General features: G+C 39.8%; 9 protein-coding genes and 1 pseudogene across 12 annotated transcripts in view; 2 read left to right on the forward strand and 8 right to left on the reverse strand.

Annotated features, from left to right (window-relative positions):
* Positions 1 to 10,521: 10,521 nt before the first annotated feature.
* LOC122031973 lies at positions 10,522 to 11,088 on the reverse strand. The gene has a single exon (XM_042591206.1). It carries the CDS (start codon positions 10,997 to 10,999, stop codon positions 10,634 to 10,636), a length of 366 nt encoding a protein of 121 aa, XP_042447140.1. The 5' UTR covers positions 11,000 to 11,088; the 3' UTR covers positions 10,522 to 10,633.
* A 141-nt stretch (positions 11,089 to 11,229) lies between these two features.
* LOC122031970 (tubulin alpha-2 chain-like) lies at positions 11,230 to 14,064 on the reverse strand. Of its 2 annotated transcripts, none has more exons than XM_042591202.1 (4): positions 13,742 to 14,064; positions 12,643 to 12,877; positions 12,180 to 12,550; positions 11,230 to 12,096 (listed from the first exon to the last, which is right to left on the reverse strand). In XM_042591202.1, the coding sequence occupies exons 1-4, from the start codon at positions 13,832 to 13,834 to the stop codon at positions 11,443 to 11,445; spliced, it is 1,353 nt and encodes a 450-aa protein (XP_042447136.1). In that variant the 5' UTR covers positions 13,835 to 14,064; the 3' UTR covers positions 11,230 to 11,442. The 2 variants fall into 2 exon arrangements, with proteins under 2 accessions (XP_042447136.1, XP_042447137.1); XM_042591203.1 differs by having other exon boundaries at positions 12,643 to 12,977; positions 13,742 to 13,870.
* Positions 14,065 to 14,505: 441 nt separating this feature from the next.
* Positions 14,506 to 15,922, reverse strand: LOC122031971 (putative S-adenosyl-L-methionine-dependent methyltransferase Mjls_1072). The gene is made up of 2 exons (XM_042591204.1): positions 15,318 to 15,922; positions 14,506 to 15,250 (listed from the first exon to the last, which is right to left on the reverse strand). The coding sequence occupies exons 1-2, from the start codon at positions 15,691 to 15,693 to the stop codon at positions 14,628 to 14,630; spliced, it is 999 nt and encodes a 332-aa protein (XP_042447138.1). The 5' UTR covers positions 15,694 to 15,922; the 3' UTR covers positions 14,506 to 14,627.
* A 490-nt stretch (positions 15,923 to 16,412) lies between these two features.
* Positions 16,413 to 23,325, reverse strand: LOC122031972. Its single transcript, XM_042591205.1, has 3 exons — positions 22,915 to 23,325; positions 22,662 to 22,685; positions 16,413 to 17,064 (listed from the first exon to the last, which is right to left on the reverse strand). The coding sequence occupies exons 1-3, from the start codon at positions 23,132 to 23,134 to the stop codon at positions 16,751 to 16,753; spliced, it is 558 nt and encodes a 185-aa protein (XP_042447139.1). The 5' UTR covers positions 23,135 to 23,325; the 3' UTR covers positions 16,413 to 16,750.
* Positions 23,326 to 23,913: 588 nt separating this feature from the next.
* On the reverse strand, positions 23,914 to 26,955 carry LOC122032513 (actin-depolymerizing factor 11). Its single transcript, XM_042591811.1, has 3 exons — positions 26,813 to 26,955; positions 24,725 to 24,990; positions 23,914 to 24,328 (listed from the first exon to the last, which is right to left on the reverse strand). Exons 1-3 carry the CDS (start codon positions 26,831 to 26,833, stop codon positions 24,178 to 24,180), a joined length of 438 nt encoding a protein of 145 aa, XP_042447745.1. The 5' UTR covers positions 26,834 to 26,955; the 3' UTR covers positions 23,914 to 24,177.
* Positions 26,956 to 28,133: 1,178 nt separating this feature from the next.
* LOC122031664 lies at positions 28,134 to 29,008 on the forward strand (annotated as a pseudogene).
* Positions 29,009 to 30,481: 1,473 nt separating this feature from the next.
* Positions 30,482 to 32,151, forward strand: LOC122032127 (UPF0496 protein At3g19330-like). Its single transcript, XM_042591385.1, has 2 exons — positions 30,482 to 30,607; positions 30,672 to 32,151. The coding sequence occupies exons 1-2, from the start codon at positions 30,508 to 30,510 to the stop codon at positions 31,877 to 31,879; spliced, it is 1,308 nt and encodes a 435-aa protein (XP_042447319.1). The 5' UTR covers positions 30,482 to 30,507; the 3' UTR covers positions 31,880 to 32,151.
* Positions 32,152 to 33,909: 1,758 nt separating this feature from the next.
* Positions 33,910 to 40,082, reverse strand: LOC122032126 (probable cellulose synthase A catalytic subunit 5 [UDP-forming]). Of its 2 annotated transcripts, XM_042591384.1 has the most exons (15): positions 39,996 to 40,082; positions 39,557 to 39,845; positions 39,259 to 39,454; positions 38,705 to 38,910; positions 38,513 to 38,615; positions 38,228 to 38,402; positions 37,784 to 38,050; positions 37,365 to 37,710; positions 37,156 to 37,293; positions 36,946 to 37,071; positions 36,647 to 36,859; positions 36,236 to 36,521; positions 35,434 to 35,630; positions 35,011 to 35,361; positions 33,910 to 34,912 (listed from the first exon to the last, which is right to left on the reverse strand). In XM_042591384.1, exons 2-15 carry the CDS (start codon positions 39,635 to 39,637, stop codon positions 34,328 to 34,330), a joined length of 3,270 nt encoding a protein of 1,089 aa, XP_042447318.1. In that variant the 5' UTR covers positions 39,638 to 39,845; positions 39,996 to 40,082; the 3' UTR covers positions 33,910 to 34,327. The 2 variants fall into 2 exon arrangements, with proteins under 2 accessions (XP_042447318.1, XP_042447317.1); XM_042591383.1 differs by lacking the exon at positions 39,996 to 40,082 and having other exon boundaries at positions 39,557 to 39,968.
* Positions 40,083 to 45,129: 5,047 nt separating this feature from the next.
* On the reverse strand, positions 45,130 to 51,242 carry LOC122032129 (probable cellulose synthase A catalytic subunit 5 [UDP-forming]). Of its 2 annotated transcripts, none has more exons than XM_042591386.1 (15): positions 50,953 to 51,242; positions 50,424 to 50,772; positions 50,146 to 50,341; positions 49,717 to 49,922; positions 49,525 to 49,627; positions 49,239 to 49,413; positions 48,821 to 49,087; positions 48,389 to 48,734; positions 48,178 to 48,315; positions 47,946 to 48,071; positions 47,647 to 47,859; positions 47,244 to 47,517; positions 46,625 to 46,821; positions 46,191 to 46,541; positions 45,130 to 46,103 (listed from the first exon to the last, which is right to left on the reverse strand). In XM_042591386.1, exons 2-15 carry the CDS (start codon positions 50,502 to 50,504, stop codon positions 45,519 to 45,521), a joined length of 3,258 nt encoding a protein of 1,085 aa, XP_042447320.1. In that variant the 5' UTR covers positions 50,505 to 50,772; positions 50,953 to 51,242; the 3' UTR covers positions 45,130 to 45,518. The 2 variants fall into 2 exon arrangements, with proteins under 2 accessions (XP_042447320.1, XP_042447321.1); XM_042591387.1 differs by having other exon boundaries at positions 50,949 to 51,242.
* A 17,980-nt stretch (positions 51,243 to 69,222) lies between these two features.
* LOC122030910 overlaps positions 69,223 to 69,255 on the reverse strand; it is a 1,312-nt gene continuing 1,279 nt past the window's right edge. Inside the window, exon 2 of the mRNA XM_042589955.1 lies at positions 69,223 to 69,255. This exon is cut by the window's right edge and continues 524 nt beyond it. The gene's annotated coding sequence lies outside the window, so the exon portion shown is untranslated.

Raw genomic sequence — 69,255 nt, forward strand, 5'->3', positions numbered from 1 at the left:
CTAAAGAGATGTCTCCAAAGACATCAAAAGAGATAGAGGACATGAAAGCAGTTCCTTATGCTTCGGCTGTAGGAAGCCTAATGTATGCAATGTTATATACGAGACCCGATATCTGTTTTGTAGTAGATATCGAGTAACCCTGGACAAGGACATTGGATTGCTGTAAAGCATATATTAAAGTACCTGAGAAGGACTAGAGATTATATGCTAGTTTACCAAGCAGATGATTTGCTCCCTGTGGGTTACACGGATTCAGATTTTCAATCAGATAGGGACAATAGTAAGTCTACATCAGGCTATGTGTTTACTTTAGGAGGTGGAGCCATTTCATGGAGGAGTGTTAAGCAGAAATGCGTTTCGGACTCAACCATGGAAGCTGAGTATGTAGCAGCCTCTGAGGCAGCTAAAGAAGCAATATGGCTCAGGAACTTTCTAATGGACTTAGATGTGATTCCTGGTTTGCCCAAGATCATCACAATTTATTGTGATAATAGCGGTGCAGTTGCAAACTCGAAGGAACCATGAGCTCATAAGGCGAGTAAACATATAGAGCGCAAGTACCACCTGATACGAGATATCGTGAAGCGAGGAGAAGTTGTCATCGCCAAGATTGCATCAGCGGATAACCTGGCAGATCCTTTCACTAAGGCCCTTCCGGCGAAAGGCATGTGGAGGGAATGGGAATCAGATGTATGGTAGAAGATATGGCAGCTTAGTCATTAGTATAAGTGGGAGATTGTTGGAGTGTATACTGAAAGCCTAAGCTTTGTAAACATTCATTATGAATAAAGAATCACATTTGGTCTAATTATCTACATTTGTTTGTAGTTGTTCATTTAATTTATATTGTAGATAACATAGTATGTGGTGTCACATGTAGAAGATGATGTTATCGATTATAAACAGTAGCTCACGACCAGAATGGAAAGGAACAAACCATTAGAAGGTCGTAGTATAATTAGGTATTAGTTTATCTTGACTATATAATTACACTAGTACACTCAGAGTGTATTGAGTAGGACCATTTGAGGTCGTTCCTTTTATACTGACTTTATAAAGGAACAAAGACCTCAGTTATTATGGAAGTGTGTGCTCTTAATCCTAATATAATAACAAGCACATATGTTTGATATTTATTTCTTTAATTTATCAATGGGTGAGATTTAGTTCGATGAATCAATAAACTCGATAAATTGGGAAATGGTATCACTCATAGTGTGTGTTGTTGATTATAGAAGGAAACTGTGTCCTAGTGATACTAGGTTGATAATGTCCTCAAGAGGAGCTCATAAAGATTGTCATGTTAAACCCTGCAGGTGGACTTAGTCCGACATGATGATAAGGTTGAGTGGTACTACTCTTGGACTTAGATATTAATTAAATGAGTTGTCAGTAACTCACTTAATTAGTGGACATTCGATATCTTAAACACAGGGAGACTAACACACTCATAATAAGAAGGAGCCCAAAAATGTAATTTGGGATTGGTGCGGTAGTTCAATGATAGTTCTCTAGTGGAATGAATTATCATTGATAAAATTAAGTTGTGTGTTCGGGGCGAACATGGGATGCTTAATTTTATCGGGAGACCAAAACCAATTCCTCCTCTCGGTCCCTATCGTAGCCTCTTATTTATAGAGTTCTATACCCACCTATACCCACCTTCTATACCCTCCAATAAGGGGCCGGCCAAGCTAGCTTGGGAACCAAGCTAGGACCGGCCTAGGTATATTATTGGGTGGCCGGCCCTAGCTTGAACCCAAGCTAGTAGGGCCGGCCAAAATAAATTAAAAAAGAAATTTAATTTTAATTTTTATTATAATGTGGAAGATATAATTTAAAGAGAATTAGAATTAAAATATCTCTCTTGTAAAAGATTTACAAAAGATTAAAGAAAGAGATTAGATCTCTTTCCTTATTTGTAGATTGGAGAGATGTTTTATTTTCTCTTTAAAATTATTCACATGTTAATAAAATTAAAATTATAGATATTTCCTTTTATTAACCATGAAGAGATTTTAAAGAGAAATTTTTTTAAAATTTCCGGAAACAAATTAGGAAGTTTTAATTGTTGATTAAAACTTGTCCTCTTTGTTTTCTAATGTGGACGACCACTTGAAATTGATTTGGGAAATTTTATTTTATTTCTCTCAATTAAATCAAGTCAAGGAAATTAAGGAAAATTTATTGTAATTAAATTTCCTAATTTACCTAGGCCAAGGAATATAAAAGAAGGGGTGAGGGTGCCTTCACAAGGAACAACCTCTATTGTTTTCTCTCCCTTTTTCCTTGGTGTTGTGGCCGGCCATTACCCTCTCCCTCTCTTCCTCTTGTGGTGGCCGAATACTTCATCTCTCTTGGAGTTCTTGTGGTGGCCGGATACTACTTGGAGAAGAAGAAGAAGAAGGAGAGAAAGCTAGCATCTCTTGGAGCTTGGTTAGTATTTTGATTTTCTTCTTTGGTGAAGTTCTTCCTTTGTGGCCGAACCTTGCTTGGAGGAGAAGAAGGTGGTTGGTGGTTTCTCATCTTGGTAGATCGTTGCCCACACAACGTTCGAGGTTAGAAGAGGAATACGGTAGAAGATCAAGAGGTTTTTTCTACAAGGTATAACTAGTAATTTCTATTTCCGCATCATGCTAGTTATTTATGGAAATAATACCAAATACAAGAGGCTTACGTTCTAGTATTTCGAATATGTTTTTTCGAAGTTGTGTTCTTTTATTTCTTTCTTTTCCTTGTGATTTGATTGTTCTCTTTGGTTAACCTAAAGTTATTTTAGGAAATTAAATATTAGCTTTCTATTAAAGGTTTTGTCTAGTCGGCGGTGGTTGCTCCCATATCCAAGAAGGCCATGTGCCTCGCCACGTCAGTACTGGGAACCTTTTATGGAAATTAATATTTAATGGAATTAATAACTTAAGGAGACTTGGGTCGAACGTGTTAAGTTCCGCAGGAGATCCAAGTCAAAACCTAAAAGAATAAATAAATTAAGTTTTGGATCAAACGTGTTAAGTTCCGCAGGCGATCCAAAATTTAATTTAAAAGAACACATGGTAGCTAGGAAAAGGTTCAGACCTTTGTACAAAATTTTGTACAGTGGAACCTATAGGTTTTCCGAGTAGCAACCAACACAACCAAGGAGCGTCACGTGCCCAGCGTCCGTTGGTTCAGCATTCGGACAGGATCAATAAGTTTCTCCAAAAGATTAAGAAAAGATTTGATATTTTTCCTTATTTGTAGATTGAGAGAAAGATTTTAATTTTAAAAGATAACTTTCCTTTTTGAAAATCATCCACATGTTTTAATAGAGAGATTTTAATTTATAAAATTTCTTTTATAACCAACCATGAAGGAAAAAATTATTAGAGAAATTTTTATTTTAAAATTTACGGAAACAAATTAGGAAGTTTTAATTTTGTGTTAAAACTTTCCTTGCTTGGAGCAATGAGGTGGCCGACCATGATATTTAAGAAAAGGAAATTGATTTTAATTAATTAAAAATTTCCTTTTCATGACAAAGAAAATAAGGAAGTGTTTATTTTAATTTTCCTTATTTGTCAAGACCAGGGATTATAAAAGAGGGGGTAGGGATGTCTTCATGGGTAACAACTCTATTCTATTCTCCGCCTCTTTTCTTTGATGCGACAGACCCTTCTTATTTCCCCTTCTTCTTTTTCTTTCTTCTCCTTGGCCGAACCTCTTCATCCTTGGGAGCTTGGAAGGTGGCCGGATCTTGCTTGGAGAAGAAGGAGAGAAATGAGGCTTTGTTTCTAGCATCCCTTGGAGCTTGGTGGTGGTGGTCGAACCTCACACTCTTGGAGTTATTTGTGGTGGCCGAAACTAGCTTGAAGAAGAAGGAGTTTGGGTGGTTCTCGTCTCGGTAGATCGTCGCCCACATGACGTCCGGGATAAGAAGATCAAGAGGTCGTTGCATACAAGGAAAGGTATAACTAGTAATTGTTTTCCGCATCATACTAGTTTTTCTTTGTATGAATTCCAAACACAAGAGACATATAATTCTAGGTTTCGAATTTGTGATTCGAGTTTGTGTTTTTTTTATTTTTCAAATTTGTGATTCGATTGTTTCTTTTGGTTAAACCTAGGGTTATATAAGGAAATAAAATATTAGATTTCATTGAAAGACTTTGTCTAGGAAGTGATGGTTGCTCCCATATCCAAGAAAGCCTAGTGCCTCGTCATGTTTAACCTGGAAGCTGATTTCTGAAATTAATATTTAATTGAATTTATAACATAGGTGGATTTGGATTAATAATGTTAAGCATCATTTGCGATCCAAGTCTAAACCATTAAGAACAGATAAGTTAAATTTGTAATCAATAATGTTAAGTTTCGTTTGCGATTCCGAATTTAATTTCTAAATAACACAATAGGTTATTAGGATAGGTTCAACACTTGTACAAAATTTTTGTATAGTGGAATCGGTACGATCTTCCCAGGACTAACAAAGACATGAGTTTACATTAAAGAACTTACTCCGATGGCCATTTGGGTGTGATTGTTTGCTAGGGCGCCTGGAGGTAGCATCGCCGCACGGGCCCGTGTATCCTCCCAGACTTCGGTGATCGACCCTCAGACGAGGATCTGGTGCTCGAGGGTCTGAGACTGGGCGCTCAGCTCACTGTAGTCCTCCGTTAGCAGATGGAGGATCGCTGTGACAGATCGTCAGCCGCTCGTGGTCGAGTGGGCTGAGGCCTCCCGATCGGAAGCCCGTAAGATGTCGGACCGTTTAACCGTTAGAGGTTTCAGTGGTGGTGGCATGAAGGCCACGGGGCGATGCGGCGATGGCCCCTTGAGGCAACTCGGCCAAGGAGGGCGTCCGATCGGACGATGAAGCCTCCACAGTTTCTGGGAGCGGAGTCGAAGTCGAAGTTTTGACCCTCTCGGGCGGTTGCATGCCCGAGATAGCGGAAAAAGGGACGAGAAAGAGGAAATGCGGATTGAGCGGAGAAAGGCGGCCACCAGAGGGTCATCAGAACAGCGAAAAGCAGAATGCCCAAAAGAAAAGGTGACAGGAAGAGAGCTTACTGGGAAAAAGGGGACGAAGGATCGCCGGAGTGCAAGACGCAAGGAATCGCCGGAGAGCAAAGCACGCAGGAGCATAGAGGTTGTCAGAAACACGAAAGCGTGGAAAAAGTGGTGACGTAGCGGGCTCAATGGCTCATATACCCCGGACTCGGCCGATTGGAGCCGTCCGATCTAGGTCACAGAAACCTAGGACAAAATCTCGCTGTTGAATTCAAATCGCCAAGCATTGCCATCAATGCCTATCACGTCAGGCGTGTGGTGGTGGTGGGCGTGACATATGGCGTGTTACCATGGGTTGGCAGTTAATGCAGGCGTGAGAACCTGTTTTGCCTTAATGAGAGTGGATTTGAACGATTCCCATGAAATCAGAGTGACGTCAGCCTAACCCACGCTCACCCGTGACAACCCAAGGAAAAAGTTACAAGTGCAAACCTTTGTCCGCCCGATCGAATCGAGGGAGCTTGCTGTTGGAGTGTATACTGAAAGGCTAAGCTTTTGTAAACATTTGTATTGAATAAAAAATCACATTTGGTCAAATTATCTACATTTGTTTGTAGTTGTTCTATTAATTTATATTGTAGATAACATAGTATGTGGTGTCACATGCAGAAGATGATGTTATCAGTACCTTATAAATTATAAACAGTAGCTCACAACCCAAATGGAAAGGAACAAACCATTATAAGGTCGTAGTGTAATTAGGTATTAGTTTATCTTGACTATATAATTACACTAGTACACTCAGAGTGTATTGAGTAGGACCATTTGAGGTCGTTTCTTTTATACTGACTTTATAAAGGAACAAAGACCTCAGTTATTATGGAAGTGTGTGCTCTTAATCCTAATATAATAACAAGCACATATATTTGATATTTATTTCTTTAATTTATCAATGGGTGAGATTTAGTTCGATGAATCAATAAGCCCGATAAGTTGGGAAATGATATCACTTATAGTGTGTGTTGTTGATTATAGAAGGAAACTGTGTCCTAGAGATACTAGGTTGATAATGTCCCCAAGAGGATGTCATAAAGATTGTCATGTTAAACTCTGCAGGTGGACTTAGTCCGATATGACGATAAGGTTGAGTGGTACTACTCTTGGACTATGAAATTAATTAAATGAGTTGTCAGTAACTCACTTAATTAGTGGGCATTCGATATCTTAAACACAGGGAGACTAACACACTCATAATAAGAAGGAGCCCAAAAATGTAATTTGGGATTGGTGCGGTAGTTCAATAATAGTTCTCTAGTGGAATGAATTATTATTGATAAAATTAAGTTGTGTTCGGGGCGAACACAGGATGCTTAATTTTATCGAGAGACCAAAACCAATTCCTCCTCTCGGCCCCTATCGTAGCCTCTTATTTATAGAGTACTATACCCACCTATACCCACCTTCATACCCATGATAAAGGGGTCGGCCAAGCTAGCTTGTAGTTCAAGCTAGGGCCGGCCAAGCCTTAATTCATGGGTGGTCGGCCCTAGCTTGAACCCAAGCTTAGGTGGCCGACCCCCATTAAATTAAAAAGAATTTTAATTTTTAATTTTTATTATGTGGAAGATATAATTTATTAAAGAGAATTAAAATTAAAATATCTCTCTTAAAAGGATCTACAAAAGATTAAAGAAAGATATTAGATCTCTTTCCTTATTTGTAGATTGGAAAGATATTTTATTTTTTCTCTTTGAAAATTATTCACATGTTGAAAAATTAAAATTATAGAAATTTCTTTTTATCAACCATGAAGGGATTTTAAAGGGAAATTTTATTTTTTAAAATTTTCAAAGACAAATAAGGAAGTTTTAATTGTTGATTAAAAATTATTTTATTTGCTCTACATGAGGTGGCCGGTCACATACAATTAATTAGGAAATTTTATTTAATTTTTCTTAATTAATTGTTGTCAAGGAAAGTTAAGGAAATTTTATTATAAATAAATTTCCTTATTTGCCAAAGCCAAGGAATATAAAAGAAGGGGTGGGGGTGCCTTCAAAGGTGACAACCTCTATTATTTTTCTCCCTCTCTTATTCCTTGGTGTGGCCGGCCATCCTCTTCCTCTCTTCCTCTTTGTGGTGGCAGAAACATCTCTCTTCCTTGGAGCTCTTGTGGTGGCCGGATACTAATTGGAGAAGAAGAAGAAGAAGGAGAGAAAGCTTGCATCCCTTGGAGCTTGGTTGGTGGTTTGTTCTTCATCCTTGGTGAAGCTCTTTTGTTTTGGCCGAACCTAGCTAGGAGGAGAAGAAGGTGCATTGGTGGTTTCTCATCTCGGAAGATCGTTGCCCACACAACGTCCGAGGTTAGAAGAGGAATACGGTAGAAGATCAAGAGGTCTTTCTAGAAGGTATAACTAGTAATTTTTCCTTTCCGCATCATACTAGTTATTTTTGGAAATAATACCAAATACAAGAGGCTTACGATTCTAGTATTTCAAATTTATTTTCGATGTAGTGTTCTTATGTTTATTTCTTTTCCTTATGATTTGATTGTTCCTTTCGGTTAACCTAAAGTTATTTTAGAAAATTAAATATTAGCTTTCCATAAAAGGTTTTGTCTAGTCGGTGGTGGTTGCTCCCATATCCAAGAAGGCCATGAGTCTCGCCACGTCAGTACTGGGAACCAATTATGGAAATTAATATTTAATGGAATTAATAACTTAAGGTGATTTGGGTCGAACGTGTTAAGTTCTGCAGGAGATCCAAGTCAAAACCTAAAAGAACAAATAGATTAAGTTTTGGATCAAACGTGTTAAGTTCCGCAGGCGATCCAAAATTTAATTTAAAAGAACACATGGTAGCTAGGAAAAGGTTCAGACCTTTGTACAAAATTTTTGTACAATGGAACCTCTAGGTTTTTCGAGTAGCATCCAACACTTGCTTATGACAGAGCGACAAGCTTCAAAAGGCCGATCGGCGAGGATCGAGCCTATCCTAATCGGAGCTCATACAGTGATGAAGGTCGATCAGGAGGGAATCTGCTCACACAATGGTCCAGTCAGTCGGACTACAACCTCCTTCGACTAGATTTGAAAGGGAGACTTGCGATACGGTGATGATGAGGGGCCCCACCCTTCTGCCATGATGGAAGTCACAGTCAAGGCGGTCAAAGGACGGATGGTCTTGGTTGGTCGGGCGGATCAAATTCCAACCGTGGGTTAAGCACCGACCCACCGTCTCTAACACTGAGTAATCAAACCGATGCTCAAGGGACACGTAGAAGCCGAACTGAGCGACTCTCCCGCTCAGCACGACAGTGGGCTTCCGGTCGAGCGACCATCCCGCTCGGCCCAGCGATAGACATGGACCGAGGACTTTCAACTGAGCTGCTCTCTCGCTCGGCACGACAGTGGGATTCCGATCGAGCGGTCATCCCGCTCACCCCAGCAATGGACGACACATACCGAGGACTTTCAACCGAGCGGTCATCCCGCTCGGCCGAGCAACCGACGACACATGGATATAGACCTTTCAACCAAACGACTATCTCGCTCGGTGTGGCAGCAGATGCAAGGTTATTAGAGTCCTAGCCGAGCGGCTACTCCGCTCTGCCAAGCAACAGATACCGCGGGTTATCCCTCGACATTCTTTTGGGAGTTAGTGTCGCTGACAGGTGACATGGTTAGATAGAGGATCGTACGGCGGAAGCTTTCACTGTCACTTCAGAGATATGCTCGGCCTGTTAAGGTACAGTGTCAGAGATACTTTACTGACATGTCACTTCAGAGAAAGCTTGGGATTGCATGTCCGCTTTAAGAAGCGTGCACACACGCTACAGAAGCCCTATATAAAGAGGGGTCCAGACATTGGCGAAGGTATGCTTTTCTCGTGATTTCTACTGTTGCGCTACAGTTCTCTTTGCTTCTTCTTCTTCTTCTTCTTCTTCTTCTTCTTCTTGCTTGCCGGAGATTGATTTAAGCGTCGGAGGACCGTTGTCAGGATTCCTTCTCTGACTTGACACTGACATTGCTTATGTTGCAGGAGGGAACAAAATTCATCAAAGATCAATAAGAGTGTCATACCCTCAGCATCTGTATCTTCAACTTTTGGATAGTATTATAATATAAATATCGTTTTATTAAACTTGTCGCGTATTCTTTTTCCTAGGAGAAAACTTCAAAGAACAATAGTGACGGGTGGGACGGGATCTCTCTGTTCCTCGAGAAAACTCCAAAGAACATTGGTGATGGATCATGGATGGGAGGAGATATCTATGCGATCCTTTTTAATCTGCGAATATAATTACACCATGCTTACTGCAGCAATCACACTTTACAAGAATGTGCTACGAGGAGGAGTGCGGCAGGTGTGGGAAGACCACCTGGGGCGGCTGCGGCGACCACGTCACCGCGGTGTACCGCCGGATCCCCGAGGCGCAGCGCTGCCTGTGCCGCGACTGGCCGGGCGTGAGCCTCGTCGCCCTCCAAGCAACTCCGCCTCCTACTCCTCTGCCTTCTGATTCGAAGTATCATCCCCTCTCTGCCTGCGCCTGCACCATCCAGTAGCATGCCTTTCTGTGGGATGTAACGATGCTTGGGATTGTGCTTGCTCATGCATCGATCACTGATCGGTGATCGAATATTGCAAAACTTGAATAAAGAATGGATGGATTTAAGTTAATTTTTTGGAGAGTAATGATTGATTTCGCTATCCAACATGTATCGTCCTCTGTTCTACGATAACTAGTTGATTTCTGGCAGATTGGAGAATAATTATACGTAAATAAACTCGCACAATCACCGGAATTATTTAGATTGACAGACGACCAACTGAAGCACACAGAGCTTCTAATATGTCGTATTCCTTGCGTTTCCTCTCTTCTTTCCACCTTCGGAGTCGCCGCAGTCGCGGATCAAAGGCACGTCCTTGGCCTCGTCCTCCTCCTCGGTGGCGAGGTTGATACAGGAGCAGCGCTCCAGAGACGCGAAGAACGCAGCGGAGATGCCGTTACCGACCCACGCGGCCGCCCGGTCAAGCCTACTACAGGCTGCAGGCGGCGCACGGGCTGGCAGCGAGCGGTTGGCGCGCCGGCCTCGGACGGTGGCGCAGCTTCTGGGGCAGAAAAAAGCGTCACAAGAGGGCGGCATGGGAACGGGATTAACCGCGGAATGGGTAGCAGAATTAGCAGGAATCCTGGCGTGCGTGGTGGGTGCTGCCGCTGCTAAAGAGAAGCAGCAAGTGGGCTTAAAAGAAGGAATTGGCATCATGGTTGGATACTTGCCGCACTCATTAAAGTGGCATGCACTCTTGCAGAACGGCGATGGCTGCGGTGGTGGTGCAGGTGAGGCGGTTCTGGATTTTCTGGACCTTGAACTCTGATCCTATTCTGGCCCTCTAAAATTGCACATTTTGAATATTGTTTCATTTACATTCACAATATCAAAAATGATAAATTGATACTAACACTTAACTGCAGTCTATTGATTCATTAACCAAAGTAGTAGGCTATTGATTCCTCTAAAATATACGTATATATTCAGAAAAGAAATTGTTGCTTGCAAATAAACCAAATGAACGTCTGGAAATCTGGAACACAAGTTTGCGGGGACAGAATTAACAATATATTAATAATGCTGCACGCATGCGCCTACTCCGATTCCTCCACCCACGCCTCCACTCGCAGGAGGACGAACCCGACGCCGACGCCGACCAGGACAAGGCCGTTCATGATGGCCGCGATCTGGAAAATTTCCCCCGCGGCGTTGCAGGTCGTCGACAATGCTCCGCCGCTGCTCCGCTTCCCTTTCGGCGGCGCTCGCAGGGAGCTCGCGACCTTAGCGAAGGACCGTGCGGCGGTCGTCGGCTGGCCGAGGGATGACACCTCGTTGTCGGCCTTGAGCCCTGAGAAGGAGTTCAGGCCTCCGACATACCGCACTGTGGGCGCCCTCCTCGCTCCGGAGCATGCAATGGCTGCCGCCGCGGCTGAGAGTGCTGCTGCGGAGATGGATGCCATTGAAGTTTTGGAAAATCAAACAGTTGCCGTGGGGAATTGAGAGAGGTTCGTATGATAAAGGAAAGGAGAGGAATTTGGAGATAAGGTGAGTAGACAGATGACTCGCTGCCAATGATACTATATCTGCTCAAGTGAGGTCCAAGATTGATTCGAACTGATTGGTCCAGTCAAGGCCACTCCATTATATGTAGGGCCATGCAACGAGTGCGATGTCACTCCAACCAGTTTCATACACTAAATCAGACGAGCCGATGTATCTTATTAATAACAGAAAGGTACCCGCTTAACGGTAGAAACCACAATGACCGGCAGCCTCACGCATTACAGACACAGAAACAGTGAACTCGACGATATGGCATATACGCAACGCCCAGCAGGCAAGAAACAAAGGCACGAAGCCAGAAACATCGATGTGCTCCACAAAGGCAGCTGGCAAAGAACACTTAATACTCATCCTCTTCGCCTTCTTCATCCACAGGGCCCTCTGCTCCAACCTCCTCATAGTCCTTCTCAAGTGCAGCAAGATCCTCACGAGCCTCAGAGAATTCTCCTTCCTCCATTCCCTCACCAACATACCAGTGCACGAAGGCCCTCTTGGCGTACATGAGGTCGAACTTGTGATCGATGCGTGAGAAGACTTCAGCGACGCTGGTGGAGTTGGATATCATGCACACAGCCCTCTGCACTTTGGCCAGATCACCGCCAGGCACCGCAGTAGGCGGTTGGTAGTTGATCCCGCACTTGAACCCGGTCGGGCACCAGTCGACGAACTGAATGGTGCGTTTGGTCTTGATGGTGACAACAGCGGCATTAACATCCTTAGGCACGACGTCTCCACGGTACATGAGACAACAAGCCATGTACTTCCCATGACGCGGGTCGCATTTTGCCATCATGGAAGAAGGCTCGAAGGCAGTATTGGTGATTTCAGCAACGGAGAGTTGTTCATGGTAAGCCTTCTCCGCAGAGATGACAGGGGCATAGGATGAGAGCATGAAGTGGATCCTTGGATATGGAACCAGATTGGTCTGGAACTCGGTGACATCGACGTTCAGAGCACCATCGAACCTCAGTGATGCGGTCAAAGAAGAAATGACCTGTCCTTGAACAGGTTAGTCATAAATTAACTGCCAATGAACATTTTGAAGGTTCACAGCCGCATGAAGCAGCAGCGACAGACCTGAGAAACGAGGCGATTGAGATTGGTGTAGGTGGGGCGTTCAATGTCGAGGGAACGCCTACAGATGTCATAGATTGCCTCATTGTCAAGGAGAACGGACACATCAGTGTGCTCCAGAAGAGAATGGGTCGACAAAACACTGTTGTAGGGCTCAACCACAGAGGTAGAGACCTGAGGAGATGGGTAGACAGTGAAACCCAACTTAGATTTCTTGCCGTAGTCCACGGACAAACGCTCAAGGAGAAGTGAACCCAGGCCAGAGCCAGTGCCTCCACCAACAGCATTGAAAACCAGGAACCCTTGGAGACCAGTGCAATTGTCGGCTAGCTTTCTGATGCGATCAAGGCAGAGATCAACAATTTCTTTGCCAACTGCAATGGAAGGAACATAAAAATTATTAAACATGTTGCAATTGATTAAAATTGCATAAAACCAAAACGAACTTAGGTGTTAATGTAATTACTGGTATAGTGGCCCCGGGCAAAGTTATTTGCAGCATCTTCCTTGCCATTAATTAGCTGTTCAGGGTGGAAGAGCTGGCGGTATGCGCCAGTTCTTACTTCATCGATGACATTAGGTTCTAAATCAACAAAGACCGCACGGGGGACATGCTTCCCGGCTCCAGTCTCGCTGAAAAAGGTGTTGAATGCATCGTCGCCGCCACCAATGGTTTTATCACTAAGCATTTGGCCATCAGGCTGGAGAAAAGCGTATTGTTAATGCTGGTGAACATCATTCAATACCACATGCGTATACGTATAGAAATTGTCCGACTGGCAAGCGCAATGCTCTTTTACCCTTACAACGTGAGAGAAATTGATCAGCTAATTGACAACTCGCCAAAACAAGAAGCATTAAACTATCGCAATGTATAATAAATTAATGATCTGTTACAAAATGTGCAGATCAGAATTACCAATGTGAAATATGTGCAATGTACAAAAATAACGGATTTGACATTAAACTAGAAGATTAATCAAACAGAACACAAGTTAAAATAGCCAGAAATTTATACAATCCCAACTTTCACTCATAAAATATAGAGGGAAGGAAAATTATGCAAAAAAAAATAAATAAATAAAAAAAAGAAAGGCTCTAAACTGTAGAAATGGATCTGACAACTAAAAATTAGAGGAACAAAATCCACATATATCAGAGATGGACTCCAACTATATTAGCGATGTATATCTTTGGCATTTGGACATCGTCATACGGGGATAACTAGATCCATCGAGCAACAAACAGATCTCTATTATCATTCATTATTAGAATGCACAAAATTGGAGGTGCAAAAGGAATGCAGCATCACATTAAAAATTTGAGATACGATCACAAACAAATCGCAAGCAAACCATGGACCTAGTTTCCAAAAATAAGAACAGGCAAGCAAAATAATCAGACTTCATCAATGAAAAACAGATCAACGCAAAAACAGCATGAATCGGCAGATCAACAAAGAATATCTAGATCCAACAACAGCCTCCATAAAAATTCTTAGATCTAACAAAGGGGAAGAAGAACACTAGAAGATCAATGGGGAATAAAAATAAGGAAAAACAAACCTGGATGCCGTGCTCGAGGCAATAAAGTTCCCAACAGGCATTTCCAACCTGAATACCGGCCTGCCCGATATGGATCGAGATGCACTCTCTCATCTTCGCAGATCAGGAATGGAATCGAGGGGGAAAAGAAAAAAAAAAAAAAAAGATGGAAATGCAGAAGAAATTGAGGCGTGTGCAAAGACGCCGTCAAATGCCTTGAGCTCCATTTCGTGCCCCGGCCATGGATTTTAAATAGAGGCGGGTGGTGAGGAGCGATGTTAGGGTTTCGGTTAACCAGGATTAGCTAACCGCGGTTAGTGAATTGGAAGGTAAGACCATAGGCCCAACGCCGACGCACCGGCCCCGGTAAAAGTGCCACTTGTATTTTCTCCTCCAATTTGAATTCAAAATAAACAACTATCTTTCGTTGAAATTTAATCATTGACCACCAAGTGAAAAAGATGATTCGATTTGTCCTTAAATCAATACAAAGAAGATAAATCATGAATGACTACTAACCATTAGTATAAATGACCATAACAAAACCATTGACCACCAAAAAAAAAATTGATAATCCCCGATCAGTTCAGAAGTCCAGCATCCTTTGATTACGTCCCTTATTTGAAGAAAAAATTCTTACAAATACGTCGTAGTTAGGATTTAAACCGCGAGTATCTGTAAGATAATCTGAATGTCCTACCATGACATCATAACCCCAAGGACATAGGAGAACACGTTATTCATCGTCTCCAGGTTTGATTGCCTATGATAAGCTAATTCTGCAATTTAAGCACAGGATCCATCTTTAGGCAGGATCCAAAATAAATTTCGTATTAGGATCGTCTAATTTTCATGCAAAATCATAGAAGAGAATTACAAAACCACAAATCTCCTGTTGATTCATTAGTTAGGGATCCTGTTTCAAGCACCCAGAGGCCTCCACCAGGTACAACCTCCGGCAAGGTGTTCCATCTTCCGGGTGGATCTCCATGGACCTCGGCAAGCTCCTTAGCTTATTGAACAGGTTCTGGGAGTCAGTCAACAGCCCAAAGTGGGCGTCAGGGTCCCCTATCTGCGACAGCTTAACGTGGCCATAGCCGAGGCTAGGTAACAAATGATCAGGCCAATCGCTATAGAATTGGTAGGTGGAGTTGGAGAGTGAGATGGAAGACTTGTTCATGAAGTCCGCTAGGAGAACACTGTGTGCGGAGGAGCAACTGGCGGCTATGGTCTTCAGGACTTGCATGGCGTGGAGGTGAGGGAGGTAGTAAAGAATGCCCTCGAGCACCCACACTGTTTGCCTCTCGGGCAGGTACCCGCTCCTCTGCAGCTTCTCCATCCAGTCTCCTTCTCTGATGTCGGCTGTTACTCTGGTCAACGACTTGGCTCGCATCGCGATCTGGTGCTCTTTGGCAGACGCCATTACTTCCTTGAGCAGAGACGCCTTGATCTGCAACAGCTCCGGAAAGTCGACCTCGAACACCGTGCTTTCCTTGAGGCAGCTGAGCCTGTAAGCTCTCGCATCCATGCCTGTGAATTGGAAGACTTCGGATAACTTAATGTAGCCGTTTGCAGTGACGGTTAACTGCGCACTGACCTGCACCGAGAAGAACAACCTGAGGGGCCCTGCTGGCGAAGGAGTCGATGGCGGCTTCCAGCCGGGAATCGAACCACAGAGTTCGGATCGCAAGAATCACGCCGGAGATTTCCCGGGCATTGTTGAGCTTGTCCTGCCTCATCTTCTCGTAGAGGCTCCTGAGGTAGCTCTCCCCTGCAAACACCGCGGCCATGGGGTCATGCACGACGTGGCTCCACAGGGCGCGGCCGGCCGCTGTCTGGCAGGCGCTGCGCCGGAGGAAGTCCCACTCGTGCTCGATCGTCTCGTGCAGCGAGCGAACGGCGTCGGACGTGAGAACGTCGGAGAGCTGCAGCTCCTCCAGCCATGCAAGGGAGCTGATCTCTTCTTGGGACATGGCGTGCCAGGAGCAAAAGACGGGGCTGATGCACAGGTGTGAAGGAATAAAGTTGAATGGAGTGGAGAAGATAAGGAAAGAGAGCCACACACGCTCACAGGAAAGGAGAACTGCAAATCAAACTACAATTCCAACCTCGGTTTGAGAGGAGGATCGGTGAGTGGGTGAGTACTGTGCTGCTCGGATATGCTTCATTTTGACCACCCATTATTGGAGGTATGAGAGCTTCCAAGTCGCAGAGGTCCTATCTCCAGTCGAACTGTTGCTTAGAGTACTTGCTTGTTCTTGGCTGGGTCCTATCTCCAGTTGAACTGTTGCTTTTGCCGTGAAGACGATGGGAAGCTACGGGGAAAGACAAGAGAGCTCCCTTATCAACGGGGTGGGGACTGTGAGAAGGCAACGGTTCGCTTTCACTTTCCAGTGGCCAGAGCTCCATGTGAGAAAACAGAGCGGAATAGCAGACAAATTGTGACTTTTGTTTAGGGTTGTAAGAGGATCATTCAATCTGAATTGGGAGCTTTAAAGTGACTCCATGACTCTCATTTGGCATGGCTCGGTGCTTGGGCATGGGCAGGCTTCGGTTGCTATGGATTCTATTAAGAAAGCAAATGGCTCAGAGTAGGAGAATTTATTAATTGCATAGCCGCCAAATATGGTTAATCGTGATATTCGGCCGACTAAATGCAAATATTGGCAACGAATACGTTATTGGTATTATATTATTATGCATCATAAACAGCAAACACATTCAATATAGTAAGCATAAAATCTTTCATGCCTCTAATTAGGGGGTTTCGGTTTTTTTTTATATAGCAGGACACAAAAAGCGACGACATACAGGGGAAAACAATGTGGATTGCAGTGGGATATTATCCTGCACATATATATGGCTTAAACTCATTATAATAAATATGTAATCAATTTGTCATTGGGGCACTTCCTTTTAAGGAGAAGATCTAGTTTGGACAAATTGGGAGATCACTTAGGAGGCTGAGAGCAAATACGTCAGATTCTAGGACTGGGTTAAGTCATTGGACCAGGAGTTGGATCATAATATTCATCGGTAAGAACGAGCATTCTTCCATCCCCGCCGCCTAGCTCTCTGCTCCCACAGCGCTGTTAGTTTCTTTTGTTGAAATAGTGCTGCCTCAGCTCTCTCTCGGGCTTCTTCACAAGTATCCATCCCCGAACTGCATTTGTCGGCTTCCTTTTGATATTGTGATGCCAACTTCTTTGCCTCGAGCAATGTAACATCAGCACGATGTTGAGCTTCAGTTGCATGTTCCTCTTTCAACTTCAATTCCTCAGCAAGAAGATCTATGAAATTCTTATCCATTTCTTCACTGACCTCTGGGTCGGGTTTTGCACAATCTGCACCGAGGGAATGGCAAAGGCTATAAAGGATTGAGTGAATAGGGCCAATCGATCGAAAGTATAACTAAACAAAGATGATGCAGCAAACAGGATGAAAACGAACATATAACAAGTAATGAGCATGATAGCATTCTTTAATCATGCATTACATAGCTTGCTGTTGCTAGCAACACGTGCATATGATAGCATTTGCGACTTTATTGTTAGTCACAACCACAGAGGGTAGTCAAACTACCGCCTAAAAACCTTGCTAAATATGTTCATACAGCGCAAGAAATAACGACAGCAATCATTTTTTATTTATATTTTATCAGATGCATATGCTTAGTTCTCGGATCCTCTTAAAAGAATAGCATCATTGAATGAACTGCATCCTCTGTAGTTAAAATCAGAAATCATCTTATTCAGCTAGTGCAGAATTTATTTTACTAAAGCATCAAAGCAAGAAGAGATAACGAGAACATATGATGTAGATTGAGGAAATCCTAGCTATTCAGCACCACGTTTTCAGTGATCAATAGTCTAACCTAATCAAAGCTAGGAGTTTGGCACCCATTGATCACCAGTGTAATGGAAAGAACCATACAGAGCCCAACGTTGGAGAGCGATGATTATAATGGAACCAGAAAGACTATTTTACATAAAATAGGATGAAGGTAGGGCTGTAAACGAGCTGAGTCAAGTCGAGTTCTGGGGTGTTCAAGATTGTTTGATAAGGTAACCGAGACAAACCGAGCCGAACTTAAAATGAACTAAGCTTTCGAAATGATTGTTCGAGCTTAGCTTGGTTTATTTTTTATAAGCTTGAGCTTGTTTGAAGGTTGGCTTAAGCTTGGTTCGTTTAGATGTTATCGAGCTCTCAATTCAAGCTTGTTTGATTGTTTGAAACTTTTAGTTGTTTGATTGGTTATTGAGCTTGATAATTCAAACTTATTTGTTTATTTTATTTTATTTTATTATTTATTTAGCATATTGAAAAGAGTTTTATTAATAAATATGGTTTATGAACATTATTCACGAACGTTAAAAAACTGAACACATATGTGTTCAAACTTATTTGTTTAGTTTAACGAACTGTTTAAGCTTGTTTGTTTAATTAAACTTATATATATTGAATGAACATAAACAAATTTTTATCAAGCTGAACACTAAGCTTGTTCATGAACGCTTAGTTCATTTACAACCCTAGATGAAGATTTGTCTGCCATTTCATTTTCATCTCTATGAAATAATTAACTGTGAGACGAGGTGGTAATATGTGATATGGATGAAACAAGAATGCTGAATTGCAGTAACATCAAATAACCTTGGACAACTTTTGTTATGATCCCCCTCCTCATCAAGTCATATTTGCCCCCAATAATTTGGGACTGAATATATGAATCTATGCAAGACAATATAACAGGTAATATTCAAATCTATAACAAGCTTAATTATTTTTCTCATTGCAATTTAATTATTCTTTTCATTGCAATTTAATTATTTTTCTCAGCACAATTTAATTACTCTTTTCGTTGCAAATTAATTGCTTTTCTTATTGCTATTTATCGATCTTTACCATTGCAAGTTAATTATTTTCTAATTGTACTTAATTATTTTCTCGTTGTACTTTAATTATTTTTCTCATTGCATTTATTAAATTTTCCCATAGCATCTCACTCAATTTTATCATTGCAAATTAATTTATTTTGTCATCACATCTCACTTTATTATATTATTGCAAGTTATTTTATTTTATCTTCGCAAGTTATTTTATCATTGTTGATATGGTGATAAAAAGAGGCCTACTAAGTGCGGGTCAAAGGACGGAGATAGAGGCCAACATGGAGGTCAAAGTCATGGAGGTCAACGCTAGAGAATCGGCAAGCATACCCTGAAGAGGCCCGAGTCAGTCTCTACTGCAATGGCCGATCGATAATGAGGCTCCCGACCAACAATGATCTGGCCAGAGCGGGTCTCTACTGCAATGGCCGATCGGGAATGAGGCGCCCGACCGGCCATGATCTGGTCCGAGCAGAAGGCCCGTGCAGCCAAGATTATTGGATGCTCATCATGGAGCAGAGGAACGTTAGGACGACGGGGCGTTAGCCCGGTCGGGCAAACACAAGCTGTCATATCGCGTTACCCCATGGAAAAGCGGCCCAGTCAGACCGAGCGGAGGAGTACTCGACCGAGCGGCTATCCCGCTCGGCCGAGCAAAGGGATCACTGACATATCTCTCAATATCCTTTTGGGAGATAGTACCGCTGACACCAAGCATGGTCAACAGGCATATCGTATGGCAGAAGCTTCCACGTCTCGTTAGAGGTTTGCACGCCTCGTTAAAGTGAGGTGCGTTAAAGTGAGGTGTAGACGCTTTACTGACACGCCCTTTCATAGGACAAGTATGGAAACGTGCATACACCTTGGGGCATGTGCCCGCATGTTTCTACAGCTCCATACGCCTAGGGACGTGTACTTGCACGTCATCGCAGCTCTATATAAAGGGAAGTCCAACCACCGGAGGAGATACATGCGCGCACCTATTCTCCTATTTAAAGCTCTCGTCTACTGTTCATGTTCCTCTTTGCTACTGCCGGAGACTGATTTGAGAATCAGAGGGCCAAGGCCGGGACACCTTCCCTAGTCCGGCACTAACGTTTTTGTCCTTGCAGATCGGGCATAGTCTTCGCATAGTCCACCAAGGGGTCACATCCCCAGCCAACCGCCTTCACCAAGTTTGGACAGGATCAATTGTCAATTACTTATTCTTCTCGTTTGATTATCTTTTCACTGCATATTTTATATATTATTTTTACACATGTGCACTTGGATCTACCATGTGATTCAAATGTTGTGATTGAAAGAAAAATTTAAATTGCATGTTCAATTCCTCTAGAAGGTAGTTCTAATTTATCAGAAAATACAGTCATATTTAATTCTTGTTCTAGTAATTTTAAAGCCTTGGGCAACTTTTTTTGATTATTAGTCATAAAATTTCTGTATATACTACCATATGAACTTAGATACATGATATGGCAAGGTCTCTTGACTTGGACACCAGCTCATGTTTTGTGTGTTGCCATTGTAACTATATGATCTAACCTATGGCAAAACAACAACCCACAACAACATAAACCAAATGCAAATACAGATATACATGGAAAGTCCAAGATAAGGAGAAAATCACTAGAAGTAGGCTACAATTAAACATATAATGGCAAAATAACCACAATAATCAAACCTGTTAAGCCTCATTAAAACTAATGTTATATACTATTTTGAGCCGACCCCACCTAGTGGGATAAAGCTTGGTTATTATTGTTGTTGTTATATACCATTTTGAATTTCATCTTTCTCTATGCGGGACACTGAGAAATCTACAGGGTAACATGTATGCACTACTATGCTATACATGACATAGGAGAAATTCTAAAGTTAGCACACTAAATGACGGATGCTTAAATGGATGTTGCCCTTGACGAAAGTTTTTTGTTAGATCTTGACTCTAATTTTCATCTATTCACATGAGTCAATGCAAAGAAACCAAAAACTATTACTTACCAAGTGCTACCTATTCAAGTGTCTTTAAATAATAGCTGAATGAGACTGATTCGTTAGGGGGCACACAGCACACAACCTCCACAGACATGTCTTAGGCAGAGTGCATAAGACAACATGTTTCATCCTCCTAGAAACCCATTTTTTGTTGTTAGTCCTGGGCACAATAGGTGTCAGACAATGCCCGTATAGCATAATTTATGAAATTCCATTGAGAAAAAAAATATTGTTTATGTAAATCCATCTGACATGTTGATTAGTCCTCAGACATCTTCAGTCAGCACCATCAAAACCATGTAGCCTTGAACACTTCTCCTTTGCTAGAGGAAGTACGCTCTCATTTTTTAGGAAGTCATCAAAATGAGCATATACCTTGTTCCATTTTCTCCATCTGTCAAGAAATTTAAGATGGCCTACAAACATAACAATAAATCTAATCAAGTGTGACCTTCATCCATCATTGACCTGTGCTTAAACTAACATAGTAATGTTGCTATATCTATCGACCAAATAACCTTCTTAGAGTTCCAATTTGGCTATAAGATTTCTAAATGGGAGACCACTCTACTCAGTCTACACAACTTGGTGAACCCTCCCTCACTTATATGTTCAAGTTGCCTGTGGTATAGTTGATTATTTCTGACTCAGACAAGCACTGGATTGAAATTGTGGCATCACCAACAACAGCATCATTGATGACACGCAGACTGACTAGTTTTCTACACTTTGAAGTGACTACTGGTGGTGACTAACCTTCAACTAGCTTTGGAGCCTTCTAGTTCCACATTATGGTGATATTGCATCATTTCTACTCCCCAATCTCTCAGTTCCTCCATCTCCTCATTTAAAAAAGTAAGATCAGCTGCAGCAGTTTTTTTTCTGTCTTGTAATACACTGAGGTACGTGTGACGTGATCAACTATATTTTCCTTTTCCATACAACTTAGATTGGACATCAGTTGAAAGATAAATTCCCATTCTACCATTGAATGTCAGTTGAGAGAGTAATTCCCATGCTACCATTGAGTCAGTTCATGACATAGGATACTGGAAACTTCTGTGGTTAGAGGTTAGGGTGGAACTATACTGAAATGTCGTTGGTTTGTGTATGGCCCAAATATCTAAACAAGACTCTTGTTGCAGATCTCCTGCTTGTTATCTCTCTCTTTCTTACATGTTGTTTGCAGCATTTATATGTCAATTCTTTCCTTTCTATACCTTTATTTATTTTTTTTTTTAATATCCTATGTTTTCTTCCACAACACCTAGAACATAAACAAGCATTCTCCTGTTAGATATTACTCAGAGTTGGGTTTTGTTGGGTATTTGACCTCTTAACCAGATATTACAGTTGTTGGTTTGGACAGGTCCAGAAAGGTCAGAAGTTACTAGAACTAACCTTAAGATGGACTTGAATACAGCTTTTTCAGGCATTTATGAATACTAGACTTGATATCACCATCGCCATGAATTTAGGACATACTATTAATACATGGACACAATCAACTCCATAACTTTAAGCCAATCAGTGATTATCTTCACTTTTGAGACTATTTTCAGAAACATTTGACAAATTTTAATGAAAAAGGAGTGAAAAATGTTAACAAAGATCAATGTTTTAGGTAATTCACATAACATGTATATGGACTATGGACTAGTATGGATGTATAACAAGCAAAATCCAAAGTGATTGAAAAATTGTAACTCTTTCAATGCAATCACTTCCAAGGAACAAGAATGGTTGCAGCTCAAAGACACTAGATTATAGTTAGAAACACATCCAATAATTCAGGATCAGATATTCGCCATGATGCATCTAGCTTGCCGTTTATTTGCCACCAAAAAAAGAAATAGTAAATAAAGCACTCGACACTTTAACAGTCGTCATTTTAATCAAAAGCTAACCAAATTTATGAAGCTCGCCGATTTAGAAATTATTAACACCAGTCTCCCAAAGTAATTAATCAGATAATCCTCGGACTCAAAAATCTCATTTATTCATCGAATGTAAATTTAACACAATTAAAGATTAGGGATGAAAAACATGCGACTAACCTGTGGAGGACAAATTGATCAACTCTGCAAACAGAAAACAGAAAATATAATTCAGAACCTTAGAACACAAGAAATCCATAATTATGATCAACTCACTAATATATCTAGAAACCAAAAGAGAGAGAGAGAGAGAGAGAGAGAGGGAGAGAGAGAGAGATCCTTAGATCCAAGAGGAAAGATGCGCCAGATCGTCGTCAGATCTTATCAAGGACTGTATAAAAGATAACGAGAATGTGGAGGGGTGAGGGAGAACCTTCAGGAAGGGAGAGGAGGGGCTGAGCAGAACAATCGCAAGCGGCGCAAGGAGGGCAGGCAGAGGAGTTGCCGAGGGCTTCGGCGACGTGCCAGTAGAGCGGAGGGCCGACGATGTATCCGGCGAGGCCGAGGGCCATCACAACAAGGACGATTCTCACCAGGTTCGGGTTGATTCCCTCGCCGCCGATGACATCGCCGAGGAGAACGCCCCCGGCCATTTGCGAACTCTATGTGAAGACAGAACCAGAGGAGAAAAAACAAAAGAAGAAGCGAGAAAAAAGAGGGGGAGAAGAGCAGGGCACCGACGGCGCCAGAATTTGGCAAACGGGCTGTCGGCGTCGGCAGGCAGCAGTTACTGCGGCAGCGCCAAACGCGGCTTGTGCGGTAAGGGAGTGGCGACGAAGTATCAACGGAGTTTTCTTTAGTAGACGAGTGGGAGGTCGCCGAACCGTTTCCATCAAACACATTCCCAGCCACGTGACTGTGGGACCCACATTTGAATCAAAACGGAATAGAAAAATTATGGATTTTATACGTTAAAATAACAGTAAAATTACGCTAAAATCTCAGAAAATATTTATTTCAACTCCTTTTTAATTTAAATGATTTTAAATTTAAAAGAAATTATATTGTATTATGAATTTTTTATATTATATTTTATCACGTATTTAAAAAAATGCATATACAGTTGAATAAATTAGGAAGTTAAAATAAATATTCTTTTAATACAGGGACTGCACTAAAGTTAAAAACTTTGTACGGAAATTTTAGCTGCGACTTTTAGCTAATGGAATGGAGTGCATAGATAACAAAATAATCATTTCAAGAAAATAAAATTAATAAATAATAAAAAGGAAAATTTGGTTCATTGGGTAACAAAATAGATTAAAAATAATAATTTCAGATTTATTTATAAAAAAAAATTACAATAGGAAACAGGTGCTAATAGATAATTTCAAAATTGACGCCAAACTTATTGCAGTAAATACTAGACATCTACTCAATAATTTTCATATCTTTGATTATATAAATAATAATACCGATAAATAATATTGATCATAAAGTCGAAGTTGTACAAATTCGCTCTTGCTTCAACCATTTATCAATACACGATTCTGTTGATGCTTGATTAATACATAAATCCCAGCAGCATAACCCAGTGATTACTGGAAACTTGAGAACTCGAAAGACATCCTCCCGATAAAATGAATACTTTAAACAACGCCTTCAATGCAGTTCATAAATAGATAACATCCTGAAATTAATGGGCTCGTTCTCTCAGAATCTCGAGGTCGAGCTCTGTTGGATCAGTAGCCTGAAGCTCGTAGTGAACACCATCAAGCTCTCGCCGGAACCGATCCTTTGAGGTAGCATACAACATCTTAGCTCGGATTCGGGATATAGCAGGGGACCTGATGTTCGCAGAAGCGACAGGAGAATAGTTATACCCTTTTTTTGAATTCAAAGATATTGTAAAGTATAGAGAAAATATAATGCAGCACAAATATGTACAACTTGTAGCTATGTGGAGAAGATGAAGCAACTTCTAGAACAGGCTCCAGTTATTGATAGACAAAAGGGCTCATGTAAAATGACACATTTGAGACACATCAGACTAACCATTTAGGCTTTAGCTTCAATTTTAGTTCCACTGAGAAATAACAACAGGAGTAAGATCCTAATCACATGCATCCATTTCGAGCATTCTAGATTCATTTCATAGCTTAAAATATATGTACACGTGTTTCAAACACGAGAAAAGATCGACCATATAAGAAAAAAAGACTAGCTAGAATGAAGAGACTTACCAAGCAATGAAGAATATTTTGCTTTTCTGGCAATTCTCTTCAGTGACAAAGTCGAAGTCATAGATAGCATAACGGCAATCATTCTCTGGAAGAGATGCCGTGAAATCATCATAACTTTCAGTGACTTTTCCAGTCTTCTCCACAACAACCTGCTTTTGCTTGTCATCTATTTTGAAAATCACATAACGATGACTCTTCTTCCTCTGAAGTTCTCGGAATATTTCTTTGCAATCCTCAGCAACACCCATTCCAGAAGATGCATTTGACTAAAGTCGAATGATAGTTAGACATGGAACAAAGGGTACAAATCTTTTAAAAATAATGAGAGAGCAACCAGAGTATGGTTTGATACTTAAACTATATGATTATGTTCTCCAAAGATATTAGAAGATGCATGATAGAAAATACAACCATTCTCAACTACAGAGACAAGATAAAAGAGAGGCGTTGTTTGATTCAGGCATATGCCAAACACCGTACAAGTACTACATAAATGGCTGGCAAAGGGTGTAGAATCATCTAGATTTACAGACAACTTCATAAAAAATTCGTTCAGGTGTGCAAAAAGAGCACAAAAAGACCTTGAACATCCAAAGAGTGCATTAAAAACTTCAAGATTAGCTGCGCGAGTAACTAAAAACTTTTATGAAGTTTGCTCAAACTCTCCTTGTTGCATGAGAATCACAATGCCTTACGTGATTAACTACTTGCTAGTAATCAACAACCTAAACCAGGTACCAGCTATTCTAGAAGATCATAGAAAGACACCCACGCCACAATCTTTATGGACCTTGATCCACATTAATGAACATGTCAATTAAAGTTCCATCCAAAGCATCTATTAGCGTATCATAACTATGTCCAATCAGTATAACAAATAAAAATGAAACAGCAAAACGCTAAAACATGCAGCCTAGCACAAATAAGGAAGGGGGCAAAAGCCCTTAAACCGTTTGCAACAGTTTCAATTACTCGATTAGTACAAATAATAATTAAAAGAAATGAAAAATAACTCATAATGCCTTTGGGCGACCACAATATCCACAATTGTAATTATAAAAGAAATGAGTAAATTCCAAGATCCTAGGATTCTAAGCAAAGAGAGAAACTAAAAGGTATGACTAATAAGAGCTAAATGGTAGCTCCTGAATGAATTGAGGAGTTTCCTCTTATCCCATAGATATGAAAAGACAATAATGTTCAAGATCACTTTATTTTACTAATAACACAAAGTGTTATTTGTTGCATTTGGTTCAAGCCAAAGAGCCAAGAACTTTAAGCACTTAGCAGCAACTATAACTTATATATAGCAATGAAGTCCAAACTAGATATTGTAAAAACAAACTAGTTATGTTCAAGTGATTACATTCCATAGTCTCAAGGTTTTTGACCAAGAAAATTTTACATGAAGAATGGTGATAACTTTGCAGAGGAGAATCAGCCAAATAAATATCAAGACTATCCGGGCACTTCATAAGTTTGCTATTTAAAGAATTTGAAGAAATGGATGCAGGTAGACATAGAATGTGAAACACGATCTGACTATACAGAAGACTTAATTGGAAAAGACCTTGATGATACTCTAGCGAACTTGTAAGAACCCGATCGCTTGCAAAGGAATGCAAGGTAAAACTTTTATACTAAAATCAATCTAAGCTATCAGCAAAACATTCAAGGAAAGACACTAAATATCATTGCTTATGTATCAGGAATCACAGACTATTCGCATGGTTAAACAAAATTCACATAAAACAGCACAAACAAACCGATCGTTGGGAGAACAATAATCCATATAGAAGATAGAACTCAGTAATTTCACATCTAATAAGATGTAAACATGATCATCCAACAACATAATCGACCAACAACAAAGCCAGAAGGATTCACTCAAACAAAATCCCGACGGTAACAATTTCGCGAACATACTAGGATCCGGTCTAGATAAAATCCTAGAGCGTAAAACAAAACAAAAAAATACAACCCACCAAGAATAATCAATCAATGATATCATTTCGTCACTAAACCTAAATTCCCACCCCCAACAACAAAAAAAAAAAGGAACAACGATCAGAGGGTAATACAACTTACATACGATCGAACAAAAGCCATTTGCAAAGACGAGAAGGCAAACAGAGTAGCGGAAGCACGCAGACGGAGAAATGGAAATAAAGGGAAGGAGGAATAATAAAGAGAAAAGATTCGCTGAATTCTCTTTATCCGCTGGAAGTCGAACCGCAGCGCACAGGTTGTTATTGTTTTTCGCCGTTCGATGGAATATAGACGGTGATGCGAGGGAGGACGCGGCGGCTTTACCCTTTTCGACTGGATTGATTGGGACGCGACAAAGCGGACTAGCTTTCGGCACCGTCCGGTGACGTAAGGATGGGTCTCAGCCCACCGTCCGATCCTTTTACTGATTTTATTCCCTTTTTAATTTATTTTGATTTTTTTAGAGTTGTACGGTTTTGACAGAGCACATTGGTCCATTTGTTGGAAACTTTTATGCCAGAATAAATGAATTGCAGTTATACTAATATTATTCGGTTATTTATTTTATATGATTTAATTAATATAAAATTATATATTATGTATTTTTCCTTCAACGGAAAGTCGATTTAGCGTGGGAGAAAAGCTGGCTTCTCGACTCCGCCAAAGTGACGGCTCGCCGGTCTCTAGTGATCATTTATTGTGATAAAAGGTGAATATATTCGTCCTCAGCTTTCCGTCAATCCATTTTAAGATTTATACGGAGGAAGTAAATCACGGATGACTATTAACCTTTGAAATAGTGACTAACACATAAGGAAGATATTTACCTCGACTTTACCGAAATTCAAATCCCAGACATCCTTTAGTGAGCATTCATGACATTAGAATTCATAAATAATTAATAACAATATTTATGCATTCATGACAAATTTTGGTATGGCAACAAAATTTCAAATTTTTAAAGTTTCACTGTGTAGGTTCTGTAGTGAGCACAATTTAGTAGTCATATTTATTTCATCTTTCGTTCAAAAAAGTAAGGGTGTTTGGTTTACATCATTTTCATTTTCATTTTTTAAAAAATGTATATTTTTTAGAAAACAAAAAATGACTTTTAATCATTCTCTATTTTTCTAAAAAATGATAGTCAATTTTTTAGAAAACGCGTGCGAAAAATACAAACCAAACATCATTTTTCAGAAAATACACATTTTCCAGAAAATAAAAATGAAAAACACGCGTACTAAACGTCCCCTAAATTTCTGAATTTATAGATATTGAGATCTATAGGTTCACATATCTTCTTTTCTTCCTTTTAGATGGATACTATTTACTAATTGCTTTAGTAGCTAACTCTAGGATATGATCAAACTGAGAGATTGTTTTCTTTTAGCTTTCAACTAGTTGTCACCATTTGAATTTCATGAGCTTGTACAAACACTCAAAACACTCAGGTGAACATTTTGCAATGATATCTGGTACAAGTATGGCTGCTCCACACGTAGCAGGGATTGCTGCTCTTATCAAGCAGAGATTTCCAAGCTTTAGTCCTGCAGCTATTGCATCCGCACTCTTCACGACTGCCACACTCTATGAGAGGGAAGGTGCCCCCATAATGGCGCAACGAGATTATAGAAATTCAGATTCCAGACAATCGGCTGCAACACCCTTTGACATGGGCAGTGGCTTTGTTAATGCAACAGCTCCCAGGGCTCATCTTTGATACCGGTAAGTGCGCGCTAATGATTCATCAAGAAGTTGTCCTTCTCCCAACTATTTGGAGACGACCACATGAATATTATTCCTTCAATTAGCTCATGCAAATTTGACTTTCTGATTTTGGTGACTACCTACTTGTATGCAGGTTATGATGACTTCATTTCCTTTCTCTGTGGCATCAACGGATCTAGTCCTGTAGTGCTAAACTACACCGGTCGCGCCTGTGGAGTTCCTAGCATTACTGGCTCAGACCTGAACTTGCCGTCAGTCACAATTTCGTTTCTCAATGAATCCAGAGTTATATTACGGACAGTTACTAACATAGTGAACGACGAGTACTATACTGTCAGTTGGAGTTCTCCTTATGGAGTTCCCCTTTCAGTCGCTCCGACACAATTCTTTATCGCGAGTGGACAGCAACAGAGCCTAACTTTTGTGCTAAATGCCATTATGAATAGCACCTCTGCTAGTTTCGGAAGAATCGATCTCTATGGTAACCAAGGCCATAAGGCTATCATTCCTTTGTCTGTCATCACAAAGGTAACACAAGCCACCACCTCGAGTAGAAGGAAATGCTAACAATTTTGCTTGCTCTGGCAAATGGAGTCAGTCGACTTGTTTGTTTTCTATAGTGTTTGTACTTGGAAGTACCTTTCTGTAATTAGAATGGAGTGACTAATAATTCAGGGTGTGTATATTGGGCCCTAACTATTTGACTCAGTTTAACGAATGGTTTACTCTTTCTTTTCTGATGGTTGAAGCATCCCAACAAGTTGCTGATTGCAATGTGATTATTTGTGGTTCTCGATTTACTCTGGTCATCGATGATAAACTTTTATAATGCCGGATTCGTCACTTTCAAAATTAGTTGTATTGTAAAAATGTAAAAAATCAAAATAGCGTCTCAAATTAACAAAAACATCATATTAGCATTCCTTTTTTTATGTAAAAAAGGTTAAATAAGCGTCACTCTCATGATTTTATCTCAAAAATACTCCTAAATTGTGCACTGTTATGAAGTTAGCATGTAGCTTCTACAACGTATAACAATTACTAGTTAACTTCTGCAACGTGTAGAAGACGCTCGATTATGATTAGATTATGTTCATTGAAATGTAATAAATGTCATGTAGTGCTCATCATTTAATTTGCTCATTGAGATGTTTTAATCAAGTTATCACTCAAAAAAGTAAAATCAAAATGATATAAAGTCACTATTGTAGAAGCTAACAACTAGCTTTTGTATGTTATAGAAGCTACATGCTAGCTTCTGCACGATCGATTATGATCAAATAATGTTCATTTGAAATGTAATAAGTATCCTGGAATCCCAATTATTTATTTTGCTCGTTAAAATGTTGTTCTAACCAAATTATCATTGAAATAAATAAAATTAAAATAATAGAAAGTTAGTGTTGTAGACGATTTGAATGATTAGATAATGTATTATAAAAACTAGTTGTTAGATTCTGCATCTATAAATTAGATATTAACTTCTATAATTATTGAAGCTAGTTACTAATTTACATATGGCTGAATGATCCTATAATATAAGAAAAAAATGATTAATCAAATTACGTAACGTTAAGCATGGGTAAAGGTAATCGATCTGATTCCACAGAAGTTTTCCATCGACCACTAGAATAAATCAGGAAGCGATCGCAGCGGGTAACCCAGGAATCCAGTATTCTTTAATTGCATGCCCCATTTGGAGGATGTATGACTTCCACAATATGTCTCATACGAGATCTCGGGAAGGATCCATTATACGTAGTTTTATCCTACTTTTTACCAGAGGTTGTTTTCAAGATTCAAACACATGATCAAGAGGTTGTTTTCAAGATTCAAACACATGATCAAGAGGTTGTTTTCAAGATTCAAACACATGATCTTTTGGTGATAACAATTTTATCGTTACGCCAAAGTTCCTCTTCAATTTTTAAAATTAATTATATCTTAAAAATTATATACTTGAATTATAAAATAATAATAATAATTTTTAATATATATTTTCAAAATAGATAACTTTCTTCGTCTTTACTAATTCACGGCCGCTTCTTTTTCTCTCGCCTTCCTCCATGCGTTGCTTAGGCGGCGGCGGCAGCGGCGGCAGATCCAGAAGAGCAGGGCACCCGCCGCCACCAGCTACCTCATCTGCTCCAGTCCCAGCACCTTCAGGTAGAAACACTGATCATCTACATTGTCGATAATCCATCCCTTCCTTCTCATAAGCTTGTTACAGGCTCCGGTGAGGAGGATGAAGAATGTGATGGGTTCGATAGGATCAATGGAGGGAACAGGACGCGGCGTAGAGATCGCAGCCGGCTCTCAGAGTGCTGTCTCCCGACGACATCAGCAGCAGCGTCTTCTGCCGCCTCACCCACCATCAACCTCAGCGGAGAGTACATGCTCGCCGTCAACACGAGTTCCTATAAGGAGATATGGTACAAGATCCATCGCCACCGTTCCGAGGGGGGAGAAGGGGATTCGGAGGAGGTGGAGGCTAGTGACTCGGCGGAGACGCTCTCGTCGGCTGGCTTGATCTCGCGCGTCCTCGATCCAGACCGAGCTTCCGTCGAGGAAGCACTTCGTGGCGTGACACCCGATCACCTCACCCGACTCGTTGATGACTACTTCCAGAGCAGCGAGCATTCGTCTCGCTACTGCATCTCCCTCCGCCGAGCTGTCGGCCGCGCTTACTCCCTCTATGCCCCAATCGAAGAGCTGATCGAGCTGATTTCCTCCGCCGATAGCCGTCGCGCCCGCCTGACGAACGCCCAGTGCGACCGGGCCTTCGACATTCTCCTTCAATTCGACCGTCTTGGAAACCCTTTTCCGCCCCCTTCCGGCGATACACGCAGCTTCCAGCTCATGCGGGGCCGCTTCGCAGATCTGAAGAAGCAGCTTGAACTCCGCCTCCTGAAGGCCCGCCAGAGGCGCCGGCTACTGCGCCGCTCCGCCCAAGCATCCGGCGCCTGCTTAATCTTCTCCACAGTCAGCCTCGCCGTCACCGGAGTGTTCCTGGCAACCCACGCATTGGTCGTGCTCATGGCCGGGCCCTCCTTCCTCCTCGGCGGTTGCCTCCCGACGAGGGATTCGCCGGCAAGACCGAGACGGAAGACACGGCGCGACATGGCCCAGTTGGACGCTGCCTCGAGGGGGGCTTACGCGCTGAACACCGACCTAGATACGATTGAACGCCTGGTGGCGAGACTGCACGCGAACGTGGAGAGTGACCGCGAGCTGGTGCGGCTGGGGCTGGAGAGTGGTGGGAGGGATCAGCAGCAACATCTAATCGTGGAGGTAGTACGTCAGCTCCGCAGAAACCTCTACACCTTCCTCCGCCAACTCGAGGACCTGGAAGAGCACATTTGCCTCTTCTTAGCGGCTGTAAACCGTGCCAGGTCGCTCCTTCTCAGGCAGATCCAGCAACGGCGACCGCCTCCTTAAACTAATCTCTGCAGCATTCCTCTTTCTTGATTTTGAGCAAATTCGCAGGATCTGAGGTGAGCTCATTGAAACCTTTTTTTTTTTTAATTAAATCAGTGGAACGAACTCCATTGTCCATCAAACACAATGCAGCAGTCATGTTGCTGATTCTGCCATGGCTCCTTTTGTGCCTGGCTAGCTTCAACTGTGATGTTATCTCTTTTCTTTTGTTTGTTTGCAGATGTAGAACTTTGAATGTTTGCTTTTATATGCATTGGTAGTCTTGTAAGTCACCTCGTTCAGAAATGGGAAATGAGATGTTTATATATGATAGGCAGATTCTGTTCATCAATTGTATGTCTAGTTGCTTGTGCCTTTCCTTTAACTGAGGGAAGAGGTTCATTCGATTAAAGTTTGTTTTGTTTGAAATGGTGGAAGTTTAAAATCTAGTAGCTAGTTGAGAGATGAATTGTTTGAGCTTACCCAACACATCCACATTGATCAATGTTCTGGAAACAATTGCTGCTGGCAAAGGTTGTGAATAAAGAATATGAATGTAATGATCATGTGCTAATGTTTAGTATTAATTTGGATTTTTTCAAGCAATGATCTAGGACTTTGGCATTACTTTTGCTACATATTAGTAATACAGTTGAGCGGGGGAAAAGAGAATGATTACCGGCTTTTTTAGAAAGATTAGCTATTATGCTGCTAATGCTGATTCGAAGGCAACCGGTGCAATAGATGACAATAACGATCAGCCACGGATGCTGGTCATGGCCAGGTCGATCTCGGTTGTGGTCGTGGCTAGGTCTGTCTCGGTCGCCGGTCGCAGGTCGCAGCCAAGTCGGTCTCAGTCTCAAATTGCAGCTTGGTTGGTCGCAGCCTCTTGGCTACGACCGGCTAGCCTCTAAGCTACGCTGCTAGTCATAAACCCTGGCTAAGAAGGATTGAAATGAGTGTTAGAAATACTAATCAATCAATACATCTGTTTTTTCCTTACGAAACCGTTATAACTAATTCTGATTCGTTGTGTCTCAACGTAATAAGCTTGGCACAACTTGGGCTTTGCTCAACGCAATATGATTGGCACAAATTTACCCTAATCAGGTCATATTGTGCTGTCTATGGGTTATAAAATACGCATATTTCTTATTATCTGAAAAATAATAAAAAGTTCTATGAATTTTAGATCTAGTGGATAAGAGCGTAAATAAATTAAACGTTCATACATAAATTTAGTAATCAACTTCGTAAGAATTTATTTAAAATAATTTAATATACTAAGTCAATTAAATAAATAAATTTAAATAATTCATTAAATTAAACAAGCTTGAATGCATATATTCATTTGGTTTAATATTTATGAACAATATTTATAAATAAAATTTATGAATAATATTTAGAATTTAAAATGAATAAATAAATTTATATTTTTAATAATCAAGTTTAATAACTAACCAAATAAATTTAAAATATAAAAATTTTAAATAATTAAATAAACTTAAATTTGAGAGTTGGATAATATTTAAAACAACTCAACTTAAATCAAGCTTAAACCCATTAGAAAAAAAAATTAAGTTCCACCGACAGCAAATTTAATTCAGTTCTAGACTCGACTTAATTTAATTACTTTTAAAAATAAATTTAAACATCGCAAAACTTACTTATTGGTTTACAGTCCAGCGGACCAATCCAAGACAGCTGGACTCGCCCCTAGTTCCACCGACAGCTAATCAAGACAACGACCTGCACCAAAGGACAGCGAGACCGCCTTGGAAAACCCAACACAAAAAATCAAGAATGAAAAATGGAAAGTGAAAATTCACCAGTCCCCCTTCATGTTCCTTTGGCAGCTGGGATCCAAAAGTAATCACCAGAGAACCTGAAAAGATGATTTCAGGCAGTGGAACAGTCTTGAAGAGAGAGCAGGTGTAATTAATTCCAGACACGAAGGTTTCTTATGGACAACTGCAGAGGAACACATTATCATGCTGTCTCACTATTAATAACAAGAACATCATTAGCAACAAGAACACACGAACCCAGTCTAGGAGCAAATAGAATCAACTAACAAAATATTTGATGAAGCTTCTTCATGTGGCATGTTTAAGGCGAGGCCTGCCTTATTGAGATGAATCACTACAGAGATGGACTGCCACAATTCAATACATGACTCCCACTGGTTTAATCAACTAATAAATAGCTAGATCTGTAACAACTTGCGCAAACAAACTACACAATGGCTAGACCAAACTGCAAATTACATGATAGGAGAAAGGAGATTGAGACGCATACAAGAGAGGAAAAAAAAATTGCAGCACGCCTTTTATCTACAACTTAAAGTAGGACTGCCCGCTCGTGAACTTGTGGAAAACACCAAAGGAGTAGTGTACATACATGTATGTGCCGATGACAAGAAATAAGCCGTGGTTGAGGGACTTTCAATAGTAACCAAACCTCTGGCTCTCAGTTGCAATCCAATCCGCACTCTTCTAAAAGAGGGCCATCTGATTTTGGCAGGAATGGATCGATGCGCACCCAGAGCAAAGAAAAAATTGATGCAAGGAGAATGGACCAGACAATTACAATTGTAGGAGTCCGATTTTGTCGACCAACGAGACCTTTGAGGAATGGATACAGGTGGACGATCACCCAGAAGGAGAAAAAGAGTTTTCCAAATAGAGGTCCCCATGATTCGTATCCATTATTTATTGCGTTGGAGACACCGGCCACAACCCCAATGAAGTTCACAATAAGCAGTGTTGTAGGAGGGATGAGCAATGTGGTCCACTTGAATGTATACAATTCGGAAAAGTCTTCATCGTCACCAGCCTTTGATGTAACAGTAAAATTGGTGTCTATACCGGCAAGAACCTTTAGAAGTCCCTGGAACACAGCAAAGAGATGTGCTGAAACACCTCCAATAACCCAGAACTGTTCATTTCTCCACCAGTCATCGATGCCAACACCACTCCATCTCATTTCCAGGATGCCAGTAGCAAAGATACAAATGAAAAGTGACAAGAACCAAAGACTAGCTACATTGGAAAGCTGCAATTAAGAGTGTACAACTATAAGCATCAAGAGGGGAAAAAAATCACTTGGAATTTGAAAACAAAATGGAAAAGAGAAACGAAAAAAAAAACTACCTCTGGGGTGATAAATTTTCCAGTAAGCAAGCAAACAGCAGGCAAGGTGCAGTAGGCTAAAAGAGGAATTGACGTCCAAGGGTAGATAGTAGCGTTAATGTATGACATCCTTTCCAACCATTTAAGCCCGCCTCCATATCCATACCAGAGAGGACAGTGCTTGCTTAAGAAAATTTCAACAGACCCAAGAGCCCACCTGAGAACCTGGTGAAGACGATCTGAAAGATTCAGAGGTGCAGAACCTTTGAATGCAGGCCTTGATGGGACGCAATATATAGATCGCCACCCATGGCAATGCATCTTGAAACCTGTCAATATGTCTTCTGTCACAGAACCGTAGATCCATCCAATCTGCAGCAAAATTATAGCCTATGAATGATATCTTAACATTAAAATAAGCAAAATTTCCAGACGAAGAAACACCTCTTTTCCCCAGTCCGTTTTGTCCTCATAGCCACAGCCAATAACATGGATAGCTTCCTTCAACAACGAGGCTGGAGTAGCACCCTTAGGCATTCCACCGTTCTCCAGGAGAGTAGATGCAACAAAAACAGGAGATTGCCCAAATTTCTTTTCTAACTTCTGCTCAGATGTCAGATTCTGTTTATCTGTCCCATTTGCTGTAAATATATTTGAAGGTAAACTAGCAGAATTTTTTGTAAATAACACAAACATACATAATCCCAACGTATTTTAAAGCAGCTGCATATGTACGTATTTTATTGAATTAACTGTGCCCGATGCCTTAACAGCATGACAAAGTAGCAACATCTGTCAAAGACTTGAAACTTAGAAATTACAGGAGAGTTAAAAGTTGAACACTCTGCTCCTAGAAGGGTATCATGATGTTCCTTCAATATATCACGAGTTACAATATACAAAATCTTTTAGTCATCTGAATTGACTTATTTTATTGTTAGGCTTTTGAGAGAAGGCATCCATTCCTAGAAAAAAGAAAACTAAGATAACGATTTAATCCCTGAGTCATAATAGTTTAGCAGCCTTTTTACAAGATATAGATAACTAGATGTCGAGTCATCTAAGAAATCGTTCCTTAGCAAAGAAGGCCTTCCTTAATCATAACCATCACCATATGGTTAGTGGCTACAAGAACTAGAAGTCAGAAAAGGTAACTAAATGTTGTTAAACTAAGAACTACCCTACAAAGTATTAGAAAAAGGATGCCCACAGTCCTACTTGATCAGATACAAGCATAAATATATACCTTTAATGCCTCCTTCAATGCCTTCAAGTGCAGATGCTGGTGTTCCATTCTCAGCATTTTTAAAACTAGTCTTTTTATTTTCCTGCTTGGCTTTTGTGGCCTTCTTCTTCCTACTACCAGTACAACAGCAACAGCAGCAGCACCAGTTTGGCCAGCAATTACATGTCCTATTTGGAGGCTTCTTTTTCTTAGGAGCATCAATTCCGTAGAGAGACTGTCTTCTGAAAGCACATCCAGTACCAACATAAATAGGTCCTTGAATCCCATCCAGACCTTTCATATTGATCTGCAGCATGTCTTTGTTTTAGCACTTGAACCATGTGAACAAAGCAATTTTAAATTAAAGAATTCTGCAATAGATATTCAAATGTGAAACTGAGAATCAATCAGTTATAACATACAGGTACTTACATCAAAAAAGACAACATTTCGATTAGCATATCTATCATGCCGATCAATACCATCAAACCTCTGGGGAAACTGCACATAGCACACTTGTTTTCCTACAAGTGGATCCATCATGAAGCACATTGCTTCTCGTACTGCCTTGCTATTGTTGAAGTAATGGTCACAATCAACATTCAGCAGATACGGGGCATTTGTGAGTACAGCAGAGACTCGGACCTGTCAAATGCATTTAGGCAAATTAGCAAACCTATATCTACTTCTAAAACCCCGGCAAACAAATTGATCCAAAGCACACTGCTAACCAAAGCATTCATGGCACCAGCCTTCTTGTGGTGATTGAAACCTGGCCTCTTTTCTCTAGAAACATAAACCAAACGCGGTAGTTCATTCCCATCAATATCATGCCCTCCACTTTGTCCCAAGAATACCTAGAATTATATGATGTCACCAAAACAAGAGATTGACTTGGGAAAACAAAGAAGCTTATAGCATACTGGTACAAGAAAATCTACCTGAATCATGCCTGGATGATCACGGACATTATTTCCAGGCCACAGTGTTCCATCCTGCATTGTCCACCCTTCTTCTGGTACCTTTTGTGCTTTAGCAACCAAGGCATTTATTCTCACCTTAAATTCCTCGTATTCTCTCTGTAAATAGAATCAATTTCAGTGATGCAAATTCTTTGCATATTGTCAATAATAATATAACATTTTGATACCTTCATTGCTCTTCTTTCCTTAACAAATGAAGGATGGACTTTATCCTTGAGATAATCTATCTTTTGCTGAAAATACCATTCTGGTGCACGAGGCTCTATACTAAATTTTTTACAAAAAGGAACCCATTTCTTTGCAAATTCAGATGTTTCGGACAATGCTTCAAATGTCAGCATAGCAGCACCATCATCAGAGACATAGCAAGATACTTTTTCAACTGGGTAGTCCACAGCCAGGATTGAGAGAACAGTGTTTGCAGTGATTAAAGGGGGTTCCTTCATTGGATCAACTGTACTCACAAATATGTCTATGGAAGCTAATTGAGAAGGTTGGCCTTCTTTTTCATACCTAGGAACATGAATGAACAGTTAGATGCAGGTACCATTAAACAAACAATTAAATTTTATGTTGAAAAAGTTACCTTAATGACAATCTGTCAAGATACGTTTCCCTTTCAATTGGAAGCCACTTGGGAAATTGATCGAGAATCCAAGAAATGGCAAACCAAATTTCACAAATGACCGATATGAGCCACAATGGATATGCATCTTTTGCAGGGTTTGTAATCCGGTAATGGAAGAAAAACCCAGCAACAACCAGTCGAATTAAGATTATCATTCTGTATGGGTTTATTTTGCTAGAAGGAATTGGCATTTTTCTTGACAATGGTTGTCTAGCTTCATCCATTCTACAAACAATGAATAGAAAGTCAAATTATGGAAGAAAAGGTTTCTTTAGTATAATCACATAACATTGACTAGAGAAATTGGAAGTAAACCAAAGAGAATCGCAGAGCAAACCAACGTCAACAAACAATTAACTAGAATACAATTTTCAATATATAAGGTGTCACTTTGGAACTTACAATGGTAAATCAGACTCATCATCATTGTTATCCCAGCCTTTATCACCACCATTGCTCCTATTCATGTGCAATTTCTCTTGTTTTTGCTTCCAAATTTCCATTCGTTCCTTCCAGGCTATACTTCCATATCCATAAGCAGCAAGGTCTTTCGAAGGGTCCATAGATCTAGGATGCACTGCAAAGGATCATATTTGTTATTAATTTCTTCTTGCACTAAATTATACGGGTAGACATTATAATAGCTCATTCTAGTTCAGTAGAAGATCCCCATGGTACTGTAAATACCTGGAAGATTGTGATCTGGAAAAGGAAGAGGATGAATCCTTTTCACTCCACCACCCATGAAAGAAGGGACAAGAGCATGCTGTTCCGGAGGAATGTCATCAATCTGGAAATTAAAAAATTAGTAATCGTCAATCAGAATTGAAGGGAATTTCTGAGCGAAATAACGAATTTAAAAAAGGTGAGTCCAAGTACCATCTCGCCATTTGTGAGAAGAGGGACTTGGAGAACAGGATGAACCACCTGAACGGCGTTGATGTCACCGTGGCGGCCGTGGCCCATGTGACCATTTAGCATTGCCTCCGCGATGTACTGTGAGTCATGATTATCACCCCACTCAAATTCGTGTTCAAGATCATCAACATCATCCTCTTCATCATCACCAGGCACACGAGGGCACCCTGCACAGATAAAAGATTAATTATAAAGCTCAAACAAGATGCTTGCAAGATTAGACTTAAGAAAGAAATGGAAATGGACCAGAGAGATCTAATACGGAGGTTCACAATAAAAGCTTGGGACTAGAGAAGATCTAGTGAAAAGAATAGTAGGTGTATCAAATGGTCAACTTCAATATTCGATAAACTGAAGCAAGAGATTTGGATATTCGCACTGGAAATCAGCAGAATTCACAAAAACTTAAGTTATAAAACATAAACATGAAGGGAAAAAAAAAGGCAAAAGTTGAAGAGATCTGCGACAAATGCAACTAGAGAGGGAACCAAGAACGCAAATGTTCAGTTGTTTACCCCTGAGCCGCTTGAACCTGGTTTTGCACTGGGGGCACACCTGGTTACCCTCCCGGCGCTCGTACTCGTAGCAGGTCCTGCAAATGGGGAAGGCGCATTCGTTGCAGGCGACGAAGAGATCACCGTCGACGGTGAGGCCGACGTCATCGCCACAGATCTGGCAGATTTGCCCGCTCAACTGCCGCAGCGGCTTTGGCTGCGGGGCGATATCAAATCAAAAACAAAGAAAACGCAAAAATCAGATCTCGACGGCAAGCGAAAGAAATTGACGAAAAACAAGAAGCAGCCGCGCGATTACCCCCGATTCGCCGTCGCGGCGGATGACCACGAGCTCGTTCCGGTTATGCGAGCCAGCAACCAGCCCTGCGCTGGCCTCCATTTCTTCGCTCGAGGGGCCCCCAAACCACTCAAGTTAACTCCTTTACGTCGAACAGCCCTAAGTCCACTTGCCGCGACGAGCAAAACACAGAAAAGCAGGAGCCAGTGAGCAATTCCTCCTCCCACACACGCACACGCAGAGTCAGTCTCTCTGCCTCAGACGCCTCAATTGCTCTTATTCTTCCACCGTCTCCATTTTCTTACATCCGCTGCCCAACCGGATTGCGATTTCAGCTTTATCGGTATAAAAAACAAACAAAGGAAAATTTAAAAATTGAAGAAATGGTGAGGAAGAAGGAGAGGTGGGAATCAAGAAGGCGGAAGGAGTGGTAGATTAATGAGAGCGAGGGATGAACAACCAGCCCAGTGAAGGAGGCGCTGTCGGTGGTGGACGAGGGCCACCAGGGCAGAAGGGCTCCGACTCGTACGACTATCTTAATTCTTTTCTATTTTCAAAAGACAATTCAACCCTACGCAGGTTCTTTTTCGTTTTAATACACTTATTTTCACGTCCGCCGCCCGCGCGTATAGAAATGTTCACTTTAGTCCTTTATTTTCTTAACTTTGACCGACACAAATATGTCATGTAAATAAAAAAGGCATCTGTTATTTAACAGAAAAAATTATAATATACGATAAGATTATTTTAATTTAATTAAAATTATTAGATATAGAATATTTTTTATTTTGATATAATTAGCTGATATTTTGGAAAAGGGGTCTATTTGGGAATTTTTAATATTTAGGTCCTCTTTTAGGTATTCCGTGCGCTGTTTACTTTTTTAACCTGTCCGCCGACACGGTTTCTGCGTGAAAAAACACGGAACCTCTCTCTCTCTCTTTCTGCCAGCTAAGAAAGAGAAAGGGTTTTTATTGGGCGGGAGGAAAAAAACAACACACTTATAATTAATTAAAAGTGCATTTACTTTATTAATGCCCAAATGTGGAGGGATTATTATTGTCATTTTGTCGATTTGTAGTTTTCTTAATAATTATTATTAAATTCACTCGATTGTTCTTGTAATGGAACCTTTTGGAAAAACACTAATCTCAAAGTGATCTTGCTTATATATTTCTTCGTACCCACCTTACGCCGAGTTAGTTGAAGGGTAGGATGATAAATTTATTATTATCCTATAAGTGATCCATTCATGTATATATTTTTAGATAAAAAAAGTTTTTCCACCTCTTAGCTAATTTAATTTGATGATCTATTATAAACTAATTCCATGGTTACCAGGCATATTTAAAGTCAACATAATCATTTCTTTTACTATCACGATATATAAATTATTGAATAAATTAAAAGATGGATTAGGATAAAATGAGCAATGTTACTTTCCCATCCCAAGGTCCATAGCATATCAAAATCTTTTATTAGTAATGATATCTTGCGAATCATTCCTATCGAATAGTCCACAATTGATTTTTTTAATTTTTTCAAAAGTTTTGGTTGGGACGCCTGAATTTAATCTAGGCATCTAAATTTTATATTTTTTTAAAAAAAAAAATCTTAAAACATCATATATATATATATATATATATATATATATATATATATATATATATATATATATATATATATATATATATATATACTCCGTGAGTACTTAAAATTTTTATTTTGAACATAATAATACAAGAGAGAAGTCTGAATTCTAGAGGAAAAATCTTATTAACTTAAATCCGTTATAATTCAACTCCTAAATCCTAAAATCTTATATCCTAAATATATATAATATACTCCGTGAGCATTTAAATTTTTTAATTTTGAACACTATAACTTAAAAAGAAAGTCTGAACCCTAAAGAAAAAATCTTATGTACATTATAACTTAACTCCTAAATCTTAAAATTTTAAATCTTAAATACATATAATATATCCTAAATTAAAACTTAAAAAAAATCTTGAGATGAATATAGGCGCCTAGAATTATTCTAGGTGCCTATACAGTTCGCTCACGGGCAGGCACCCTGAATCAAGTCACTAATTTAGCAACCAAAATAATTTTTATGACTAATTAGTAATAAAATTTAAATTTCATTATTAATTAGCGATGGATATTAAAATCGGTTGTTAAGTGATGGAAAAAAAACCATCATTAAATTTGTCGTTATTTGAGTATTTTTACCATAATTTTATATTTTTTATATTTAATTAGCAATAAGAAAACTTAATTATGTTGTTTACTTTGTAATTAGGGTTTTCATTCTTATTTTTCCTCTTCTCACGACGCCCCTAAAATCCTCTTTGATCATATCCTCTCGGATCTCACATTCCGATCTTCTCATCTTCGATCTCCGACTTCGAAATTCATCTCGTCAATATACTAAATCCTCTCTCCTTTCCATCTCCTCTCTTAGTGACAGTTTGGCGACGGCCTTGCAACCACAACCTTACAGTGAGGTCACGAGGCCTCCTGCAACCTCAACCACGTGCCCTGGCTGGGCGATCGGACGCGCACGTACAACCCTAGTACGATCAAGATGATATTCACTCGATGGTTTAAAGGTTCCTTAGAGATTAAAAAAAAATAAGAATAATATAGGACATCTAAGAGATCACAACATGAGAAGCATCAAGGTGGTAGCTTTGACAAAGGCCAAAGGAGATGAATTGCATAGAGGAACAAGCTGAGGGCGGTATTTTTTAAAATTAAGCTAAACGCGCCGGCCACCTTCACAACATTTGTTTGTTTACATTGACACATGATTACATTAATTAAGACTCCTTTAATTATTTAGATAAACACTAACCTCAATCAATCAATCATTCATTGACATCTCAAGTCTCAACCACCCCCACAAGAACACAAAGGCAAAGTCACCTCCCTCAACTCCTCCACGCCACACATCAAGTAACATGGCTCTATCCATGTACATATGAGCCACCGACACTCATGAAACCCTGTTTAATCCGCCATTAACGTTAACACTCTCCATTTATTTAATTAACACCAATTGAAATATACTACTGTGCTAATTAATCTCCACATGATTAAAGTGAGACTAGGATTAATATATACTGTTTGAAGTGAGATAGGTTGGTGCCCTGTCTTCCTCCTCCTCCTTAATTAATTCTTCTTTTCTTCCTTTTAAATTAAATTTTGGAAGCACTTCCTTTTCTTTTTCTTTTATAGCTGAATTATTGAGCCATCAAACGCCTTGTCAGTAGCACATCGATATCATTGATGAACATTGGCAGTGAAATTAATGTGATAATTTGTTGTATGTTACTCACAAAACTCAACTAGCTTAAGGACCACACTAGTAATTAATTATATCATTTATTTCTTAGCAAAAAAACAAAACAAAACAAATGAGTGTCTGATTTAATTATTAGAATTGTAAAAAATATAAATAAAAGTATTTTCTACATGAGAAATATGGTAGTAGGGTATTGTTTTGATTTTTTTAAAAAAATATATATATACTCTTTTTAATGAAAATAATAATTAAAGATGCCCTTTTTAATTAATTTTTACCCTTGTTTTTTTTTATATAAGCAATAATCTTAGCAACAAGTTACAATAAATTAAAAGATAGTGTAACCTAATGCATGTTACACAAGCATCTCCATTATTGTAGAGTGTAGAAGACCTAAAAAAAGAAGAGTTTTAAGTCTAAAGCACTTGTGTAGATTTGTTTAAAATGACTTTAAAAAAATAAAAAGGTTGGGTTGAATTGTTTTTTTTTTTGTTTGAGTAGTAATTTTAAATTCTCTTTAAAAGCTGAATGAGATAAAAATATGTTTAACATGTTCAGAAATGATGATAAAATATGCATGGTTGATTGAGATGGGACAGCGGAAAAGGCTGGCATTCTCTTGACCTACTTTGAATATTCTATAGGCAGCTGCATATGCACATTTTACAACTGTAAATGTACATTCCCAAATCATTTTACCAATACGTCGAAACTCCCTTTCCAATATTTTCATTTTACACCTATAAATTTTCATTTAACACCAATAAATGTTCATTCCCAAATAAGAAGGTGTACTTTGATAGTTCAAATTATCACCCCCGCCGTGTAACCGAGTTGGTACTTGGATAAGACTTGTCATCAGAAAGACATGATTCGATTTTCTACCAATGTAAATACTCTTCAGGTTATCTTAGTTCGATGACCCTTCCAGAGTTAATAAAGTTGATCTGAAAGGACTATGATTCTGTCTGAAATCTGAGTTAGACGAGGGATGGGTAAGTTGTTACGGATACTGATGGAGGGGTGACTGAGATGCCTTTCTCGTATATACTTTCAAAAATAGACTCCCACGTGGTGCTGATGGACGACGATAACTGAGCCGGCGGTACCTAAGCTCTGTGCATACTCAGACAGGCACATGGGCATTAGAGGCCAAAAACCAAGGAAAAAGTCCTCGGCGCAGGCCTTCTGATGCTCAAATCAGGTACTTTTTTCCTAGAAGAACAATGTACGAAGAAAAAAGAAAGTAGAAGACAAGTGTGAATATGCGAAAGAGTGTACCTGCATGAGGGAAAAGACCTCCCTTTTTATATGGCAGTGCATACCTTCTGGAGTCTGACCGATGCCAGAGAATGTCGGGTGTCAGACTTTGTCGGGTGACGGAGGATACATGACATCCTCCTGTAGCTTGAAAGAAGGTTTCGTTCATAGGTGATTACGTACCATTGGAATATTCCCTAACACTTGGTAGTTATTCTCTGACAGACGGTTACGATTCTATGATCTCGTTGTCCTGTAGCGCTCTCCGTCCTGACCAAGAAGGAGTAGGACAACCCAGTATGATCAGTCGAGTATAACACCTGGTCTAGACCTTGGGAGGTCGAGATTGTGGAGAGATAGTCCCGACGCTGGTCGGGAGTTGGCTACCAAGATCTCTAACTTACTGAGAGCATCGAGTTTACGTATCGTCAGGCCGTGAGAGCTTAATCCGTCAAATCCTGATCAGGTGTCATCAAACTATCTACCCAAGTATCTCAAATCTGGAATCTCGGTCTGTTGAAACCCGACCGAGAATTAGATTGCTGACATCGTTCCTTATCTATTGACTGTCACGTCTCCTTGACTTTTGACTGTCATGTACCCTTGACTTCTGACTATCACGTTTTTATTGGACCTCATTATCATACACCGTATCAGACTGTTAAGATGTCAACTTCACATTTTACCATTAGATAGTTCAAATTATCAAGTAAAAAGGTAGCTCCCGAGAAAGATGAGATCATATTAGATTTATTATACGTAGTATAAGAAAAGATTTCCAGGATTAGATATCACAAAGTCACATGAACACCCTATCTAATCTTTTCGTGCAAAGAATATAAGATGCCAGCCAAAAGTGAGGTGAATCCCATCTGACCATTAAGAGTATTAGATGCCAGAACAAGAGGAAAATGACAAGGCTCTCATTCATGAATTTTGCCTTCCCCACAAACTGCGTCGTCGACCAAAGATTCAGCACATCCAAAACAGTCAAACACATGGCTCAAGCAACCCAAACACAGTTTTATTTATGCATATAATTCATGGAATGTAAAGAAAACTTTGAAGGTTTAATATAAGACACAAGTGTTGTGATTAAATTAAAAAAGAATGCGCAATGTAAATATTCTCTTTTATGTCGTTAAGTATCACCATAAATAAATAATCAGGCATGCCTTACCGTGATGAATCCAATGTACATATTGGACTGGAATGATACATCAACAAAGCTGAACCTTCGTCTTGCCATTCATCCAGCTGCTGTTCTTGCAGAGACAATCAGGCTACTGTTTCGGCGGCTAATAAAGAGAACAAAAATGCTGTAGCACACTGCTTCCAACCTATAAATTGATGCAGAACTTTATGTACATTGGCGCGGATGCCATGTAGTTTACTTCATCAATGCCAATCTTGTGCTCAGTTGCAATCTAATCCGCACTCCTCCAAGAGAGGGCCATCTGATTTTGGCAGGAATGGATCGATTCGTACCCAGAGCAATGAGAAAATTGATGCGAGGAGAATGGACCAGACAATGACAATTGTAGGCGTCCGGTTTTGCCGACCAACAAGACCTTTGAGGAATGGATACAGGTGGACGATCACCCAGAAGGAGAAAAAGAGTTTTCCGAATAGAGGTCCCCATGATTCGTATCCATTGTTTATTGCATTGGAGATACCAGCTACGACGCCGACGAAGTTCACAATAAGCAATGTTGTAGGAGGGATGAGCAAGGTGGTCCACTTGAATGTATACAATTCGGAAAAGTCTTCATCGTCACCGGCCTTTGATGTAACAGTAAAATTGGTGTCTATACCGGCAAGAACCTTTAGAAGCCCCTGGAACACAGCAAAGAGATGTGCTGAAACACCTCCGATAACCCAAAATTGCTCATTTCTCCACCAGTCATCAATGCCAACACCACTCCATTTCATTTCCAGGATGCCAGTAGCAAAGATACAAATGAAAAGTGACAAGAACCAAAGACTTGCTACATTGGAAAGCTGCAATCCAGAACACAAATTGTTATAAGCCTTGAGAAACAATAATAAAAGAATAGATTGGAATGTGATAAACAGAAGCAAGGCTACCTCTGGGGTGATAAATTTTCCAGTAAGCAAGCAAACAGCCGGCAAGGTACAGTATGCCAGGAGAGGAATTGAGGTCCAAGGGTAGATAGTAGCATTAATGTATGACATCCGCTCCAACCATTTAAGCCCACCTCCATATCCATACCAGAGAGGACAGTGTTTACTCAAGAAAATTTCAACAGAACCAAGAGCCCATCTCAGCACCTGGTGAAGACGATCTGAGAGATTCAGAGGTGCAGAACCTTTGAATGCAGCTCTTGATGGAACACAATATATGGATCTCCACCCATGGCAATGCATCTTGAAACCTGTCAATATGTCTTCTGTCACAGAGCCGTAGATCCATCCAATCTGGAATAAGTAAAATCATATGACATTAAGAAAAGATTGCTTGACAGTAGTTAGAAAACAAAAATCAAAACAACAATAAATACCTCTTTTCCCCAGTCTGTCTTATCTTCATAGCCACAGCTAATAACATGGATAGCTTCCGTTAACAAAGAAGCTGGAGTAGCACCTTTAAGTGTTCTCCCATTCTCTAGGAGAGTAGACGCGACAAAAACAGGAGACTGCCCAAATTTCTTTTCTAACTTCTGCTCAGCCGTCGTATAAGGTTTTTCAGTTCCATTTTCTGTTAATAGACAAAATGATTAACAAGTGGAAGTTTGTGAACACAAATACATAGAATTCCAGCTGATTGTAGAGCCAGCTGATACTTAATAGTTTTGATAAATCATTTTTGCCTCAATGCTTAAAGAATGCAATAGAAAAGCAAAATGAATTAAAGGACACAGCAGAATGGAAAATAAAGAGAGAAAATCCAAGTCAATCCCTGAGTGCTAATAATACATTGTGGTGACTCTTGAGAAGATATTAGATGACTAGATAGCGACTTCTGAGAACTGCATTGCCTACTATGATTATCAGAACTGGAAGAAGTAACATAACACCACCTAAAGAATGATAAACATGAAACTATACTGCATAGTAAATAACAATAACAGCAAGTAATATTGCTATAATCAGACACAATCATCAACACACTTTTGATACCTTCTTTGATGCCTTCAAGAGCATATGCCGGTGCTCCATTCTCAGCAATCTTAGAGCTAGACCTTTTCTTTTCCTGCTTAGCTTTTGCTGCCTTCTTCTTCCTTCCACCAGGACAACAGCAACAACAGCAACATTTAGGCCAGCAATTGCAAGTCCTATTTGGAGGTTTCTTTTTCTTGGGAGCATCAGTTCCATATAGTGCTTGTCTTCTGAAAACACATCCAGTACCAACATAAATTGGTCCTTGAATACCATCCAAACCTTTCATATTGATCTGCATCGTGTTTGTTTTAGTACTCAGTGCTCACAACATGTGCAAATAAACTGTTAACTAACTATGTGTGATGAATACAAAAATCAGAAACTGAGGAATGCATAACATAGAATAAATGCACACACTTACATCAAAAAAGACAACATTTCGATTAGCATATCGATCATGTCGATCAATACCATCAAACCTCTGAGGAAACTGCACATAGCACGCTCGCTTCCCTATAAGTGGATCCATCATGAAGCACATTGCTTCTCGTATTGCCTTGCTATTGTTGAAGTAATGGTCACAATCAACATTCAGCAGATAGGGTGCATTTGTAAGTACTGCAGAAACTCGGACCTGCCAAATCCATTACTATAATATGAGCAAAACTACAGCTATTTGACACTCAGGTTGACAAATCCATCAAAAAGGCACTTGCTCACCAAAGAATTCATGGCTCCAGCCTTTTTGTGATGATTGAAACCTGGCCTCTTTTCTCTTGAGACATAAACCAAACGTGGCAGTTCATTTCCATCTATATCATACCCACCACTTTGCCCCAAGAAGACCTGAAAATATATTATATCAGTAAAACAAGAAATTGAATTCATAAACCCAATGAAAACATAATTATTTCATACAAGTACAAAAAATTGAATAGAACAAAAAAATCACCTGAATCATGCCTGGATGATCACGAACATTATTTCCAGGCCAAGGAGTTCCATCTTGTATTGTCCACCCTTCTTCAGGCACCTTTTGTGCTTTCGCAACCAGCGCATTTATTCGTACCTTAAATTCCTCATATTCTCTCTGAAATAAAAGAGAAAGTTTAGTTACACGGCTATCGTACATAAATTATAATGATAATATAATTATTTGGAACCTTCATAGCTCTTCTTTCTTTTACAAAAGAAGGGTGGACTTTATCCTTCAGATAATCCATCTTTTGCTGAAAATACCATTCTGGTGCACGGGGATCTATATTGAATTTTTTACAGAAAGGAACCCATTTCTTTGCAAACTCAGATGTTTCAGACAATGCTTCGAATGTCAGCATAGCAGCACCATCATCAGAAACATAGCAAGATACTTTTTCAACCGGGTAGTCCACAGCAAGGATCGAGAGAACAGTGTTTGCAGTAATTAAAGGTGGTTCCTTCATTGGATCAACTGTACTCACATATATGTCAATTGAAGCTAATTGAGAAGGCTGCCCTTCTTTTTCATACCTAGGTACAAAATTGAACAGTGTAGGAAAATATCCAAGAAATTAATCAAGATGAATAAATAAATTCTCATGGTCAACTTAAACTACCTGAGTGATAATCTGTCAAGATAAGTTTCCCTTTCAATTGGAAGCCACTTGGGAAACTGATCAAGAATCCAAGAAACAGCAAACCAGATTTCACATATGACGGATATGAGCCACAATGGATATGCATCTTTGGCAGGGTTAGTGATTCGGTAATGGAAGAAGAACCCAGCAACTACCAGCCGGATTAAGATGATCATTCTGTATGGGTTTATTTTGCTTGAAGGGAATGGAAGCTTTCTCGATAATGGTTGTCTAGCTTCGTCCATTCTACAAAGATGAATAGCACATCAAATTACAGAAGAAACAACCTTTGGTATTATCTAACATCGACTAGTGAATAAAAATTGGCGCAGCCAATGTCAACATGTTAATAACAGGAATACAAATATAAAGGCATCAAAAAGACTTTAGGGCTTACAATGGTAAGTCAGATTCATCATCATTGTTATCCCAGACTTTATCACCACCATTGCTCCTGTCCATTTGTAATTTCTCTTGTTTTTGCTTCCAACTCTCCATTCGCTCCTTCCATGCCACACTTCCATATCCATAAGCAGCAAGATCCTTCGAGGGGTCCATGGATCTAGGTTGCGCTGTGAGATTGATAGTTTTATCATCATTTAGTTGTACTGAAAACCTAATGAGTCATATGTTATCATAGCTAATTGCAAACAAATAGTAGATTCCAGTGATAGTGTGCCCACCTGGAATATTGGAATCTGGAAAGGGGAGCGGATGAATCCTTTTCCCACCCCCGCCCATGAAAGAAGGAACAAGAGCATGATGCTCTGGAGGAATGTCATCAACCTGGAAAATGAAAAATGGAACTCATCCACCAGAACTGAGGGGCATTACTGAATGCAAAACAACCGGAGCGAATTTTAATTTGTTCATACCATCTCACCATTGGTAAGAAGGGGGTCTTGGGGCAAAGGATGAGCCACATGAGGGTTGTTTATGTAACCCTGGCGGCCATAGCTCATGTGGCCGTGCAGCATTGCTTCTGCCATGTACTGTGAGTCATGGTCATCTCCCCATTCGAACTCGTGTTCGAGATCATCAACGTCATCCTCTTCTTCATCGCCAGGCACACGAGGACACCCTGCAAATACAAGAAAGTGGAATTTAACAATCTGATGCAAGTAAAGAGAAAAAAAAAAGATCTACTACAATGCTGTAAGTGAATTCCGGAAGAAACAGTAGTACGTCCGAAACAAAAACGATAGATTACTGAAAGGGAAGTTTCTGTGTTTGGTATAATTGCTACTGTAAATAAAAGAGAAATAAGAGATTAGGGCTTCCTTGCGTTTCTCTCTTGTATTTACCTTTGAGCCGCTTAAATCTGGTCTTGCACTGAGGGCATACTTGGTTGCCCTCCCTTCGCTCGTACTCATAGCAAGTCCTGCAAATGGGGAAAGCGCATTCGTTGCAGGCGACGAAGAGATCGCCGTCGACGGTGAGACCGACATCGTCACCGCAGATCTGGCACACCTGCCCGCTCAGGTGTTGCAGTGGCCTCGGCTGCAAAGCCAAAACATCGAATCAAAATCATATTTTGACGGAAATAACTAAAAAGTCAAAGAACAAGGAGGCGGAGAATTACCCCAGATTCCCCATCGCGGCGGATGACCACGAGTTCATTCCGGTTGTGAGAGCCGGCGACCAGCCCCGCGTTCGCCTCCATGAGGTAGGTATTGCTTCAATCCTCCTTGAAACACTCGAAAAAACAGCAACTTGATTCAAATCAAAGCGGCTGCGACCTCATTGGAGCTCCCTCTCTCAAGTTGATGCAAAGGATGCGCGGAAGACGATCCAAAGCCGCTCGTATCTCTTCCAACTCGCAATGCCTTGGCCTTCCGCTAAAGTAACGAGATGCCAGCAAACACCTACCGACCTCTCCTCCTCTCAGCCCCTCCACCACTACCACCACTTATTATTGCTTGATGCTTACACTGCGCCAACCGGATCAATAAAAGGAAAGAAATAAAAAAGGATCAGCAGCGACTAGGCACAAAAAAAAAAACAAAAGGAGGCCAAAGAGATAACTTGGAGCGGGAGAAACAAAAAGTCCAATGGATCAATGAATCAACGACGATAATGATAAGCAAACGGCGAGAGGAAGGAAGACCTACACAGTGGCGAAGGCGACGTCTGAGTTGTTCTGTTCTGCGACCGACTCGTGATCCAAACTCCGAACGCAACTCCAGATCCTCTGCATCTGAAACTCCAAACCCCCATTAATCGAGATCTCTCCGGGCACCTGCTGCTCTGCGATTAATCTAACACAATCGGACTTTGATCTGTCTCTTCTGACCTGCACATACGCCGACACAACTGGCGCACATGACGCTCACAGCCAATGAATTGAAAGATAGAGGGGGGAAACCGCCATGGGAGGACGGAGAAGGTACAGGGGACTGAATGTGAAATAGTTGCCGTGAATGGACCAAAGTAAAAAAAAAAAACAAAGTTCATCCAACCTGCTGTGCACGTGCCGCTTCGCTTCTTTAATTATGGGCAAAAATGGGAGTGAATATTTACATCCGCTTTTTGCTCCAATAATTAATGTAATGATGGATCATTACATTAAATGGTAAAGAATTAAAAATTGTCAACAAAATTAAAAGTATACCTTAATTATCATGATATTAAAAAATATTTTTATATTCAATATTATTATACCAACTATATGACATGATAAATCTGTAATATATTAAATTAATTTTTTTCCTTTTAACTGAATTTGATTCAAATAATACTTTTATATAAAAAATTATCAACTTAGTTATTAAAAATGGACTAAAATAACTTTTTCACATGGTCAAAAATTATTATTAAAATTGTTATAATGGTCGTTTAATTAAATTATTGTTACTGATGGTGGATGATGACGTGTGCCTCGACCGTCTTAAAGAAAAGCAACGGCAAATGGTTGAACGGGAGCAATTCATTGGCCACCATCATTCTGATAAAAGGTGAATATGTTCATCTTAATATTTCTATCAATCTGTCTCAAAATCAATACGAAGAAGGTAAATCATAGACGATTACTAACCGTTGAAATAATGACTACTAACATTTGGAATAATGACTAACACATAAGAAAGGTATTTAACTTTAAAATTCAAACCTCATATTTCATCGTGATAACACCATCATCATAAATGATAATAAATAATTGCAAGAAAAATAATTAAAGAGGAGGAAAATAAATAAATAATAATATATGTATATTAAATGAGGTTCTTGGTAGCACGTCGTTCGATATGAAAGTTTTGTAAAAGAAAAAAAAATAAAGGTACTCTAAGGACGTGATGGTTGCGAGATTAGATATTTTTATAAAGATTTTAGGATCGAAATTTAATAGGTTTGAATATATTTTTTTATATTTTATTTATTTATATTAACAGCTATAACTTAGGGATAGATTAACGGAGATAATAGGATGAACGAATCACCCCCTAGAAAGGCCAAAAAAAAAAAAAAAAAAAAAAAAAAAAAAAAAAAAAACAACAAAAGGTTATTTCCTTGTCGAGTTGGACATCTTTGACTCTTTGTGTGTATGGATTTTTCTTTTTGAGTTTTTTTAACAAAAATAAATAAATAGTATTAATCGACTTGTTCAACAATGTTGATGTGAGCAGAGAGCATTAATAATTTGGCAAATGGACAGACATTTGGAGGTTGATTTTTGATCAAATTAATTAAATTAATGATCAAGAATATAGACTATTTGGGAAGATCAAATTCTCTAGTCCAAAATTTTTTAGACTAGAAGAGACCCTTCAAGTTCATTGAGAGATGAACTGGCTCCACCTGTTAAATAGATGGAATCCAGTTCACTCTACTAATGAATGGATAGGGTCTAGGACTTATCCATAGGGATATAAATGAACTAAACGGTTCGTGAGTTATTCGGAGCTCGGTTCGATAAAAAAATTCGTTCGAATTCGTTCGTTTATCTTATCGAGCCGAGCTCGAGCTCGACAGTTTTATCGAGCCAAGCTCGAGCTTAAGGATATTCGGCTCGTGAGCTCGCGAATATGTTCGTTTGTAGGCTCACGAGCCAAAAAAACGAGCCTTAAATCGAGCAAAAAAATGAACTCTAAAACGAGTTCTAAAACGAACCTTAAAATGAGTTTTAAAATGAGTAAAAAAAACGAGCTCTAAAATGAGTCTGAAAACGAACTCGAACTCGAACTCGCTTAACGAATTATGCCCGTTAACTATGATAATCGAGCTAATAACGAGCCGAGCTCGAACTGTTTGCGAGCTTGATAATTTCAAAACGAACTGAGCTCGAGCCTTGTAATAAAAGTTCGATCGAGCTCGATAAAAGTTCGATTCGATCTCGAGCCGAACTCGAGCTCGAATATAACTTAAACGAGTCGAGCACGAGCCTAATACTGTTCAGCTCGATTCAACTTGTTTACATGAGATCATGGACTAGAAGATTAATTTTGATTAATAAGAAAATTAATCAATTTTTAATTTAAATTTATTTGATTATTTAATTTAATCTATGAACACATCTGGATTCAATTTGTTCATTTGAGCTACTCAAATTTATTCATTTGAGTTATTCAAATTTATTCAGCTTATTTGTATTTAACGAACGTAAACAAATTTATTAATCAATTTAAACAAAGGAGCTCCCACGGGTGACATTTTAAATTTTTTTTTAACATTTATATAAAAATTATTAAATATTTTTATTTGATATATGATAATATTTATACATTTTTTAATTATTAATCTTAATCATTTATGAAATTAAATTGTTAAGAGTTTTTTTTTTTTTTTTTATAGTAGAGATAAATGGAGGGATTTTTTTACTTTTGATATGACATTGATGTGATATTGAAGGAGTTCCTTGAGAGTAACCATAATTGTGGATGCTCTTATAACTCCATAAAAATAATAATAATCCCAATTAACCTCATTGACTATCCTTGAGTGATTAGTCTAGTGTCATGGAAGTTTTTTACTGATCACCAGGATAAATCGGAAAGCACGCGCAGCCAGTAGTGAAAGAACCCAATATCCTTTGATTATAATCCTCATTTGAAAAAAAAATCCTCTAAATATATCATAATTAAAAATCGAATCACATGTAACTAGATAAAACCTAAATATTCTATTACAACACCATATCCGCAAGACTCTTATAACTCCATCAAAAAGCAGCAGTTGGCTGCTCTAGGTAACCTCCATTACACTGTGTTATAGTGTAAATATATCTGATTTGATTTGAATGGAAACTCTAAAATATTGAGTTTACTTGTTTAGTATTTGACTATCTGCCAGATTATCTCTATGCAATAGGATAATTTGTTTACTATTTGACTATCTCCTAGATTATGATAATTTTTATAAATCTGATGAAGAATTTAATATTCAATCCAAATAAAATAGGATATAAAGAAAATTTTTAGATACGATTAAATAATTAGATATTCAAGTATGTAAATGGATGTGATAAAATTCTACTCATAAAAAAACTTTTAATCCGTATTGAAAGAAAAAAATTAATTTGTCTCTTTACTCCCTCACCAACATTATCTCATTTTTTTTTCATAAAAAATTCTCATCGGATCAAAGGAACATGAGACGAGAAAGAGTGAACAATATACAAATTTAAAAATTTAATAAATATTCATAATTTTATTAAAATAATTTGTTTTATGAAAAAAATGATAGATAATAATAGAATGATGGATACGAGGGATAACGATATATGAAAAACTACGGAGATAAATTTAATAATAAGGAATGAATACGAAAAATATAAAATCCTACCCCTGCCTCCATATCTCTATGGCCTTCTATGTTTTTCTACACCAGTTGAGATTCTAGTTTAGAGGTTGCTGCTTTGAAGATACAATCCAATGTTTATTTTAAAAAAAAATAATAGTTTAAATATCCAATAATTTTAAAGTCGCTTGTTTTGCTTAATTTTCTCTAGCCATTATTCTACAGTTTGAACGAAAAATTAACTTGTTGATTGTTATTCTTAACTTTTACTGTACCCGGCCCAATTTAAGTTTTTAGTTAAAAGGTCTCTTTCTTATGATCCACACAAGCTTCTGACGTTCTTCTCGAGCCAAATAAGTTGTTTTGATAAAAAAAAAAAAAAAAAAAATCGATATTCAATGTTTTAGTTTTCCGTATTTTTTTCATGATGACGAAGAAAATTCACTGTCCTTGCAGAATCAGCAGGGATTGGGTTCGATCATGTTATTTCTGTGAAGGCTGGAGAGGTATTTTAATTGCATATAAACTATACTGATGTGCAGGATGGATAATTTTTCAAATATTCGTTTGGCTTTGTCCTGCATTAATTGCAATTTCTTGGCTATACTTTTCTTCTTCTGTGTATATTATCGGTACTTGTCAATAAAAATAAAAAAATAAATAAAAAATAAACGTTCAATCTGCGATGACCAATCTGATTTCAAAGAAAATTTTCATCAAATACTAAGATAAATCATGAAAATATACATAGAAATTTATCCTGATAGTTGATTATCTATTAAAGTAAAAATTTTTAGATAACAAACCACAGTTTAGTCTCAAAATTTAGATCCCTAATATATCATTAAAAAAACCTAATTATAACACCCTGACTCCATCTAAATCCCTAATCTATTACTAAAAGTTCTAATCATAACACCCCCTCTCTCTCTCTCTATATATGATCCGGTGGTAAGGATCGGGGCCCACATAGGAAGGGGTCAACGACACGGGAAAGTCAAAGTTCCGGCAGAGTGGGGAGGAGGTCACCTGGCCGACCGCCCGGAGTAGTTCCCGAGCCGACACGAAGACAGGTCAACTTCGGGTCGAGCTTCCGGCGCTCGCAAGCTCTTATAGAGGAACTGCTATGCCGAGCGACCAATCTGCTCAGCCAAACTGCAGAACAGCTAGCTTGTACCCCGTCTGAGTATGTGACCGAGCGGCCTTCTCGCCCGGTCCGAGATGCATGTATACCCGAGCGCCCTGGAGGCCGAGCAACCAGCCCGTCCGCCCCAAGTAGAGACAAAAGGTTTAGAAGAGGATAAAAGGGACAGCTAGTGATATCATTCTCGAGACACCCGCCGTCGACAAACAGCATGGTCGGCAGCCGGGCCGTACTGAGGATCTTATGGGGAAAGTTTCCACTACCATGATAGAGATATGTTTGGACAGTTGCGGTATGACGTCGGACATGCTTTTCTGACACAACCATTCTGAGGTATGCTTTGAAGAACGTGCACACCTCGGGAAGTGTGCACACGCCTCTCCAGGGTCCTATATAAAGACCCCCGGACTTCGAAGGAGGTATGGTTTTTCTCTCATCTACTGTAGTCATAGTCTCGTTATTTTGCCTCTTATTCATCTCGTCGTTTCCTGACTTGAGCGTCGAAGGATCGTCGTCGAGAACTCCTTCCCTATCCGGCTTTGTTACAGGTTCACCGAAAGTCCACGTCATCGCGGAGACCACCCGAAAATAATAGAGAATGTCACATCCTCAGTTTTCATCGACTCAGCGCAGCACGAACAAGTTCAAAATATATATATATATATATATATATATATATATATATATAGACTTATCCTATATAATTATGGACATCATCACACGTAGGTCATTTGGCACAGTCAAAATTCAATTTTTTATTCCTCACGTTACGTTAGTATTATATGCCTGTAAATATCTCCTGTAATTTTCTTATAATTTACCTATGTAAGTCGGTAAAAAAACAAAGCTAAATGTATGTCCTCAGTTTCAACTAATATGATACATGCTACTTGCAAGTTTTTCTTTCTTCTAAAGGGTGATCTATGAATACCTTACAGAAGTTTGTCTTGCCTTTCAATTTGCTGTGAACAGGGAATCTATTTAAAATTACTCATTGTTTCACGAGTTTTCTGTGCTAAATGAAAACTTGGATGCCTTCCATGCTATATTATATTGGTCGTCTGATTTCACTCATCGGCCACTATTATTCACTGGTTCTTGTCTATGAATTTGGTCACTAGTGTATTTTCTATATAAAACAGCTTGTTTTAAAAAAATAATGATGCGTCATTATATAAATTTATCTTGTCCATGGAGACTCTAGACATGTAATTCCATTTTGCAACTTATTCTCCTAGGTTACATGCTAAAATCTTAACCAAACTTGTGAACTGCTCTGTCTTCTTTTTGCCCTTTTAACAAAAATTCCTTTATACCTTTGGTTGGCCATGTTAGATAAAATCAATCTGTAGGAGATTTACGGATATTTAGTTAAATTTAAATATATAAATTTAAATTTAATTTATTTGTTAAAATAACTTGAGCTGATAATTTCATACAGTTAGCAGGGACTAGTGTCCATCAAGTGTCGAACGCAGGCTTCACAATGGCCAAACGAGCCGAGCGAGCGTCTGGCAAGAGTCTGACTCGGCGAGCGAACTAAGTGGTTGGCTGGACGAGAGGTCGGTCGGGCGAGTAAGTAGACGGATGAACGAGTTGAGGACTAACCGGGCAAAGAGGTCGAGCGGGCGAGCCGGGCGATTGAGTGAACACACGGTCGGGGGAGCGAAGCAACCAAGTGGCCGGTCGAGCAGAGTAGTAGAGTGACGAACGAGCGAAAGCGTGGCCGAACGAATGGGAGGCGGGGAGAGTGTGCGTCTGGACGGGCGGAAGACGAGCGACCAGGCGAACAAGCGGCCAATAGAACTGGGTGAGCGGCCGAGTATAAACTAAACGAGTGGCTGGGCGAGAGGTCAATCGGGTGCACTGAATGACTAAGTGAGCTGGAGGCCGAGCGAGCTTGAGGTCGGTCTGGCAGAGGGGCCAAGCGAGCTTCTGCCAGACGAACGAAACAACCGGCTGGGCTAAGCGTAGAAATTGGCCAAGCGAGCACACTGAGAGAGCGGTCGGGCAAGCGCGCTGAGGCCTGCGATGACGTAGTTTCCTTGAAACAGATTCGTCCTACCTCCGACTGTGCTTTGAGGCTTTCTTGGATCGCCTGTTTCCTATAATACAACGATGAACCATGATTTCCATTAAGTGCAGGTAGTCACGGTGAACTGACTGGTACTAGACTGATATCACGGGTACTCAGTTGAGCAAGAGATTCACGATAGAGGAGAAGGGGAACGTAGGTGGAGAGTTTCAACTTTTTTAGGGCGTAACCTTTTGTCTGTGGCCGCAACCTCCTTATATAGGAGCTCAGATCAATGTGCAGCGTTAATGATCATTATTCGCCAATTGTGAAACGCCAATGTTTCACTCGACTGCATTAATTTCTAATTTAATGCATTCATTGCACCCTTAAATAAGGGGCAAAAAAATTTATATGGTAAAATATTGGTTGTTCCACTTAGACAAATTTTGCCCCGTCGATCCGGCATTTAGTGCGCGCAGGTCGTGCTCGCACACGAGATAACTTGGTTCAATGCAATTCGGACCCTGGATTTACACCTCCCTGAGTAACCAGGCGTGAGAGAGAGTCTCTCTCTATGCATTTGTTCACATCATCAAAATATGTGAATCAATATTAACCAACCAATATGCCTTGAAACTCCCAATGTGGGACTAAAGTCTCATTCACAATGGAGTTTCATATCTCTTCCACCTCTTCTCCATTCACATATATCCAACAATCCCCCACATCGCGTCTACTGTCAGCTAGTATGCAAACAGATCTTTACAAGAAAAGTTTCAAAGGATAAAATCTACATGTCCTATACTGGACTCAACTGCTGAATGCTATCACATACTCTATCTCCATTTATGTGGGGAATTGTTAGATATATGTGAATGATGAAGAGGTAGAAGAAGCATGAAGCTCCATTGTGAATGGAACTTTATTCCCACATAAGAAGTTTCAAGACATATTAGTTGGTTTATATTGATTCACATGTTTTGATGATGTGAACAAATGCATGAGGAAAGACTCTCTCTCACGTGCGGGTGCGTAGGGAGGGTGCAAATCCAGGGCCCGGATTGCACTGAACCAAGTTGTCTCGTGTGCGAGCACGACCTGCGTGCGCTGAATGCCGAACCGATCGGGGCAAAATTTGTCCAACTGGAACAATCAACATTTTGCCACATAAATATTTTTGTTACTTATTTAAGGGTGTAACGGATGTATTAAATTAAAAATTAATGTAATCAAGTAAAATGTTGTCGTTTCACAGCTAGCAAATAATTATCATTAAACAATCATTAACGCTGTCCATTGGTATGAACTCCTATATAAGGAGGCTATGACTGTTGGAGTGTATACTAAAAGCCTAACTTTTGTAAACATTTATTTTTGAAATAAAAGAATCACATTGGTCAATATCTACATTTATTTGTTAAATGTAATTGTTCAATTAATTTATATAGTAGACAACATGGTGTGTGGTGTCACACACAGAAGATCATGTTGATAGCTCTTTATAAATTATAAACAGTTGCTCACGACTAAGATGGAAAGGAACAAACCATCGGAATAGTCGTAGTGTAATTAAGTATTAGTTTGTCTTGATTAATAAATTACACTGATACACTCTAAAATGTATTGAGTAGGACCATTTAGGTAAGTTCTTTTTGTACTGACTTAATAAAAGAACTAAACCTTAGTTATTATGGAAGTGTATGCTCTTAATCCTAATATAATAACAAGCACATATATTTAATATTTATTTTTTTGACTTATCAAAGGGTGAGGTTTAGCTCGATAAATCAATATGTCCGATAAGTTGGGAAATGATATTACTTATAATGTGTGTTGTTGATTATAGAAATAATCTGTCCTAGTTATCTAGGTTGAAAATGTTCCCAAGAGGAGCTCATAAGGATTGTCATGTTAAACCCTGCAGGTGGACTTAGTCCGACATGACAATAAAGTTGAGTGGTACTACTCTTGGAGCTAGATATTAATTAAGTGAGTTGTCAGTAACTTACTTAATTAGTGGACATTTGTTATCTTAAATACAGGGAGACTAACACACTCATGATAAGAAGGAGCCCATAATGTAATTTGGGATTGGTGCGGTAGTGCGATAATAACTCTCCAGTGGAATGAGTTATTATCGATGAATTTGAATTGTGTGTTCGAGGCGAACACGGGATACTCAAGCTCATCGGAAGGCCAAAACCAATTTCTCCTCTAGGTCCCTGTCGTAGTCTCATTATAACCTCAAGTCCATCCAAATGTAAGGCTCATCTTGGTATCCAAGAAGGGGGTCGGCCCAATGCTTGGTGACCAAGCAAGGGCCGGCCATATCCTCTTTATAGGGGTCGATCCTATTGCTTGGTGACCAAGCATGTAGGGGCCAACCAAGATTAATTCAAATAGGAAGAGTGTTTTGAATTTTTAAAATCTTCTCTATGTAAAAAACTATAAATTTTAAAAAAGAGATTTTAATTTTAAAAACTTTCCTTATTTGAATTATGCCACATGTTTTAATAGAGAGTTTTATAAGTTTTGAAACTTTCCTTTTTTTAACTATCCTCATGGTTTAAGAAAAAAAGGAAGATAAGTTTTAAAATTAAAATTTTCTATCATTATGTTAAAAAAGGAAATTTTATAAGAGAAGTTTTAAATTTTAAAACATGGTTTTAATTTTTAGAACTTTCCTTTTTTAACTCCTACTTTAAGAAAGAGAGCTTGTAAAATTTTATAAGAATTTTTCATCTTGTAAAATTTTATAAAAAATTTATTTCCTTCCTCTTATAGGGGCCGACCACCCTTGCTTGGTGCCCAAGCAAGGTGGTCGGCCATATTAAAAATAATAAAATCATCAAATTTATTTTTGGTGATTGATTCAATCAAGAGGAAAGAAAAGGAAAATTAAAAGGAAAAGGAAAAGCTAGATGAAGATTTTAATTTTTGTAAAAATTCTTCCCTTATTTACCTTGGGCAATTAATATAAAAGAAATGGTGAGGAGGCTTCATGAGACACAACTCTTATTCTCTTGCTTGGAGACTGTCTTGGTGTGGTCTGCCCTCTCCCTTCTCTTTTCCCTTTTGCTCTCTTCTCTTTGGTGGTGGTGGTGGCCGGATTTTAGAAGAAGAGGAAGAAGATTTTGGGTAATGTTCATCTTGGAGGATCGTCGTCCACACGACGTCCAAGGCGAGTCGAGGAATACGACAGAAGATCTCGAGGTCATTAGCTTACAAAGAGAAGGTATAACTAGTAATTTTCTTCCGCATCATACTTGTTATTTTCTTTGTAAGAATTCTAAATACAAAAGACAATTAGATCTAGTTTATCGAATTTATTTTTTGAGTTTGTATTTTCTTCTTTTTCGAATTTGTGATTCGATTGTTCTTTTTGGTTAACCTAGAGTTATTTAAGGAAATTAAATATTAGCTTTCCTTAAAAGGCTTTGTCTAGGCGGTGGTGGTTGCTCCCATATCCAAGAAGGCCATGTGCCTCGCCATGCAGTCCTGGAAGCTAATTTTAAAAATTAATATTTATGGAATTAATAACATAGGTGGATTTGAATCAATAGTGTTAAGTTCCACTTGTGATTCAAATCTAAACCATTAAGAACAGATAAGTTAAATTTGGAATCAATGATGTTAACTTCCGTCTGCGATTACTAATTTAACTTCTAAAGAACACAATAGGTTATTTAAGGAAAGGTTCGACACTTGTACAAAAATTTTTGTACAGTGGAACTGGTACGTTTTCCTAGGAGTAACCAACAATGACCACAGGCAAAAGGTTACACGCTAAAAAAGTTAAAGCCCTCCACCTATCTTCCCCTTCTCCTTTGCCGTGAATCTCTTGCTCGGCTGAGTGCCCGTGATAACAGTCGGGTACCACTCAGTTCGCCGTGACTACCTGTGCTTGGTGGGAATCATAGTTCACCATTGTATCCTGGGAAATAGACGACCCGAGAAAGCCTCGAAGCACAACTTGAGGTGGGACAATCTATTTCAAAGAAACTACGTTCATCGCAGGTCTTCGCTCTCTCAGTGCACTCACCCGACCGCTCTATCAGTGCACTTGCCCGACCGCTCTCTCAGTGCACTTGCCCCACCGCTCTCTCAGTGCGCCCACCGACCAATTTCTATGCTTCGCCCGGTTGGTTATTTCGTTCGTCCGGGCTGAGGGCTTCATGCATCTTCCCCCGCGCGTGAGAGAGAGAGTCTCTCCTCATGTATTTGTTGACATCATCAAAATATGTGAATCAATATAAACCAACCAATATGACTTGAAATTCCTAATGTGAGACTAGAGTCTCATTCACAATGGAGCTTCATGCATCTTCCACCTCTTCTCCATTCACATATATCCAATAATCCCCCACATGAATAGAGATATGGTATGTGATAACATTTAGTAGTTGAGTCCAATATAAGACATGTAAGTTTTACCCTTTGAACCTTTCCTTGTGAAGATATGTTTAGCCGTCCTTGAACTGTTTTGTCGTCTATGTAAGCATTGACATATTTCATCCAAGACTCTCCCTGATACAACTCAGTTCTCATGAGTGTATTCATTCTTGGCCATGAACACGCATGATTCTGTGAGAAGTTTTTAGAATTATGTCTCTAATTCTCTTCGAAGCGGCCCCACTTCTTTCACACATAGGCGATCTCTTAAGAATATTCCACATTACTCTTCTTAAATCATTAAAAATCATGTGTTTAACCTCCATCCTTCACTGATTCATTGGATCGTTCCCCCATAGTGAGCAAATTTGTCGGTACAATTAGGTTGTTCCTTTGAACATAGTTCTTGGGATCTCCAGCTTGTATAGGTTAGGTTTCCTTTGCACTAACATTTCTTATCGACATCAAACTCATCCATCGTGATAAGCTTGCAACTAACTCTCTGTTTAATCCTTTAGTTAGCGGATCCACTAGATTATCCTTTGACTTCATATAGTCAACAGCAATAACTCCCATTGAGAGTAGTTGTCTAATGGTATTATGTCTACGATGTATATGCCTAGACTTACCATTATACAGATTGTTCTGTGCCCAACCGATTGTTGATTGACTATTGCAATATATGCAAATTGTTAGCACAGGTTTTGGCCATCTTGGAATATCTTCTAAGAATTGTCGTAGTCATTCAACATCTTCACCGTATTTGTCAAGAGCCACAAAATCATATTCCATCGTGAATCTAGTTATTACCGTTTGCTTAGAAGATATCCAGGAAATGGCTGCACCTCCCAGAGTGAATACATATCCACTTGTAGACTTAGAGTCTTTTATGTCAGATATCCAATTAGCATCGTTGTATCCTTCGATCACAGTAGGATATCTCGTATAGTGCAGTCCATATTCACGAGTATACATCAAGTACCTCGGTACTCTTTTTATCCCTTTCCAATGCTCAACACCTAGATTATTCGTATATCTACTCAGTTTGCTTATTGTATAGGCCAAGTCTGGTCGTGTACAACTCATCAGGTACATCAGACTTTCAATCACCTGAGAGTACTCTATCTGAGAGATACTTTCACCTCGATTTTTTGATAGATGTTGACACGTATTTATCAGCATTCATGCCAACGTAGTATCACCCTTGGTAAATTTTCTCAAGAATCTTGTTCACGTAATGTGACTGACTAAGAACAAGTCCTACTGTTGTTCTAAGAATTTTGATTTCTAGAATCACATCAGCTAGACCCATGTCTTTCATGTCAAATCTTAAGTTCAATATATTTTAGTGGATTTGATTATCTTATCATTACTCTCAATGATAAATATGTCATCTATATATAGGCACAAGATGACGCAGTCATTCTTTGTGGCTTTTATGTAGACATATTTATCACATTCATTGATCTTGAATCCATATTCCTTAATAGCATTATCAAATTTTTTATGTCACTGCTTTGGTTCTTGTTTCAAGTCATATAATGATTTCACCAATCTACAAACTTTGTTTTTCTGTTCTAACACAGAAAACCCCTCAAGTTGCTCCATGTATATTTCCTCTTCTAAATCCTCGTTTAAAAAGACAGTCTTTACATCCATTTGATGTATATCGAGATTCCATAGAGCGACAATAACCAACAATACTCTAATAGAAGTTATTCTCGACACCGGAGAATACGTATCAAAGTAATCGAGGTCTTCTCGTTGTCGGTATCCTTTGATTACCAATCAGACCTTATACTTATCAATTGTACCATCTGACTTCATTTTCTTCTTGAAAATCCATAAGTTCCTAAGTATGATTTTGCAAGATAGAGTGTATCTCAGATGCAATTGCCTCTCTCCAGTGAGATCAATCATAAGAGCTTACAGCTTCTGAGTAACTTCGGGGCTCACTTTCCAATATGAAAGTGATAAAATCCGATCCATAGGATTTTTCAACTCGAGCTATTTTGCTCCGTCTATGGCTCTACGCTCAACCTCCACTGGTTCCTCGTCATCATCTTCTCCTTGTGTTTCATATACCCGATTTGAGGAGCTAGCATTCTCTGGGGTCTTATAGGAAAACACATGCTCAAATAACGAGGTATGTCTTGATTATATTATCGAGTTCTTGTGTATCACCGGTATTTGTGACTTATACACAAAAAACTAAAACGCATTGTTATTCTGTGCATATCCAATAAATATGCAATCAATAGTCTTTGGTCCTATCTTAATCCTTTTCGGATCAGACACTAACACTTTGGCACGACACCCCCATATTTGTAAATATTTGTAGGACGGTTATCTTCCATTCCACAACTCATAAGGGCTCTTATCTATTTTCTTCCGGGACACCTTATTTAAAAGGTAATTAGCTGTTAACATAGCTTTCCTCCACATGAACTATGACAGTTCAGAGCTCAATAGAAAAACATTCATCATCTCCTTTAGAGTTCGATTATTTTGCTCAACAACTCCATTTTGCTAAGGAGTATAAGGAGCTGTAATTTCGTGTCTAATCCCATGTTCAACACACAACTCGGCGAACGATGATACATATTCACCACCTCAATCACTTCGTACCACCTTAATCTTTCTATTAAGCCAGTTTTCAACCTTATTTTTATAGACGACAAATTTCTCTATAGTTTCATCTTTATTTTGAGAAGATACACATAACAGTATTTTGTGTTATCATCTACAAAAGTGATGAATTATTTATTCTCACCACGTGTTGGTATACCTTTGAGGTCGCACACGTGGGTGTGAATTAGCTCGAGTGGTTGGTTGCTTATTTCAATATGTTGAAAGGATGACCTTGTCATTTTTCCTTCAACACAAATCTCATACTTGTGTTTTGGGTCAAGATAGAATGCATGTATGCTTTGTATATTTATTAATCTATGCAACACATCATAGTTAACATGTCCTAGTCTACCATGCCACAAACATAAAGACTCAAGCATATAAATGGAAAAGCTTTCATTTCTATTTATCTTAGGATTAATTGCCATTACATTGAGCTTAAACAGCCCATCAGACACATAGCATCTTCCTAGAAACATTCCATTCTTAGACAGTACAACTCTATCTGACTAAAAAATAATACGAAAGTCGTGTTTGCTTAACAGTGATCCAGACACTAAATTCTTCCGAATCTCCGAAACATACAACACATTGTTCATAATGAGGTCTTTGCCCAAGGTCATCTTCAAAACCACTTTTCCTTGGCCCATGATGTTCGAAGTTGCTGAGTTCCCCATGAACAGTTTGTCTCTATCAACTTCTTTGAAGTTGTGTAGCAGCTCCTTATTGCAGCAAACATGTCTATTGGCTCCAGTATCGATCAACCATTGTCGCGAGTTTGAACCGACTAGGTTTGGTTTTGAGACCACTACGCAGAGGTCATCCATTTCTGGTCCCTCGTTTAGGTTGGCCTCCTGCTTCTTCTTCGGCTTTCTGCACTCTGAATATTTGTGACCGATTCGATCACAGTTGAAGCACTTCCCAGAGAACTTTTTACTGATGCCTACTCTGGGTCTCATCTTAAAAGACTTGGGGTTCTTCCATTTCGAGATTTGACCGTACTTGACCATATTGACTTTCATAGTAGCCTGAGATAATAACATCCTCTCTGAACTCTTGTTGTCTTCTTCGATGCGAAGTCGAACAATAAGTTCTTCCACATTCATCTCCTTCCACTTGTGCTTCAGGTAGTTTTTAAAGTCTTTCCAGTCAGGAGGCAGCTTCTCAATGATAGCTGCCACCTGGAAGGTTTCACTCAGAACCATCCCTTCTGAGTGGATCTCGTGTAAGATCACCTGAAGCTCCTGGACTTGGCTGATCACTGTCTTGGAGTCAATCATTTTGTAGTCCAAGAATCAACCCACAATGAACTTCTTGACCCTGCATCCTTCGTCTTATACTTCTTGTCCAGGGACTCCCACAGCTCCTTAGTCGTTCTCTTCGTGCTATACACAGCGTACAGCGAATCGGCAAGACAGTTGAGGATGTAATTTTGGCAAAAAAAAAAACTCAGAATGAGTTCATGCCTCCACTGCACTGATGATCTGCGCATCAGTATCCTCAGCACGTTTAGGAAGGTCCTTAGTCATGAACGAGCCAGATTAACCGTGGTTAAGTAGAAGAGCATCTTCTACTGTCACCTCTTGAAGTTCAGTCCACTGAACTTCTCTGACTTTTCCCCGTGATTGATTGACATAGTTCCAATCGGGGCAGAGGGAGGTCGCATGTGTTGAGTCTGTTGCACCTCAACACTCTGTTATATGGTCATCTCAATAGAATTGAATCTGTTTCAAGATTATTAGACAAAAACAATCTGCCGGGGATTTATAGGGTATTTAGCTGAATTTAAATATACAAACTTAAATTCAACTTATTTGTTGAAATAACCTGAGCTGATAATCTCAAGCTGTCAGCAGGGGCTAGTGTCTGCCAAGTGTCAAGCGTAGGCTTCACAGTGGCCGAGCGAGCATAGCGAGCGTCTGCAAGAGTCCGACCGGGCAAGCGAAATGAGTGATTGGCTGGGCAAGTTAGCTGAGCAAGTAGACGACTGAGCGAGTTGGGGGTGGTCGGGTAAAGAGGCCGAGTGGGCGAGTCGAGCGATCGAGTGAACGTGCGGTCGGGCAAGCGAAGCAGCCAAGTGGCCGGTCGAGCAGAACAGCAGAGTGACCGAACGAGTGAAAGCACGACCGAAAGAATGGGTGGCCGGGCGAGTGTGTGGTCGGATGGGTGGAAGCCGAGCAACCAGGCGAACAAGCGGCCGATCGAACTAGGTGAGCGGCCGAGTGAATTGAACGAGTGGTTGGGTGAGAAGCTGATCGGGCGTGCTTAACAACCGAGTGAGCTGGAGGTCGAGCAAGCTTGAGGCCGACAGAGAAGATGGGTCGAGCGAGCTTCTGCCAGACGAACGAAACAACCGGCCGGGCGAAGTGTAGAAATTGGTCGGGCGAGCGCATTGAGAGAGCGGTCGGGCGAGCGCACTAAGTGAACCGAGGTCTGCAATGAATGCAGTTTCCTTGAAACAGATTCATCCCACCTCCGACTGTGCTTCGAGGCTTTCTCGGGTCGTCTGTTTCCCAGGATACAACGGTGAACCGTGATTCCCTCCAAGCACAGGTAGTCACGGCGAACTGAGTGATACCCAACTGCTATCACGGGCACTCAGCCGAGCAAGAGATTCACAACAAAGGAGAAGGGGAACATAGGTGAAGGGCTTCAACCTTTTGATTATGTAACATTTTGCCTGTGGTCGCAGACTCCTTATATAGGAGCTCAGATCAATTGACAACATTAATGATCGTTTAATGATCATTATTCGTTAGCTATGAAATGTCAACGTTTCACTCGACCATATTAATTTATAATTTAATGCATCCGTTATACCATTGAATAAGCAAAAGGGTTTATGTGGTAAAATATTAGTTATTCCATTTGGACAAATTTTACCCTGACCAGTCCGACATTTGGCGCGCGCAGATCGTGTTCGCACACGAGACAACTTGGTTTAATGTCATCCAGACCCTAGATTTGCAGCCCCTGGACACTCGTGCGTGAGAGAGTCTCTCCCCATGCATATGTTATATTATCAAAACATGTGAATCAATATAAATCAACTAATATGCCTTGAAACTCTCAATATGAGACTAAAGTCTCATTCACAATGAAACTTAATGTTTCTTCCACCTCTTCTTCATTCATATATATCCAACAGGCCAATGGTCATGATATTTTTACCTCTGCCTCTTCCATATGCAGGGAAGATTTGAGATCGTCTCCAGGTTCATTTCTGCTTACAGATAATGGAGGTCAGTCATCGGATTGAATGCTTCGCTTGCCGGTACCTGTACTGGTTGTTGGATACAAAACAATCTGTAGCCGGAGATTTTGGGAACTTAGTTGAATTTAAAATTACAAAATTTAAATTCAACTTACAATAGAGATAACCTGAGCGGATAATCTCAGGCTGGCAGTAGGGGCTGGTTTCTGCTACGTGCCGAAGGGCAACAGATCGGACCAACTCTTTGAGCGGGCAGATCTGCTTAGCAGTAGGTCTGTGTTGTCAAGCTGAGCAGTTGGGAGTAACGAGTCCGATCGGACAGAGCAGCCGTCCGAACAGTACTGTCGGGCGAATAGACTGGCCAACCGAGCGGACAGGTCAGGCGAACAGACTGGCCGACCGAGCGAGCAAACAGGTTGGGCGAATAGACTAGCTGATCGGGCGAGGGGACAGGTCGGGTGAACAAACTGGCCGACCGGGAGAGCAGACAGGCAAACAAGTCGGTCGGGCGAAGCAGTCTTGCCAATCGAAGCAGACAGGTCGGGCGCAGAGATGGAGGAAGTGGCCGGCCGAGCTTTGACGCCGAGCGGGATCGGCAGAACAGAGCGAGCAACGAACTGAGGCCTGCGAGAGTCGTAGTTTCCTTGAAACAGATTCGCCCCACCTCCAGGAGTGCTTCAAGGCTTACTTGGATCGTCTGTTTCCCAGGAGCTCAAATCAACGACAGCCGTTAATGATCGATTAATGACCATTACTACACAGCACCGAAAGGTTTATGTGTCAAAACATTTGTTGTTCCACTTGGGAGAATTTTGCCCAGTCCGACATTCGGCACGTGTTGGTCGCATCTGCACATGAGTCAACATGGTTCAGTGCAATTCGGGCCCTGAATTTGCACTCTCCCTATGCACCCATGCGTGAGAGAAGATCTCTCCCTATGCATTTGTTTACATCCTCAATGTATGTGAATCAATATAAATCAATCATCATGCCATGAAACTCTTAATGTGGGACTAAAGTTCCATTCACAATGGAGCATTTTTCCTCTTCCACCTCTTTTCATTCACTTATATTCAACACTGGTACCGACGACTGCAGTGTATTTGGTGGGGGCATGGCTTCCCATCTACTTGCATCCAACAGATGAAGTATTGAACTCCATTCACATTCTTCCAAGGATCAGTACTGAAAATATCTCCTAGAGTTTGATCGATCTAAAATTTGTAAGTAGTTTCATATAACTAACTGGATGATAATACTAGCAAACTCCATGAATCCTTCTT

The sequence above is a fragment of the Zingiber officinale genome, chromosome 11A, assembly GCF_018446385.1.
Source record: "Zingiber officinale cultivar Zhangliang chromosome 11A, Zo_v1.1, whole genome shotgun sequence".
NCBI lineage: Eukaryota > Viridiplantae > Streptophyta > Magnoliopsida > Zingiberales > Zingiberaceae > Zingiber > Zingiber officinale.

Excerpts from the sequence above, each read along its gene's own strand:
- LOC122031970 (XM_042591202.1), bottom strand. The coding sequence starts at position 13,834 with ATGAGAGAGTGCATCTCGATCCATATCGGGCAGGCCGGTATTCAGGTT. Across the intron at positions 12,551-12,642 it reads TGCCCGGGGCCACTATACCA|TTGGCAAAGAAATTGTTGAT; the intron begins GTAATTACATTA and ends CTTCCATTGCAG. Across the intron at positions 12,097-12,179 it reads TCAATCGCCTCGTTTCTCAG|GTCATTTCTTCTTTGACCGC; the intron begins GTCTGTCGCTGC and ends GTTCAAGGACAG.
- LOC122031973 (XM_042591206.1), bottom strand. The coding sequence starts at position 10,999 with ATGGCATCCATCTCCGCAGCAGCACTCTCAGCCGCGGCGGCAGCCATT.
- LOC122032513 (XM_042591811.1), bottom strand. The coding sequence starts at position 26,833 with ATGGCTTTTGTTCGATCGTAT. Across the intron at positions 24,991-26,812 it reads TGGCTTTTGTTCGATCGTAT|TCAAATGCATCTTCTGGAAT; the intron begins GTAAGTTGTATT and ends ATTCGACTTTAG. Across the intron at positions 24,329-24,724 it reads AAAATATTCTTCATTGCTTG|GTCCCCTGCTATATCCCGAA; the intron begins GTAAGTCTCTTC and ends TGCGAACATCAG.
- LOC122031972 (XM_042591205.1), bottom strand. The coding sequence starts at position 23,134 with ATGGCCGGGGGCGTTCTCCTCGGCGATGTCATCGGCGGCGAGGGAATC. Across the intron at positions 22,686-22,914 it reads CCTCCTCTCCCTTCCTGAAG|AGTTGATCAATTTGTCCTCC; the intron begins GTTCTCCCTCAC and ends TTCTGTTTGCAG. Across the intron at positions 17,065-22,661 it reads GATCAATTTGTCCTCCACAG|ATTGTGCAAAACCCGACCCA; the intron begins GTTAGTCGCATG and ends CCCTCGGTGCAG.
- LOC122031971 (XM_042591204.1), bottom strand. The coding sequence starts at position 15,693 with ATGTCCCAAGAAGAGATCAGCTCCCTTGCATGGCTGGAGGAGCTGCAG. Across the intron at positions 15,251-15,317 it reads GGTTGTTCTTCTCGGTGCAG|GCATGGATGCGAGAGCTTAC; the intron begins GTCAGTGCGCAG and ends TCCAATTCACAG.
- LOC122032127 (XM_042591385.1), top strand. The coding sequence starts at position 30,508 with ATGCGTTGCTTAGGCGGCGGCGGCAGCGGCGGCAGATCCAGAAGAGCA. Across the intron at positions 30,608-30,671 it reads TCCAGTCCCAGCACCTTCAG|GCTCCGGTGAGGAGGATGAA; the intron begins GTAGAAACACTG and ends AGCTTGTTACAG.
- LOC122032126 (XM_042591384.1), bottom strand. The coding sequence starts at position 39,637 with ATGGAGGCCAGCGCAGGGCTGGTTGCTGGCTCGCATAACCGGAACGAG. Across the intron at positions 37,072-37,155 it reads ATCATCCAGGCATGATTCAG|GTATTCTTGGGACAAAGTGG; the intron begins GTAGATTTTCTT and ends ATATAATTCTAG. Across the intron at positions 35,631-36,235 it reads CATTGAAGGAGGCATTAAAG|CAAATGGGACAGATAAACAG; the intron begins GTATATATTTAT and ends ATATATTTACAG.
- LOC122032129 (XM_042591386.1), bottom strand. The coding sequence starts at position 50,504 with ATGGAGGCGAACGCGGGGCTGGTCGCCGGCTCTCACAACCGGAATGAA. Across the intron at positions 49,088-49,238 it reads GATGAATCTGACTTACCATT|AATGGACGAAGCTAGACAAC; the intron begins GTAAGCCCTAAA and ends TCATCTTTGTAG. Across the intron at positions 48,072-48,177 it reads ATCATCCAGGCATGATTCAG|GTCTTCTTGGGGCAAAGTGG; the intron begins GTGATTTTTTTG and ends ATATATTTTCAG.